Source organism: Aegilops tauschii, chromosome 4 (genome assembly GCF_002575655.3).
Source record: "Aegilops tauschii subsp. strangulata cultivar AL8/78 chromosome 4, Aet v6.0, whole genome shotgun sequence".
Classification (NCBI taxonomy): Eukaryota; Viridiplantae; Streptophyta; class Magnoliopsida; order Poales; family Poaceae; genus Aegilops; species Aegilops tauschii.
The window spans coordinates 434,055,518-434,127,428 of record NC_053038.3 but is presented as its reverse complement, the minus strand read 5'-3'; the positions used below and the strand labels follow the sequence as shown (position 1 = coordinate 434,127,428).

The window sequence follows — 71,911 nt, the reverse complement described above, 5'->3', positions numbered from 1 at the left end:
GTCAATCTTCAATAGTTCATCGTCTTCACAGAAATCTTGTAAACCGCCATGACGTCATCTTCCAGAATCGTGATAAACCGCCATGACATCACCTGCTATTAAAAATTGCATATAGCTCACCTTCATTAATGAGCCTCCGACAATCGAGGTGACAGCTTCGTTACATATCCAATTTTTAGGCTCCTCGATTTTCGCGCCTGTCACTTATCCCTTTGCCTTTAAAAATAAGACCAGGGGTCCTTTCCATCCCCCCCCCCCCCGTGCCTCTTCGCATCGTCTTCTTCCTTGCGCCGACCGAACCTTCGAGCTCTGCCACCGCCATCGATCTTCGCATCTGCCTGAACAACGGCCGCTGCATCAACCTGATCGTACCAGAAAGCCGCGGCGCCTCTCCGCTGTTCTTTTGTCATTGGTAAGTCTTCTCTCCTTCCACCCTAGATCTTATCAGTAGGGTTTGTACTCATCGGAGTTCTTCGAAGTTCTTGGAGCTGTTCTTCCCTGTTCCTCTTCAGTAGTACAAATGGCGAATTAGATCTAATAGTTTCCAGTGCCTTTGTAGTTAAAACTCCGATTCCTCATTAGAGCATCTGCCTTGTGTAGAAAAAACTCATCTGGAACTGTTAAACTGCTCAAGCGCCTGTGCTTTAGCTCGGAATATATTTTGATTTACCAACACACTGCAGATCTGAAATTATCATATCAATCTGTGAAACTTTTTTTTCCTTCACTTAGGCATCTTAGATCTGTATCTTCTATACCATAGTAGGCGGTTTAATCTCATAGAACAATGATGATCTGGTAGGTACCATTAGTCCCCTGTTGAACCGCCAAGCTGCTTTATGTTTGTACCATCTCCCATGTCTGATTCCGGTTTAACAATGTGTATATACTTCTGTCTTCTTCTGCTCTTGCATCGCTTTATACTTGTCCATTATGAATCTTAAACCGGCAATAACCATGTTTCAGCATCCCATTGAAATGGCCAAACAAGTTTATGAGTGTAATTGGGTTCCTTCCGGGGTTACTGAGGAACAACTAGACAGATGTGTTGCAACTGGTGCCTTAGCCAAGAAAGAAATCATCCACTAGAGGGCCCCTGGTCCGGAAAATCCCCCTGAACCCAAAGACGAAGAGGTAGTCGTTTTCGTTGAACATCTGGGTCGAGGCTTTAGTCCTCCCGGTTCAAAAAATTTCCGAGATGTGCTTGCCAGCTTTCAACTCCACCCTCAAGACATCGGTCCAAACTCTGTGTCCAACGTCTGCCATTTCCAAGTCTTTTGTGAGGCTTGTCTTCAAGAGGAACCCACAGTTGAATTGTTTAGGGATTTCTTCTATTTAAACCGTCGCACAGAGTTCACAGATGGACCCAATACTGAACTCGGCAGAATGGCGATTCAAAAGAGAAAGGATGTCAGCTTCCCTCACGCCAAGCTTCACAGTCACCCTAAGGAGTGGAACCAGACCTAGTTTTATTGCAAAGACACATCTCCAACTGATGAAAATTCTTTGTCGGGTTACCGCCCTCACCGTCTTAGTAATACGCATCCCTTTCCTCAGAGATTAACTGCAAAGGAAAGGTCCAACTATGCTCCACAACTGTCAAAGCTTAGAGTCTTCATGGCAAACGGTTTAACAGGTGTTGACTTTGCTCGTTGTTGGATAACTTGGAGCATATTGCCCTTAAGCCGACGCCCCGGTTTAATGTGTGAATACACCGGGAGTCTGAAGGACCCTCAACGACACGTTGATATTCAGCTTACATATGCTGAAGTTACTGAAGCTGTGAAGAAGATACTGAATGAACCGGAGGCTGTCTGTAGCCAGACCGGATTAAGTCCTTTCTGCACCTCCAACAAACCGCCAACTGTAAGGATCATATAACCTTTTACAGTAACTTGCTTCTTTCAAATATTCTCTCAAAATTTTGTACATCTTTTATAGGGTGATGATCCGTTCTGGAAGAAAAAACCATAGGATAAACCGGCAAAACCACAAGATAAACCGCCAAAGCCACTTCGCCAGAAGACCAAGGTTGTTAAAAAACCTGCCAAGAAGCGGACCACTGCGTCTTTCGAGCCAAATGCTGATGCCGATTTGGCTAATCCGGACTCAGAGGTAGAACTTGACTCTCTTGGTTCATTTTTCATACATCTCATTGACAATGATCATTATCAGGACGATGCTGAAGGCAGCCAAGCTGATGATGTAGAGGTAATTATCCTTTCCTCCGGTTCAGATCCTCTGCCAACACCGAAAATCCGTCGAGCAAACCGGAAAGTAAAATTTTCTCACCCCCTTGCTCACTTGGACCCAAACTTTCTTTTGAAGACGCAGCAACACGAAGCTCGCCGCACAACCCGGCACAGTGGCCAGGTAGTCACTGATACGTCTCCAACGTATCTATAATTTTTGATTGCTCCATGCTATATTATCTACTGTTTTGGACAATATTGGGCTTTATTATCCACTTTTATATTATTTTTGGGACTAACCTATTAACCGGAGGCCCAGCCCAGAATTGCTGTTTTTTGCCTATTTCAGAGTTTCGCAGAAAAAGAATATCAAACGGAGTCCAAACGGAATGAAACCTTCGGGAGCGTGATTTTTGGAACGAACATGATCCAGGAGACTTGGACCCTACGTAAGAGAAGCTTCCAGGAGGCCACGAGGTAGGGGCGCGCGCCTACCCCCCAGGGCGCGCCCTCCACCCTCGTGGGCCCCCTGTTGCTCCACCGACGTACTTCTTCCTCCTATATATACCTACGTACCCCCGAACGATCAGATACGGAGCCAAAAACCTAATTCCACCGCCACAACCTTCTGTACCCACGAGATGCCATCTTGGGGCCTGTTCCGGAGCTCCGCCGAAGGGGGCATCCATCACGGAGGGCTTCTACATCAACACCATAGCCTCTCCGATGAAGTGTGAGTAGTTTACCTCAGACCTTCGGGTTCATAGTTATTAGCTATATGGATTCTTCTCTCTTTTTGGATCTCAATACAATGTTCTCCCCCTCTCTCGTGGAGATCTATTTGATGTAATCTTCTTTTTGCGGTGTGTTTGTTGAGACCGATGAATTGTGGGTTTATGATCAAGTTTATCTATGAACAATATTTGAATCTTCTCTGAATTCTTTTATGTATGATTGGTTATCTTTGCAAGTCTCTTCGAATTATCAGTTTGGTTTGGCCTACTAGATTGATCTTTCTTGCAATGGGAGAAGTGCTTAGCTTTGGGTTCAATCTTGCGGTGTCCTTTCCCAGTGACAGTAGGGGCAGCAAGGCACGTAATTTATTGTTGCCATCGAGGATAAAAAGATGGGGTTTTTATCATATTGCATGAATTTATCCCTCCACATCATGTCATCTGGCTTAAGGCGTTACTCTGTTTTCATGAACTTAATACTCTAGATGCATGCTGGATAGCGGTCGATGAGTGGAGTAATAGTAGTAGATGCAGGCAGGAGTCGGTCTACTTGTCTCGGACGTGATGCCTATATACATGATCATACCTAGATATTCTCATAACTATGCTCAATTCTGTCAATTTCTCAATAGTAATTCGTTCACCCACCGTAAAATACTTATGCTCTTGAGAGAAGCCACTAGTGAAACCTATGGTCCCCGGGTCTATCTTCATCATATTAATCTTCCAACACTTAGTTATTTTCTTTGCCTTTTACTTTTCTTTTATTTTACTTTGCATCTTTATCACAAAAATACCAAAAATATTATCCTATCATATCTATCAGATCTCACTCTCGTAAGTGACCGTGAAGGGATTGACAACCCCTTATCGCTTTGGTTGCGAGGATTTATTTGTTTTGTGTAGGTACGAGGGACTCGCGCGTAGCCTCCTACTGGATTGATACCTTGGTTCTCAAAACTGTGGGAAATACTTACGCTACTTTGCTGCATCACCCTTTCCTCTTCAAGGGAAAACCAACGCAGTGCTCAAGAGGTAGCAAGAAGGATTTCTGGCGCCGTTCCCGGGGAGGTCTACGCAAAAGTCAACATACCAAGTACCCATCACAATCCCTTATCTCCCGCATTACTTTATTTGCCATTTGCCTCTCGTTTTCCTCTCCCCCACTTCACTCTTGCCGTTTTATTCACCCTCTCTTTTTTGTTCGCCTCTTTCTCGCTTGCTTTTTGTTTGCCCGTGTGTTGGATTGCTTGTTTGTCATGATGGCTCAAGATAATACCAAATTATGTGACTTTACCAATACCAACAATAATGATTTCCTTAGCACTCCGATTGCTCCTCTTACCGATACTGAATCTTGTGAAATCAATGCTGCTTTCTTGAATCTTGTCATGAAAGATCAATTCGCCGGCCTTCCTAGTGAAGATGCCGCTACTCATCTAAATAGCTTCGTTGATTTGTGTGATATGCAAAAGAAGAAAGATGTTGATAATGATATTGTTAAATTGAAGCTATTTCCTTTTTTGCTTAGAGATCGTGCTAAACCTTGGTTTTCGTCTTTGCCTAAAAATAGTATTGATTCTTGGAACAAGTGCAAATATGCTTTTATCTCTAAGTATTTTCCTCCCACTAAGATCATCTCTCTTAGAAACGATATTATGAATTTTAAGCAACTTGATCATGAACATGTTGCACAAGCTTGGGAGAGGATGAAATTAATGATACGTAATTGCCCTACTCATGGTTTAAATTTGTGGATGATTATACAATTTTTTTATGCCGGATTGAATTTTGCTTCTAGAAATCTTTTAGATTCGGCCGCGGGAGGCACTTTTATGGAAATCACTTTAGGAGAAGCTACTAAACTCCTAGATAATATTATGGTTAATTATTCTCAATGGCACACTGAAAGATCTACTAATAAAAAAGTGCATGCGATAGAAGAAATTAATGTTTTTAGTGGAAAGATGGATGAACTTATGAAATTATTTGCTAGTAAGAGTGTTTCTTCCGATCCTAATGATATGCCTTTGTCTACTTTGATTGAGAATAATAATGAATCTATGGATGTGAATTTTGTTGGTAGGAATAATTTTGGTAACAATGCGTATAGAGGAAACTTTAATCCTAGGCCTTATCCTAGTAATTCCTCTAATAATTATGGTAATTCCTACAACAACTCTTATGGAAATTTTAATAAGATGCCCTCTGAATTTGAGACTAGTGTTAAAGAGTTTATGAATTCGTAAAAGAATTTCAATGCTTTGCTTGAAAAGAAATTGCTTAAAGCTGATGAATTGTCTAGGAACATTGACAGAATTTCTCTTGATGTTGATTCTTTACAGCTTAGATCTATTCCTCCTAAGCATGATATCAATGAGTCTCTCAAAGCCATGAGAATTTCCATTGATGAGTGCAAAGAAAGAACCGCTAGGATGCGTGCTAAGAAAGATTGCTTTATAAAAGCGTGTTCTTCCAATTTCTATGAAAATAAAGATGAAGATCTAAAAGTTATTGATGTGTCCCCTATTAAATCTTTGTTTTGCAATATGAATCTTGATAATGATGGGACTGAATATGATCCACCTTTACCTAGAAGGCGTTCCAAAAATTCGGAGTTTTTAGATCTTGATGCTAAATTTGATAAAAGTGGGATTGAAGAAATCAAAACCCTAGATGCTAATAAACCCACCATTTTGGATTTCAAGGAATTTAATTATGAAAATTGCTCTTTTATTGATTGTATTTCCTTGTTGCAATCCGTGCTAAATTATCCTCATGCTTATAGTCAAAATAAAGCGTTTACTAAACATATCGTTGATGCCTTGATGCAATCTTATGAAGAAAAGCTTGAGTTGGAAGTTTCTATCCCTAGAAAACTTTATGATGAGTGGGAACCAACTATTAAAATTAATATTAAGGATCATGAGTTCTATGCTTTATGTGATTTGGGTGCTAGTGTTTCCACTATTCCCAAAACTTTGTGCGATTTGCTAGATTTCCGTGATTTTGATGATTGCTCTCTAAACTTGCACCTTGCGGATTCCACTATTAAGAAACCTATGGGAAGAATTAATTATGTTCTTATTGTTGCAAATAGGAATTATGTGCCCGTAGATTTTATCATTCTTGATATAGATTGCAATCCTTCATGTCCTATTATTCTTGGTAGACCTTTCCTTAGAACGATTGGTGCAATTATTGATATGAAGGAAGGGAATATTAGATTCCAATTTCCATTAAAGAAAGACATGGAACACTTCCCTAGGAAGAAAATAAAATTACCATATGAATCTATCATGAGAGCCACTTATGGATTGCCTACCAAAGATGGCAATACCTAGATCTATCCTTGCTTTTATGCCTAGCTAAGGGCGTTAAACGATAGCGCTTGTTGGGAGGCAACCCAATTTTATTTTTAGTTTTTTGATTTTTGCTTCTGTTTAGGAATAAATCTTTGATCTAGCCTCTGGTTAGATGTGTTTTTATGTTTTAATTGGTGTTTGTGCCAAGTTAAACCTATAGGATCTTCTTGGATGATAGTTATTTGATCTTGCAGAAATTTCCAGAAACTTTCTGTTGACGGAAACAATTGTTAAAAATCACCAGAACGTGATAAAATACTGATTCCAATTGCTTCTGATCAATAAACAAATTTTCTAGGTCGTCCTATTTTGGCTGATTGTTTGGAGTTCCAGAAGTTTGCGTTAGTTACAGATTACTACAGACTGTTCTGTTTTTAACAGATTCTGTTTTTCGTGTGGTGTTTGCTTATTTTGATGAATCTATGGCTAGTAAAATAGTTTATAAACCATAGAGAAGTTGGAATACAGTAGGTTTAACACCAATATAGATAAAGAATGAGTTCATTACAGTACCTTGAAGTGGTCTTTTGTTTCCTTTCGCTAACGGAGCTCACGAGATTTCTGTTGAGTTTTGTGTTGTGAAGTTTTCAAGTTTTGGGTGAAAGATTTTGATGGATTATGGAACAAGGAGTGGAAAGAGCCTAAGCTTGGGGATGCCCATGGCACCCCCAAGATAATCTAAGGACACCAAAAAGCCAAAGCTTGGGAATGCCCCGGAAGGCATCCCCTCTTTCGTCTACTTCCATCGGTAACTTTACTTGGAGCTATATTTTTATTCACCACATGATATGTGTTTTGCTTGGAGCGTCTTGTATGATTTGAGTCTTTGCTTTTTAGTTTACCACAAACATCCTTGCTGTACACACGAGATCCATACATGATTTGGAAATTATTAGAATACTCTATGTGCTTCACTTATATCTTTTGAGTAGTATAGTTTTGCTCTAGTACTTCACTTATATCTTTTAGAGCACGGTGGTGGATTTGTTTTATAGAAACTATTGATCTCTCATGCTTCACTTAGATTATTTTGAGAGTCTTAAATAGCATGGAAATTTGCTTAAATAATCCTAATATGCTAGGTATTCAAGAATAATAAAAACTTTTTTATGAGTGTGTTGAATACTAAGAGAAGTTTGATGCTTGATGATTGTTTTGAGACATGGAGGTAATAATATCAAAGTCGTGCTAGTTAATTTGAGAAATGCTTGTGTTGAAGTTTGCAAGTCCCGTAGCATGCACGTATGGTAAACGTTATGTAACAAATTTGAAACATGAGGTGTTCTTTGATTGTCCTCCTTATGAGTGGCGGTCGGGGACGAGTGATGGTCTTTTCCTACCAATCTATCACCCTAGGAGCATGCGCGTAGTGCTTGGTTTTTGATGACTTGTAGATTTTTGCAATAAGTATGTGAGTTCTTTATGACTAATGTTGAGTCCATGGATTATACGCACTCTCACCCTTCCATCATTGCTAGCCTCTTCGGTATCGTGCATTGCCCTTTCTCACATTGAGAGTTGGTGCAAACTTCGCTGGTGCATCCAAACCCCGTGATATGATACGCTCTTTCACACACAAACCTCCTTATATCTTCCTCAAAACAGCCACCATACCTACCTATTATGGCATTTCCATAGCCATTCCGAGATATATTGCCATGCAACTTTCCACCATTCCATTTATCATGACACATTCATCATTGTCATATTGCTTAGCATGATCATGTAGTTGACATAGTATTTGTGGCAATGCCACCGTTCATAATTCTTTCATACATGTCACTCTTGATTCATTGCATATCCCGGTACACCGCCAGAGGCATTCATATAGAGTCATACTTTGTTCTAGTATCGAGTTGTAATCATTGAGTTGTAAATAAATAGAAGTGTGATGATCATCATTTTCTAGAGCATTGTCCCAAGTGAGGAATAAAAAAAGAGAGAAAGGCCATAAAAAAGAGAAGGCCCAAAAAAATGAGAGAAAAAGAGAGAAGGGACAATGCTACTATCCTTTGCCACACTTGTGCTTCAAAGTAGCACCATAATCTTCATGATAGATAGTCTCTTGTTTTATCACTTTCATATACTAGTGGGAATTTTTCATTATAGAACTTGGCTTGTATATTCCAACAATGGTCCTCCTCAAGTGCCCTAGGTCTTCGTGAGCAAGCAAGTTGGATGCACACCCACTTAGTTTCTTTTGTTGAGCTTTCATACATTTATAGCTCTAGTGCATCCGTTGCATGGCAATCCCTACTCCTTGCATTAACATCAATCGATGGGCATCTCCATAGCTCATTGATTAGCCTCGTTGATGTGAGACTTTCTCCTTTTTGTCTTCTCCACATAACTCCCATCATCATATTCTATTCCACCCATAGTGCAATGTCCATGGCTCACGCTCATATATTGTATGAAACAATTGCTTGGCTTGTCATCGGGGTTGTGCACGATGAGAGCATTCTTGTGTGACGAAAATGGAGCATGACTAAACTATATGATTTTGTAGGGATGAAGTTTCTTTGGCCATGTTATTTTGAGAGGACATAATTGCTTAGTTAGTATGCTTGAAGTATTATTATTTTTATGTCAATATGAACTTTTATCTTGAATCTTTCGGATCTGAATATTCATACCACAATTAAGAAGAATTACATTGAAATTATGCCAAGTAGCATTACACATCAAAAATTATCTTTTTTATCATTTACCTACTCGAGGACGAGCAGGAATTAAGCTTGGGGATGCTTGATACGTCTCGAACGTATCTATAATTTTTGATTGCTCCATGTTATATTATCTACTGTTTGGGACAATATTGGGCTTTATTATCCACTTTTATATTATTTTTGGGACTAACCTATTAACCGGAGGCCCAACCCAGAATTGTTTTTTTGCTTATTTCAGAGTTTCGTAGAAAAAGAATATCAAACGGAGTCCAAACGGAATGAAACCTTCGGGAGTGTGATTTTTGGAACGAACATGATCCAGGAGACTTGGACCCTACGTAAGAGAAGCTTCCAGGAGGCCACGAGGTAGAGGGGTGCGCCTACCCCCCCAGGGCGCGCCCTCCACCCTCATGGGCCCCCTGTTGCTCCACTGACGTACTTCTTCCTCCTATATATACCTACGTACCCCCAAACGATCAGATACGGAGCCAAAAACCTAATTCCACCGCCGCAACCTTCTGTACCCACGAGATCCCAGGGCCTGTTCCGGAGCTCCGCCGAAGGGGCATCCATCACGGAGGGCTTCTACATCAACACCATAGCCTCTCCGATGAAGTGTGAGTAGTTTACCTCAGACCTTCGGGTCCATAGTTATTAGCTAGATGGCTTCTTCTCTCTTTTTGGGTCTCAACACAATGTTCTCCCCCTCTCTCGTGGAGATCTATTCGATGTAATCTTCTTTTTGCGGTGTGTTTGTTGAGACCGATGAATTGTGGGTTTATGATCAAGTTTATCTATGAACAATATTTGAATCTTCTCTGAATTCTTTTATGTATGATTGGTTATCTTTGCAAGTCTCTTCGAATTATCAGTTTAGTTTGGCCTACTAGATTGATCTTTCTTGCAATGGGAGAAGTGCTTAGCTTTGGGTTCAATCTTGCGGTGTCCTTTCCCAGTGACAGTAGGGGCAGCAAGGCACGTATTGTATTGTTGCCATCGAGGTTAACAAGATGGGGTTTTTATCATATTGCATGAATTTATCCCTCCACATCATGTCATCTTGCTTAAGGTGTTACTCTATTTTCATGAACTTAATACTCTAGATGCATGCTGGATAGTGGTCGATGAGTGGAGTAATAGTAGTAGATGCAGGCAGGAGTCGGTCTACTTGTCTCGGACGTGATGCCTATATACATGATCATACCTAGATATTCTCATAACTATGCTCAATTCTGTCAATTGCTCAACAGTAATTCGTTCACCCACCGTAAAATACTTATGCTCTTGAGAGAAGCCACTAGTGAAACCTATGGTCCCCGGGTCTATCTTCATCATATTAATCTTCCAACACTTAGTTATTTTCTTTGCTTTTTACTTTTCTTTTATTTTACTTTGCATCTTTATCACAAAAATACCAAAAATATTATCCTATCATATCTATCAGATCTCACTCTCGTAAGTGACCGTGAAGGGATTGACAACCCCTTATCGTGTTGGTTGCGAGGATTTATTTGTTTTGTGTAGGTACGAGGGACTCGCGCGTAGCCTCCTACTGGATTGATACCTTGGTTCTCAAAAACTGAGGGAAATACTTATGCTACTTTGCTGCATCACCCTTTCCTCTTCAAGGGAAAACCAACGCAGTGCTAAAGAGGTAGCAGTCACCTCAGCCGGTTTACCAAATACTCCAGTCCGGAAACGTCAATCAAAGGTCTCTTACATTCCTGACACTTCTTGTCCCAAGGCGGGTTGTTTCCGTCAGCCTCTTATCTGTCTGATTCAAATTATCAGGGCACGCCTCACTCATCCTCTGGCGAGTCAACGGCCACACAACTTCCAACCCTCAAGACAGTTCCTGGGTAAGCTATGCCTTAAATTTAGTACTTATGTTCACCTGACGTATTGATCTTTATGTTTATTCTTCTTAGTGCCAAGCCTAGACCCAGCAAGAAGGCTCGGTTAAACAAACCGTCAGACGAAAATGCGGTTATTGAACCGGAGACCAATGCTGACGCTCTACTTGATGATCCGCCACCACAAGATTATGACTTCGTTCTTGAACGAGTAGAAGTTGACACCACAGGTCACACTAACAAACCGACTAGTCTGGCTCGCACGGATGATAAACCGGCCAGTCCAGTGAAGGCTGCTGATAAACCGTCCACTCCAGAGAAGGCTGATGATGATAAAGAAGATGACATTATGATTACTCGCGTCAGCCACACCGCTCCTGGCAACCCGGACGCCTTATCCAAGCATAGCGCCAAGGATGAGCTTTCTGCTATGGGCAAAGGTAAATGGAACACCGATTTGTCCAGCTACGCCCATCTCAACACCCAAGACATTCACTCTGGCTTCTTGAACCATCTGTACACCAGCCGCGATTACGAAGCCGAATTAGTAAATCTGATGAAGGAGCGGTATGAGGTAACCACACAACTGTTTCTCTTATGTCCAATTTCAAATGTCAATTCCAGTAGCCCCCAAGGGCCGGTTTATGATGTTAATCTAAACCGGGACTTTGTAATATCTTAACTTTGCATGCTTAGCCTCCAGGGACTGGGTTATCTCTTTAAGATGAACCGGTACTTTAGAATTGTAATATTGTATCTTTCACTGGTGTAACCCCCAAGGGCCGGTTTAACTTATGAAGATGAACCGGGACTTTAGAAGAATTCCCATAACGTTACTTTGAGCAAACATACATTAGCCCCCAAGTGCTAAGAGTAATACTTGTATTGTGCTTGGGACTTGTAGAAATTTCCGAGAACAAGCAAATATGCATTAGCCCCCAAGTATCAGGTGCATAACTTGTTATGTGCTTGGTACTTCAAATATGTACCGTCAACTCATGATATGTCTGTCTCTTATAGGCTGAGCTGAGCAAAAAGGAAACTCAAACCGCCGATCTGCAAGAAAACATCAAGTCCCAGCAAGCCGAAACCTCCAAGGCCAAGGATGAGCTGACCAGCGCTTTAGCCGCTATGGAAAAACTGAAGGAGAGTTTCAACAAGGAGCGGGCGGATTGGGACACAGAAAAATCCGCTTTGCAAAAAAGAGCCGAAGACGCAGAAGCAGCTCTTAAACCGGTAGTAGATGAGCTGACTGGCGTAAAGCGGCAGATACATGCCATGACGGCTGCTGTGTTTGGTAAACATCCTTGCTTCACATTTTCAACATATCATCCCATATGTTGCCAGTTTATTGATGCTTGTAATTATGCAGGGACTCGCATTAGTCATCTGGGCTCTGATGTACAGAAGAAGCTGAAGGCTGCCTATACTCTTATAGAGCAGTTATATACCGGCGCGCAACGGATCATCTGCACCGCTTCTCACAACAAACCGCCCCCAACGTTAATCAAGGATACCTTAGAAAGACTATCAATGCTGCCTGCCCGGATAGAAGAGCTAAAGAGATCTGCTGCAAGGGCTGGTGCTCTGACCGCACTAACCCGGGCAAAAGCATGGGTGCCTGATCTTGATCCGGTGGATGTGGCTAAAGGCTACCCAAGCTTAAAAGAAGACGGATCAGAATTTGGCAATGAGGATCTCCGTGCCATAAACCGGGAAATACGTCCACTGGCTTGCCAATTAGCTGAAGAAGCTGATCTTTCATATTATCAGGCGAATTATGACGCCAACAACAAATGGGTTGCTGCACCAACTCCGGAGGCTCAAAATCTCATCCCGCCAATTCGTAAGAACACCTATGCCCCTGACATTGAACCGTCCACCCTTATAAGCGACGAAGCTGTGTTCCAAGCCTTAACTGGGATCGACTGGGCAACTATTGACTTCTAGCCGCTGGGTAGAGACGAGGAGGATGAACCAGTGCAAGATGATCCGCAGCCGTCAAGTCAACCTGGTGACGAAGCATGATCCGGAGACTGGGTTAGCCTTCTGCGAGCCGCAACACTTGCTAAAAAACAATTATTCTTTTGGGCGCTGAAACGCCTTGTAATAGGCTAGTTCAAATACTTGGTCTGTTATGCCTTCGTGCATATTTATTTTGCCTGATACATGTTAATTCTCCATGCTTAAGATATATGATATTCATAATCCATAGCTGCTCCTGCATATAAGAAGTTGAAAGTGTCCTGGCGGTTTACCGCCGGACGGGTCATGATGCCCAGATATATAGCCAGGGTTTATAACCAAGGCTGTAAAAAGATAATCAAATATGAAAATAATTGATACATCTGACCTTGAGTCATAATGTTGGCTGACCAACTGTTGTAGTGAGGGTGATAACCCTAATCTGGAGTAACAATAACTCCTATCATATTATGCCGGTTTATGATAAAACCGTTTCGGGTTGTGATAAACACCAGTTTATCCATATTCAATTCCGGGGACTTATAGTCGAAACCAGACCGGGTTAATAATCCCCGGATTATAACTGATCATATACTGACAACTTGTAGTTGAAAGTCAAGCCGGGTTAATGAACGCCGGTTTATCAAAACATCATAAATGTCATCAAAAGAGGAAAAACTTGGCAAATAAAAGCATATGAAAAACTTGTGGTCGAGGCTTTTCACGGGCTGCCAGGCCCCAAATTCAAGGCTTTTCATGGGCTGCCAGGCCACTGAGTTAAACCATTTCACAAAGCCATTTAAGACGGTCCTCAATCCTTAACCAATCGTCGTTTGAACTTTGACAAGTTCAGGGTCTTATGAGATTGACTTGTCGAAGTTCGGCGGGTCATACCAGGTTTACCTGGACGGAGTGACTTACTTAAGAAGGCAGGCTAACCCGGGGTTTTAGGTGTATACACCAGGCTTCCAAGCCGTGGCTTGATAGCCTATTACAAGTGTAGAATCTTTGTTCATTGCGATAGCAAAGAATCCCCAAGCAATATTTTGAGCTGTGCTCAATGGGTGTCTATGTTTGAGTTGTTCTTTTGTAACACTCTCTTTGGCCCCGAAGTAATTTGGCTTTGAGCCGATCAAGAGGTGTGACTATGGTTCGAATACGACCAAGCCCCCAAGTGATTTTTCTGGTGGCCTTGCGCCGATCAAGAGGTGTAGCTATGGTTCAAGTACAACCAAGCCCCCAAGTGATTTTTATATAAAGCTTTTATAAGCTGAATCAAGGGGTAAACCGGACGCCGCTTTATGAAATAGAAGCCCCCATGTAACCACACATGATGTAAGAAAAACAACAGATACCCCGCTTTAGCTGAGGCTCCGATTTATTATATTGATCATAATATATACATTGTCATAACTATGTACATAAGCAGAGCCTATGGCTCAAGTATAGTAAGGCCGAAGATGAGCGATATTCCACGGCCGGTGGGTCTCCTCCTCCGATTTACGTGAGTCCTTGTGCTCTCGAACATCTATAAGGTAGTATGACCCGTTATGCAGATTCTTGCTGAGCACAAAGGGTCCTTCCCAAGGCGGGGGTAACTTGTGCATATCAGTCTGATCCTGGATGAGTCGGAGTACCAGATCGCCTTCTTGAAAAGTTCTGGTTCTAACCCGGCGGCTGTGATAACGACGCAGATCTTCCTGATATATCGCCGAACAGGCTGCTGCAATGTCACACTCCTCATCTAACAGGTCAAGTGCTTCCTGTCGTGCCTTCTCATTGTCAGCTTCAACATACGCCGCCACACGAGGCGAGTCATGACGGATGTCAGTAGGGAGAACCGCCTCCGCTCCATAAACCATGAAAAAAGGTGTGTAACCCGTGGATCTGTTGGGCGTGGTATTGATGCTCCATAACACAGAAGGCAACTCCTCCACCCAACAACCCGGCGTCCGTTGCAAAGGAACCATAAGCCGGGGCTTGATGCCTCTCAAGATCTCTTGATTGGCTCTCTCCGCTTGACCATTAGATTGGGGGTGAGCCACTGATGATACATCAAGCCGGATGTGCTCACGTTGACAGAACTCCTTCATAGCACCCTTGGACAGATTGGTACCATTATCGGTTATAATGCTGTGTGGAAAACCAAACCGGAAAATCACCTTCTTGATAAATTGAACCGCCGTAGCTGCATCACACTTACTGACTGGCTCTGCCTCCACCCACTTAGTGAACTTGTCAACTACCACCAACAGGTGGGTCTTCTTATCCTTAGATCTCTTAAAGGGTCCAACCATATCCAGCCCCCAAGTTGCAAACGGCCAAGTGATTGGAATCATCCTCAACTCTTGAGCCGGTACATGAGCGCGTCGTGAGAATTTTTGACATCCATCACACCTTTTGACCAAGTCCTCAGCATCAGCATGAGCCGTCAGCCAATAGAAACTGTGACGAAAAGCCTTGGCTACCAGAGATTTTGAACCGGCGTGGTGACCACAATCTCCTTCGTGGATCTCACGCAAAATTTCACGGCCTTCTTCAGGAGATACACAACGTTGAAACGCCCCTGTTACACTGCAATGATGTAACTCTCCATTGATAATGGTCATGGACTTGGACCGCCGGATTATCTGCCTGGCCAAAGTTTCATCCTCTGGTAACTCGCCCCGGTTCATATACGCCAAATATGGAACCGTCCAATCCGGGATAACATGAAGAGCCGCCACCAACTGAGCCTCCGGATCAGGAATAGCCAAATCCTCTTCTGTAGGGAGCTTGACGGACGGATTATGCAGCACGTCCAGGAAGACATTGGGTGGAACCGGTTTATGTTGGGAACCCAAGTGGCTTAAAGCGTCCGCCGCTTCATTCTTCCACCGGTCCACATGATCGACCTGATAACCTTTGAAGTGACCTGCAACAATATCCACCTCTCGACGATATGCTGCCATGAGTGGGTCCTTGGAATCCCAAGTACCAGACACTTGTTGAGCCACCAGGTCCGAGTCACCGAAGCACTTAACTCGGCTTAGATTCTTCTCTTTAGCCATCCGAAGACCATGGAGTAAAGCATCATATTCAGCTGCATTGTTAGTGCAAGGGAACATTAAACGGAGAGCATAACAAAACTTATCACCTCGTGGCGAAGTTAATACGACTCCAGCCCCCGAGCCCTCCAATTGCCTGGACCCATCAAAATGAATAGTCCAATAAGTATGATCCGGCTTCTCTTCTGGCGCCTGTAATTTTGTCCAGTCATTGATGAAATCCATAAGTGCCTAAGATTTGATCGCCATCCGGGGCATATATTTTAACCCGTGAGGCCCAAGCTCAATAGCCCACTTAGCAATCCGGCCAGTTGCTTCCCTGTTTTGTATTATATCCCCCAAAGGAGCAGAGCTGACCACAGTGATGGGTGACCTTGGAAATATTGCTTAAGCTTCCGGCTTGCCATAAAAACTCCATACACCAGCTTCTGCCAATGCGGGTACCATTGCTTCGACTCAATAAGTACCTCACTGATGTAGTAAACCGGCCGCTGAACCGGATACTCCTTTCCGGCCTCCTTACGCTCCACCACAATAGCCACGATCACAGCCCGGGCGTTAGCAGCCACATATAACAACAGTGGCTCTTTATCAACGGGAGCAGCAAGGACTGGCGGATTAGCCAGCTGCCGCTTTAAGTCCTCAAATGCTTCATTGGCAGCGTCACTCTAGACGAAGTCATCCGTCTTCTTCAGCATCTGATATAAAGGGATGGCCTTCTCACCAAGGCGACTGATAAACCGGCTCAAGGCGGCAATCCGGCCTGCCAGTCATTGAACATCATTGATACACTTCGGTTTAGCCAAAGAAGTTATAGCCTTGATTTTCTCCGGATTAGCTTCAATGCCCCTGTTAGACACCAGAAAGCCCAAGAGTTTGCCTGCTGGTACACCGTAAACACACTTGGCCGGATTAAGCATCATTTTATAAACCCGGAGGTTATCAAAGGTCTCCTTCAAGTCATCTATCAATGTCTCCTTCTTTCTGGATTTCACCACAATATCATCCACATAAGCATGAATTGCGGCCGATCTGATCATGAAGACAATTCTACACACAGCGCTGATAAGTCGTCTGGGCACTCTTGAGCCCGAAAGGCATGACACATAGCAGAAGGCTCCAAAAGGAGTTATAAACGCTGTCTTATCCTGGTCCTTAACTGCCATTTTGATCTGATGGTAACCAGAATATGCATCCAAAAAGCTCAAATGCTCACAACCTGCCGTAGCATCAATGATTTGATTAATACGAGGGAGAGCAAAGGGATCTGCCGGACAAGCCTTGTTCAAATCTGTGTAGTCCACACACATACGCCAAGTGCCGTTTTTCTTTAGCACCAGCACCGCATTAGCCAACCATTCAGGATGAAATACTTCAACGATGAACCCAACCGCCAAGAGCCTGGCTACCTCCTCACCAATAGCCTTGCGTCTTTCTTCATTAAACCGGCGAAGAAACTGCTTGACCGGTTTATACTTGGGATCGACATTGAGAGTGTGCTCAGCAAGTTCTCTCGGTACACCTGGCACGTCAGAAGGCTTCCATGCAAAGATGTCCCGATTCTCAGGGATGAACTCGATGAGCGCGCTTTCCTATTTTGGATCCAAGTTAGCGCTGATGCTAAACTGCTTGGATGAGTCGCCTGGAACAAAATCAACCAACTTAGTCTCATCAGCCGTTTTAAAACTTCAAGGCCGGATCATGCTCTGTAGTTGGCTTTTTCAAAGAAGTCATATCCGCCGGATCAACATTGTCCTTGTAGAACTTCAACTCCTCTGTTGCACAAACCGACTCAGCATATGCTGCATCACCTTCTTCACATTCCAAAGCGATCTTTCGGCTCCCATGAACCGTGATGGTCCCCTTATGGCCCGGCATCTTGAGCTGTAGATAGACATAACAGGTCCTTGCCATGAACTTAGCATAAGCCGGCCGTCCAAACAGAGCATGATACGGGCTCTTGATTTTCACCACTTCAAAAGTCAATGTCTCTGATCTCGAATCATGCTCATCTCCAAAAGCCACCTCCAGAGCTATCTTACCAAGAGGATATGCCGATTTACCAGGCACTACACCATGGAAGACTGTGTTGGACGGTTTAAGATTTTTATCTGTTAACCCCATGCGATGGAAGGTTTCATAATAAAGGATATTGATACTACTTGCCCCATCCATGAGTACCTTGGTGAACTTATAACCTCCAACCTGAGGTGCCACCACCAATGCCAGATGACCCGGATTATCAACCCGAGGTGGATGATCCTCTCGACTCCATACAATAGGCTGTTCAGACCAGCGTAAGTAATGGGGCACCGCCGGTTCAATGGAATTCACTGCCCTTTTGTGCAGCTTCTGATCGCGCTTGCACAGGCTCGTGGTGAAGACATGGTACTGTCCACTATTCAACTACTTCGGGTTGCTCTGGTAACCCGACTGCTGCTGTTGCTGCTGACTCCCCTGATGATTATATCCACCTTGGTTGCCCTGATTGCCTTGATTGCCATGTCCACTCTGATTACCGTGAAAACCTGAACCGGAACTGTCTCCACCGTAACCCGGCCCATGAGGTCTGGGGCCTGAACCGCCACCTGGTCCATGATCATACCGAAAGTCTGAATTTTTGAACAATCCTTCCAGAGGTGCGTGGCCGGTTTATCCCGCGTTCCGTGCTTCGGGCAAGGCTGGTTTAACAGGTAAGACAGGCGCTCCGGATTGGGACTTGGCATTCCGCCACGCGGGGGTGGTTTACCCTTACGGCGCTGGCCCTTGTCCCGCGCATTGGTATTAGCCACAAAATCTAAACTGTTATCCGCTTTACGCTTACCGCTGTTTCCATGACTCGCCGAGTTATGCTGCTGCCCTTTGGTGCTGCCGCTCTTCTTTCCCTTCCCTGTCTTGTCATCGTCAGACTCGGGATCCTTGGTACTATCAGAGTCGGCATACTTCACCAGAGCTGCCATAAGTGTTCCCATGACATTGCAGTGACTGAGGGAGTCCTGGATTAGGGGGTCCTCGGACAGCCGGACTATATCCTTTGGCCGGACTGTTGGACTATGAAGATACAAGATTGAAGACTTCGTCTCGTGTCCGGGTGGGACTCTCCTTGGTGTGGAAGGCAAGCTTGGCAATACGGATATGTAGATCCCCTCCCTTGTAACCGACTTTGTGTAACCCTAGCCCCCTCCGGTGTCTATATAAACCGGAGGGTTTAGTCCGTAGGACAACAACAATCATACCATTGGCTAGCTTCTAGGGTTTAGCCTCTACGATCTCGTGGTAGATCAACTCTTGTAATACTCATATCATCAAAGATCAATCAAGCAGGAAGTAGGGTATTACCTCCATCCAAAGGGCCCGAACCTGGGTAAACATCGTGTCCCCCGCCTCCTGTTACCATCCGCCTTAGACGCACAGTTCGGGACCCCCTACCCGAGATCCGCCGGTTTTGACACCGACATTGGTGCTTTCATTGAGAGTTCCACTGTGCCGTTACCACAAGGTTTGATGGCCCCTTCGATCATCGGCAACGATGCGATCCAGGGTGAGGTTTTCCTCCCCGGACAGATCTTCGTATTCGGCGGCTTCGCACTGCGGGCCAACTCGCTTGGCCATCTGGAGCAGATTGAAAGCTACGCCCCTGGCCATCAGGTCAGGTTTGGAAGCTTGAACTATACTGCCGACATCCGTGGAGACTTGATCTTCGACGGATTCGAGCCCAAATCAGGTGCGCCGCACAGTCTCGACAGGCATGACTTAGCTCTGCCGACGGACAGTGTTCGGGAGATCCCACCTGTGGCTACTCCGGCCCTCGATCCGGAGCAGATTACGCTGTCCGAGGACGGGTGGATGGACCCCGCCATGGAGGCCGCACACTCAGCGGTGATAGAGCCGAATACTGACTTCACCTCTTATGAGACCCGTGTTGCCGGATATTTGGATTCGTCCCCGGCCACGGGCTCCGAACCGCCTGCGTCCGTGCCTATCGAATCTGATTGGGCACCGATCATGGAGTTTTCCTCCGCGGATATCTTTCAGCACTCACCACTGGGCGACGTGCTAAACTCATTGAGGTCTCTCTCTGTAACGCCCCGGATCCGATGCGCTAGGTGTCTGCCAGTTATTCGCTGTCGTTGCCATGTCACCTGCTTGCGTGTTGCTTTTTGCCATGTCATCATCTGCATTTCATATCATGTCATCATGTGCATTGCAGTTGCATACGTGTTCGTCTCTTGCATCCGAGCATTTTCCCCGTTGTCCGTTTTGCAATCCGGCGCTCCTATCTCCTCCGGTGCACCCCTCTTGTTTTCTTTCGTGTGCGTGTGTCAAACTTTCTCGGAATGGGCCGAGGCTTGTCAAGTGGCCTTGGTATACTACCGGTAGACCACCGGTCAAGTTTCGTCCCATTTGGAGGTCGTTTGGTACTCCAACGGTTAACCGGGCATCCGCGAAGACCGTTTTGGCATTGCAGCAAAACCCCCTTTCAAACAGCCCCAAAACCCCTCTAAGTCTCCGCCATGCTCTCGGTCGTTCGATCACGATCGCGTGGGCGAAAACCGCTCCTCGTTTGGACTCTCCTAGCTCCCTCTATCTATAAATAGGTGCCCTCCCCCGAAATTCGCGGATGAATTCCACCCTAACCCTAGCTCCGCTCCCCTCGCGCCGCCGGACATGTCCGCGCCGCCGTCGGACATGTCCAACCGCCCCCTCCACGAATCACACGCCGCCACGTGTCCTCCGCCGCCGTCTCGCCCGCGCCCCGCCGCCGCGGCCCGCGAGCCCACGGCCGGCCCACCCCGGGCCGCACCGGGCCCGCGCGCCCCGCCTCCCGCGCCCGCTCGCCGGAGTTCCGCCGGACTCCGCCGGCCGCCACCTCGGCTTCCACGCCACCGGACGCCGCCCCGCCGTCCTTCGCCCGTACGCGCCCGCCGCCCGAGGCCGCGGCTCCGCCCGCCGGCGCCGCCCCCGCCGGGCACCTCTCCCTCCGCCGCCGCCCGGTCGGCTCTCCTCCGCCGCGCGCTCGCGAGCGCCTCCTGCCGTGCCCCGCCTCCGTCTGCCGCCAACCGCCGCCGCCGGCGTCCACCCTCCTCTCCCCGCCGGCGCGCTTCTGCCGCCGTCCGCCGGCCTGAGCTCGAGCGTCGCCTCGGCCAGATCTCGATCCGGTTGCCCGTACGTTGACTTTTCCCCTCCCCCTCGAAATCTCTCTGTCCCTGAATTTTGTTAATATGTGTGCATGTTCAACTGTGTGTAACTTCTTGGATATAGCTCCGTTTTGCGCGTGTAATATGTCAAAATGTTCGCCTTGTGATGCTCTTCATTTTGTTCAATTGCACCATGTTCATTAGAGGTCATCTTGATGCCCAAATCTCTGTTGGAAGAGGGCTAGTTGCTGTTATTCTCTGGTTCTTATCAGAACTTGGTGATTTGTCTTTTTTGTATCATTAAATCTGTGCATCTTTTGAGCATGAGCTCTACATGTGTCTTGAAGTATGCCATGCCATCTTTCCATTGGTGTAGTCCATGTATTTTTGTGATCTCTTTGGTGACTAGCACAAGCATGCAAAGTAGGTCCCGTAATGTTTCTGATTTCAGAGACGCTGATTTCTCTAAGTCCTCGTCTGCTGTAATTTTGTTGTCATGTAAACTTGATGCTACAGAGAGATCCATGCATATTTTGGAGATGTTCAGTAAGGATATTTTGTAGCTATTGTTGTAATTGATCCATTCCTGCAATTGTTTGCAATTTTAGAATACCATAGCATGACTCAATCTTGCTCTACTTTTGCTATAAAATATTCCTGGCAGATTCTTAACATGATTTTCATTTTTGCCAAGCTTGTTATAGTTGATCCATACATGCTATGCTTTTAATCTTGCCATGGTTAGCTTCATAAACTTGCCATCTTGCTGTAGGTGTGCTTGGTTTGTCATGCATTGCTCTGTAGTGAGTGCATCAAGCTCACAAAGAGGCCTACATATTAATATTTCTGCCATGCTCTGTTTTCTGCTAAGTCTGAAACCTGATAACGAAACTTGCTATGTTTACATGCTTGCCATCATATCTTCTGATCCTTTTTGGCTTATGGTCAGTAAGGGACATTTGGTATATGCTTTGAGTAGATTTATGCCATGCCTTGTTTTGCCATGTTAAGTTCCTGTAGCATGTTGATTTCATGCTCTGAACATTGCAACCTGATGTTATTTCTGTCATGTCCAGTAATTTCTCCAAGTCTGTGAACCTGTTATTATTTTGCAATCTTGTCATGTCCTTTTTGAGCATGTTCTAGTGATTTCTGGAGATAGCTCAGTGTTCATGTTTTGTTGTGCTTTACCTGTACATCATGTCCATGCCTTTTGTTTTCATGTTGAGTTGCTGTAGCATATTGTTTTGATGCTTGCTTTATACCTAGTTGCTGTTTTGTTGTATGTGTTGCACAGTTGCTCCGTTTCGAGCATGCTTTATATGAAACTTGCTTAGTTTTTCATGTAGTATCATATTATCATGATGCATCATTGTTTTGAGGTGTTTGCTTGATGTTTGTATGCATTTTGCACCAATGCCATGCTTAACTTGTTTTGCTCATATCTTCTAGGCCGTAGCTCCGAATCTAATGAACTTTATATGTAACTTGACTAGAATTTCGTGTAGATCATCATGGTTCTCTTTAACTTGCTGTTTAACAACTTCAACTTAAGGTTTATTCAGTTCTGGACCAATTTCGAAATTTGCATATGAGGACTTACCGGATTTGTTATATGTTGTTTCCGGCCTCATTTAAACTTGCTTTGATGTGTTGTTCTTGTATGCATCCTCTCTTGTCACGAGTAGCGTCATATAGACTTGTCATGCATCATTCTTGGTTGAGCATCACGCCTTGTTCTTGTGTGGTGTGTTTACCTTGTTGTGTGCTTCTTCTCGATAGTTCCCGTGTCGTTGCGATCGTGAGGATTCGTTCATCTTCGTGGCTTCATCTTCTTCATGGATTCGTTCTTCTTCCTAGCGGGATTTCAGGCAAGATGACCGTCACCTTGGATCTCATTACTATCATTGCTATGCTAGTTGCCTCGTTCTATCGCTTTGCTGCGCTACCTATTCACTTGTTCCTCAAGCCTCCCATTTTGCCATGAACCTCTAACCTTTGTCACCCTTCCTAGCAAACCGTTGTTTGGCTATGTTACCGCTTTGCTCAGCCCCTCTTATAGCGTTGCTAGCTGCAGGTGAAGATGAAGATTGCTCCATGTTGGATTATGTTTTGTTGGGATATCACAATATCTCTTATATTATTAATGCATCTATATATTTGGTAAAGGGTGGAAGGCTCGGCCTTATGCCTGGTGTTTTGTTCCACTCTTGCCGCCCTAGTTTCCGCCTTACCAGTGTTATGTTCCCGGATTTTGCGTTCCTTACACGGTTGGGTGATTTATGGGACCCCCTTGACAGTTCGCTTTGAATAAAACTCTTCCAGCAAGGCCCAACCTTGGTTTTACCATTTGCCTAGCCTATTCTTTTCCCTTGGGAGTCGCGCTCTCGAGGGTCGTCTTTATTTACCCCCCCCCCCGGGCCAGTGCTCCTCCGAGTGTTGGTCCAACCTGTCAGTCGCCGGTGGCCACCAGGGGCAACTCTGGGCTGGCCTATCGGAAGCTTGGACAATCCGGTGTGCCCTGAGAACGAGATATGTGCAGCTCCTATCAGGATTTGTCGGCACATTCGGGCGGCTTTGCTGGTTTTGTTTTACCATTTTCGAAATGTCTTGTAACCGGGATTCCGAGACTGATCGGGTCTTCCCGGGAGAAGGAATATCCTTCGTTGACCGTGAGAGCTTATCATGGGCTAAGTTGGGACACCCCTGCAGGGTATTATCTTTCGAAAGCCGTGCCCGCGGTTATGTGGCAGATGGGAATTTGTTTATATCCGGTAGTAGATAACTTGACACTTGACCTTAATTAAAACGCATCAACCGCGTGTGTAGCCGTGATGGTCTCTTCTCGGCGGAGTCCGGGAAGTGAACACGGTTTCTGGGTTATGCTTGACGTAAGTAGGAGTTCAGGATCACTTCTTGATCATTGCTAGTTTCACGACCGTTCCTTTGCTTCTCTTCTCGCTCTTATTTGCGTAAGTTAGCCACCATACATGCTTAGTCGCTGCTGCAACCTCACCACCTTTAACCCTTCCTTTCCCATTAAGCTTTGCTAGTCTTGATACCCATGGTAATGGGATTGCTGAGTCCTCGTGGCTCACAGATTACTACACCACCAGTTGCAGGTACAGGTTTTGCGATGATCTTGACGCGAGAGCGATGTTTACTTGTTTTGGTGTTCTTCTTCTGCTTCTTCTTCGATCAGGGGATAGGTTCCAGGTCGGCAGCCTGGGCTAGCAGGGTGGATGTCGTTTGAGTTTCTGTTTATGTTCCATCCGTAGTCGGATGTTGAGTTATGTATGATGTATTGTTGTATTCTTGCGGCATTTGTATGCCTTGTATGTATCCCCATATATTACGTAATGTTGATGTAATGATATCCACCTTGCAAAAGCGTCTTCAAGATGCGCTTCTATCCTTGGTGGGACCTTCGTGTTCCTTTAGGATAGGGTCGCATCTTGGGCGTGACACTCTCCTTGTCAGGAGACCCTTGGCCGAACTATGTCCGGCTAGAATGGGGTGCGGACGACGAAGAAATTCACTGCCCACCCACCACCCACTTAGTAGCCACTATCGATGATTTAACCGACATGCTCGTTTTCGGCTCCGAAGACATCAACGGTATGGACGACGATGTAGGAGATGAACAGGAACCACCGCCCACAGGGCACTGGACTGCCACCTCATCATATGATATATACATGGTGGACACCCCCAAAGAAGGCGATGGCGATAAGACAACGGAGGATAATCCCTCCAAGAAGCAATCCAAGCACCGACGTCAGCGGCGCCGCTCTAGGTCCCGCCATAGCAAAAGCAGCGATACCGGCACAAGAGACAATAACGCTCCGGATAGTGCCGAAGACGACGACAATCCCCTCCAGCCAGACCTCGAGCGGGAGGATGAACAAGCTAGCCCTCCGGAACAGGCAGCAAACGCAGAATCAGAGGATGACAATTACATGCCTCTCTCCAAAGACGAGGTGAGCCTCGGCGATGAAGAATTTATCATGCCTGAGGATCCCGTCGAGCAGGAGCGCTTCAAGCGCCGGCTTATAGCCACAGCGAACAGCCTGAAGAAAAAGCAACAACAGCTTCGAGCTGATCAAGATCTGCTAGCGGATAGATGGACTCAAGTCCTGGCGGCCGACGAATACGAACTCGAGCGCCCAACCAGGAGTAACCCAAAGCGCAGGTTGCTACCCCAACTCGAGGAGGAAGCATTGAAACCTACATCACCAGCGTATGATGTGACTGATCGGCCACCTCGTGGCCGAGACAGAGAGGCATATCAGCCCGAAGTCCAGCCCGCACCCCGCCGCCATTCAAATAAAAATACCAAGGCCCGGGGCAACACGCGGGACCTGCGAGACGTATTGGAAAACAAAGAAAAACATACAAGATCGATCTACGGATCACGGGGTCGCGCCCCAACGCGTGACGATGATCGTCACGCCGGATACACTAAAAGCAAATCCGGCCGGGCCGAATACAGCTGACAAGATTCGTATGAACTGCGTCCTGACATAGCCCGGCACAGAGGCGCCGCACACCCCCTATGCTTCACCGATGAAGTAATGGATCACGAATTCCTAGAAGAGTTTAAATCCGTAAACATTGAAACATATGATGGTACTACAGACCCTGCGGTATGGATAGAAGACTTCTTCCTCCACATTCACATGGCCCGCGGGGATCATTTACATGCCATCAAGTATCTCCCGCTAAAACTCAAAGGGTCGGCTCGGCATTGGCTCAATAGCTTGCCGGCAAACTCCATCGGAAGTTGGGAAAGCCTGGCAGATGCATTGCTAGACAATTTCCAGGGCACTTATGTGCGACCGCTGGACGCTGACGATTTAAGTCATATAACTCAGCAGCCAGGGGAATCGGCCAGGAAATTCTGGATCCGGTTCCTAACTAAGAAGAACCAAATTGTCGACTGTCCAGATGCAGAGGCCTTAGCGGCATTTAAGCATAACATCCGTGACGAATGGCTCGCCCGGCACCTCGGCCAAGAGAAGCCAAAATCCATGGCACCCCTCACGACACTTATGACCCGCTTTTGCACGGGCGAAGATAGCTGGTTGGCTCGTAGTAACAATATAGCAAGCAAACCTGGCACATCAGAGGCCAGGGATAGCAACGGCAAACCACGACGCAACAAACACAAGCGTCGCAAATATGGTGAAAACACCGAAGATACAGCAGTTAATGCCGGGTTTAGGGGCTCAAAGTCCGGTCAGCGGAAAGGGCCACTGAAAAATAACAATTTGGGTCCATCCAGTCTGGACCGCATACTCGATCGCCAATGCCAAATTCATGGTACCCCAGGAATGCCAGCCACCCATACCAACAGAGAATGTTGGGTCTTCAAATAAGCCGGCAGGGCAGGCGCCAAAAACGGAGAGGGGGGTCTCAAAGCGATGATGGCGACGAAGAGCCCAGATCACCGAACACAGGAGGGCAAAAGAAATTCCCCCCGCATATTCAATCGGTGAATGTGGTAAACACCACCCAAATTCCCAACTCGTACCGGATATGCACCCTTAGGGATGCCGACTTAACGGAACTAGTCGTCCCACAATATAAACTAGGGCCGGTCACCTTCAACTGCACGGATCGTCCGGTTAACGCCAGTCAGGGCAATCCAGCCGCACTAGTCCTCGACCCAATAATTGACGGGTTCCACCTCACATGAGTCCTTATGGACGGAGGCAGCAGTCTAAATCTGCTTTACCAGGACACGGTGCGCAAGATGGGCATCGATCATTCGGTGATCAAACCCACTAAAGCCTCTTTCAGAGGCATTATACCAGGTGTGGAAGCCAGCTGTACAGGCTCGATCGCCCTTGTGGTAGTCTTCGGATCACCAGAAAATTACCGTACCGAAGAGTTAATCTTCGAAATCGTCCCTTTCCGCAGTGATTATCAGGCACTGCTCGGACGAACCGCGTTCGCCCGATTCAACGCGGTGCCACATTATGCCTACCGTATGCTCAAGATACCCGGTCCATGCGGCGTCATCACGGTTAATGGCAAGGCCGAACCTTCCCTCGGCACCAACAAGTACACCACTGCCTTAACAGCAGAAGCAACGAGCAGCACCTGGCAGCCGAACCTCGAGTCGACGTCCAGGCTCCCGGACACCGTCAAGGGACTCCGAACTACTTCGCAGAAGGATAACCCGACTCGTCCAGAGCTCGATTAAACGCTCTGGCGAAGGCCAGCACAGGCCGCACTTGGCGGCTCAACCACTCTCCGGCACGCAAACGTTTTTTTACATTTCCTTCCCAGGTTCACCTTTGCGCCGACCAGGACAGGCGATACAGAGGCAGCTTGAACGCGCAAGGGAATCCTTAGACATTCCCCGCAATGACCATCCGGCTATACTCTGGATCCGCACTCAGCTTCTTCCCCCTGGTTTCAGTAGGTTCCGCAGTCATATTCCTTTTTATCACATTACCTGTACTCATACGCATAGACGTACTATTCAAATACAACATGTGGATTTATATGACGCTTACCTGCTGTTATTTCTTACTGAAATTCTTTTGTCAAGTGACATCCGTACACAGCGGTATGCCTTAAAATATGCCAGGGGCTTCGTTTTACCCATAACACGGCAATAAAGTCCGAACACCTTCACAGAAGTTCGGCACCCCGAACCTATAGCATTATATGCATCAGCTCCGAATCATGTCTTGGGTCAATAGTTGGGTTTGCCCGGCTCCCATGTTTTGGTACCTTACGTTCCGCTATATCGGCTAAGGTAGCACTAGGAGAACTACTGTGATTGTGTCCCGGTTCTTCCGGACGAGCACCTCAGTAGAGAAAGCCGAAAACTGACTGTCGTGATACGGCGAGAGGTGGTCAGCTGTTCGAGAGGTTACAAAATCTTTAAGGATTTCTCCCGCATAATGCCATAACCAATGCAGCGTGCGATGGATCGGTTTTTCTTCTGATCAGGTGCTTATAGAGCCCCCCGTGCGGTCTTCCGAACACCAGGGGCTGCGCCTACCTTCCTAAAGCTCCTATGGCTAAGTGAGAGTGATAAAGCCTTATAGTCCGATTGCCTGGTTCGTTGTGCTGAACACCTCCTTCGAAGGACCCAAAACTAGGATAAAGAGTGATCAGGTTTATCCCGAACACCCCCGTACTTCTTACGTGGGAGCAGAAGGCGACGACTGGCCAACTCTCAGGATTAATATATAAAACGGCCGCGCAGGAGGATAAACTTTTATATAACAAGCAATAAATAATATAAATGACCTTGTTCAAACATTACAAAAGACAACATGATTTGCATTCATGGAAATATAATGTCCTTGCTACATAGCTCCGCTGCAAGGTAGGATCCTTTCCGGACACTCTCATAATATAATTCAGGCTTGCGGTGCTCCTTCCCCTTTGGCGGTCCTTCGGTCATTAGCTTTTCAGCATCCACCTTCCCCCAGTGCACCTTTGCGCGGGCGAAGGCCATTCGCGCACCTTCTATACAGACCGACCGCTTGATGACATCAAGTCGAGGGCAGGCACTCACAAGCCGCTTCACGAGCCCGAAGTAGCTGCTTGGAATCGGCTCGGCGGGCCATAGTCGGATAATCATATCCTTCATGGCCAGTTCCGCCGGCTTATGCAGTTCGATCAGCTGTTTTAGTTGATCGACAAAGGGCACCAGATAATTCGGTGCCAAATACTGCGACCAGAAGAGCTTATCCGCAGTGTTCCATTCTTCGGCTCGGTAGAATTGGGCGGCATCTGATATGCTGCGGGGCAGCTCGGTAAACACCCCTGAGAAATCCGAATTCAAAATTAGAAACGTAATTTTCCCCTCAAATACTTGCTTTACATGGAAAAAGCCTTACCCGCCGCGATCTTTCTCGCCTCTTGGATTCCCTGCAGGGCGCTTTGGGTTTCCCCCCGGGCATCGTTCGTGGCCTGATGCGCCTTGGTGAGTTCGGATTCTTTTTCCGTTAAACTCTGCTCCAAGGTCTCGCATTTCCTCACGGCCTCTTGCAGCTCCTGCTCAGCTTTCATAACCCTGGCCTCATGCTTCTCACGAAGAGCCTGCTCTGTGGCTGCCTTTTTCTCGGCCTCGGCCACAGCCTTCTTAAGAGCCTCGACTTCGGTCACCATCCCTAGCGCAAGTCATGAAGCTTATTTCATCATACTGAAAATTCATTCGCAATAAACGCGAACAAGACTTGTGCGTACCTTGTTTATCCCCCAACTGCATTTTCAACTGGCCAAGTTCTTCCTTGGCCCGCTCAAGATTTTGATTCAGTCCGCAGATCTCCGCAGTAGAGCGGCAGCAGCCGCTACAGACGCTTGCTTATACAGAAGAGAAATAGATGTCATTCAATGAGTCTTCCTGTGAACATAAATTTGATCCTTTGTCTGGTTGTTTCTTTCACCGAACAGTGTATCAGGGGCTACTATCCATACCATGACACTCTTCGAAACCTCATAAAACATACCTCAAAACCTTTTATAAGGCTGATACAGGCTCCATTCAGTCCACTCTCAGCAGACTGAATCTTCTCAATCACCGCACCCATAAGGGCACGGTGGTCATCGACGATGGAGGCGCTCTTCAGCGCCACCAACAAAGCATCCGACACCTCTGGTTGGACAGAGGTTGCCGGTGTAACATGCATGTCCCCTCCAGCTGAGAGAGGCTGCCTGACTGATTCTGGAGCCGTATTGGTCTCCGGAACTGTATCCGGCTGGGAGCCGAATTCCAGATGGCCCCCGCCGTCAGCTCCCATGGGAATTTTCTCCCCCATGTGTCCGGCCCCTGAAGTTTGACCTCCAGGCACCGCCTTCACGGTCTTTTCCTCTCCTCCTTGGCCGGGGTCCTTCTGGGACGAAGCCTCGGTGTTATGCACCTGTTTGGAGGAAGGGGCCTTTGGGGGCGTCTCGCTCTCCATAGCATCCGAGCTCAGCGAATCCTCTGATGAGGATTGTTTGGTACGGGACCTCGCCGGACTACAAAAAATATGGCTCGGGTTAAAATACTATGAGTCTGGACGCATAAACGTACTCGGATTTTATATACTCACGAGTTCACCAGGGGCTGGGCCCTGGGATCCCACGTCGGGCCGCTGTCGGCGGCGGCAATGGACTCCTCCGGAGGAGGAGCCTTTCCCCTTTTGGGCGGCTCGGCCTCCATGTGTACGGAGGCCGTCCTCTTCTTTCTTCCCCCCACAGGGATTCATCTTCTTCCTCCTCGTCGTCCTCTTCGGAGTCGGAACGGGCATCAGAGCCTTTGGATATTGTGTCCAGAGTGCCGCGGCGACGAAGGCCGCCCCGGGTCTTTTTGGCCTCCTTCTCGGCCGTCTTCTTCGGCACCTTGTAAGGCGCCGGGACCAGCATCTTCGTCAAAAGTGGGACGGCCGGTTCTTTGGGTAGCGGGGCCGGACAATGGATCCGCTCCTCCTTCTTCTTCCAGCCCTGGGAGAGTTGTATAAAACACGTTAAGCGCTTCCTTTGGGTTACGCGGATAAAAAGTATGATGACTTACCGAACTTGTAGGGCGGGACAGTTGGTACCCGCGGTCCTCGGCGGAGTCCGGCCATGATTTGCTGGACTTGAAAAGCACCTTCCAGATGTCCTTGTGTGAGGAGCCGAAAAGCTCTCGTAAGGTTTGGTGCCTGGCCGAATCGAATTCCCATAGATTGCAAGTTCGGTGTTGACAAGGCAGGATCCGGTGAACTAGCATCACCTGGACTACATTGACAAGTTCAATGTTCTTGTCTCCCATATCTTTAACGCGCGTCTGGAGCACCGACAGTTCGTCGGACGAGGACCAGTCCAGGCCCTTCTTGACCCAGGATGTAAGCCGCAAGGGGGAACTGGATCGAAACTCGGGAATAGTGGCCCATTCCGTGTCGCGTGGCTCAGTGATATAAAACCACTTCTGTTGCCACTCCTTGACAGAATCGTTAAAGGTTCCTGTTGGCCATATGACATTGGGCATCTTGCTCACCATAGCGCCCCCGCACTCGGCGTGCTCGCCGTCCACTACCTTGGGCTTCACATGAAAAATCTTCAGCCATAAGCCGAAGTGTGGCGAGATGCGGAGAAAAGCCTCGCACACGACAATGAATGTCGAGATGTTGAGGAAGGAATTAGGAGACAGATCATGGAGATCGATCCCATAGTAATGCATGATGCCACGAACGAATGGGTGGAGGGGAAACCCTAGCCCGCGGACAAAGTGAGGGAGGAATACAACCCTCTCGGGGGGTTCCGGAGGAGGGACGATCTATCCCGCCATCGGGAGACGGTGGCTGATTTTCTTGGCCAGATACCCAGCCTCCCGAAGCTTCTTGATATCCTTCTCTCAGACGGTAGAGGCCATCCATTTGCCTCCTGCTCCGGATCCAGACATTTTCGGAAGGCCTTTGTGGCAAAAAGGATGAACGCTTGGGCGCTGGAGCTCGCGCGGAGGGGAATGGATCGGGAAGAAGAAAGCATGGGTGCGAATGGGCGTTCTTGTCCCCTTATAAAGGCAGCATGTATTCTGCGCCTCCCCGCTTGCCCGGTGAAATCGCTTATCCCCCAAGCGTCGTAATTGATGGCGCGGTTGGGTTACTCACACCCGTATTCATGAGAATCCCGTGATAAGGGGACACGTTCTCTGCTTTGACAAGACGTGCCAAGAAAACTGCCTCGCAACACGTGCAGTGGCAGGCACGGGAAAAACGGTTCGTCATGACCAAACCACAGCAGAACGTCACGTTATGAAAAGCTGTCAGCAGATTAGATTTGTGGAAATATTATTCTCTCTACGGTGGTATGTGGAACTTGTTTTGCAGAGCCGGACACTATCCTTGTGTTCAAAATCTTCTACGGAGTATTCGGAGGAGGAACCCGCCTTGCAATGCCGAAGACAATCTGCGCGCCGGACTCATCGTCATTGAAGCCTAGTTCAGGGGCTACTGAGGGAGTCCTGGATTAGGGGGTCCTCGGACAGTCGGACTATATCCTTTGGCCGGACTGTTGGACTATGAAGATACAAGATTGAAGACTTCGTCCTGTGTCCGGGTGGGACTCTCCTTGGCGTGGAAGGCAAGCTTGGCAATACGGATATGTAGATCCCCTCCCTTGTAACCGACTCTGTGTAACCCTAGCCCCCTCCGGTGTCTATATAAACCGGAGGGTTTAGTCCGTAGGACAACAACAATCATACCATAGGCTAGCTTCTAGGGTTTAGCCTCTACGATCTCGTGGTAGATCAACTCTTGTAATACTCATATCATCAAAGATCAATCAAGCAGGAAGTAGGGTATCCATCGAGAGGGCCCAAACCTGGGCAAACATCGTGTCCCCCGCCTCCTGTTACCATCCGCCTTAGACGCACAGTTCGGGACCCCCTACCCGAGATCCGCCGGTTTTGACACCGACAGTGACGTTTGAGCCGTCCCAACTTCAATTTCAGAGGTGCAAACTGGCAATTTCCTTCCAACGTTAAAACTGCTGTATCAGCGTTGATGCGGTCTGGTGAATGCAGAATCTCCGAAACCCGGCGCACCCAATGGGTTGTGGATTCTCCTTCCTCCTGGACACAGGCAGCTAAGTCCACAATTGACATGGGTTGCTTGCACGTGTCTTTGAAATTCTGAATAAACCGGACTCTTAACTCGGCCCATGAAGTGATGGAGTTAGCTGGCAAGTTCTTCAGCCAAGTGCGAGATGTTCCTTCCAACATCATGGTGAAGTATTTAGCACATGCCGCATCATCTACATCCAGCATCTCCATCGCCATCTCATAACTCTTAACCCATGCCTCGGGGGATAAATCGGCAGTGTAATTTGGCACTTTACGTGGGCCCTTGAAATCCTTGGGCAGCCGCACGTTGCGTAACGCTGGGACGAGACACGGCACCCCCAAAGAACTGGAGGTCACCCCTGGTTCCACCGAAGTTGTTGGACGAACCGGAGTAAGTTGTCGGGCTTCATGCTGCTCCGCTAACTCGGCCTCTCGACGTGCCCTAGCACGATCCACCACATCCTGAGCATCACCACCGCCACCCGCCGGGTTATGGCCACGGGGCGGATTACGGTTTCGCGCACTGCTTGACACGGCCGGTTCATCCATATGCCTGCTGTAACTCCGGCTTGGGCGGGGAGTAGAATGGATCCTTTCGCGGCTATATGAATGTGACGCCCCCGATTTGACCGTACACTAATCATGCACGCAAATGTGTACGATCAAGATCAGGGACTCACGGGAAGATATCACAACACAACTCTACAACATAAATAAGTCATACAAGCATCATAATACAAGCCAGGGGCCTCGAGGGCTCGAATACAAGTGCTCGATCACAGACGAGTCAGCGGAAGCAACAATATCTGAGTACAGACATAAGTTAAACAAGTTTGCCTTAAGAAGGCTAGCACAAACTGGGATACAGATCGAACGAGGCGCAGGCCTCCTGCCTGGGATCCTCCTAACTACTCCTGGTCGTCGTCAGCGGCCTGCACATAGTAGTAGGCACCTCCAGCGTCGTAGGTGTCTTCGTCGACGGTGGCGTCTGGCTCCTGGACTCCAACATCTGGTTGCGACATCCAGATAGAAAGGAAAGGGGGAAAAGAGGGAGAGAGGCAACCGTGAGTACTCATCCAAAGTACTCGCAAGCAAGGAGCTACACTACATATGCATGGGTATATGTGTAAAGGGGCATATCAGTGGACTGAGCTGCAGAATGCCAGAATAAAAGGGGGATAGCTAGTCCTGTCGAAGACTACGCTTCTGGTCATCTCCATCTTGCAGCATGCAGAAGAGAGTAGATTGAAGTCCTCCAAGTAGCATCGCATAGCATAATCCTACCCGGCGATCCCCTCCTCGTCGCCCTGTTAGAGAGCGATCACCGGGTTGTATCTGGCACTTGGAAGGGTGTATTTTATTCAGTATCCAGTTCTAGTTGTCATAAGGTCAAGGTACAACTCCGGGTCGTCCTTTTACCGAGGGACACGGCTATTCGAATAGATAAATTTCCCTGCAGGGGTGCACCACATAACCCAACACGCTCGATCCCATTTGGCCGGACACACTTTTCTGGGTCATGCCCGGCCTCGTAAGATCAACGCGTCGCAGCCCCACCTAAGCACAACAGAGAGGTCAGCACGCCAGTCTAACCCTATGCGCGCAGGGGTCTGGGCCCATCGCCCTATGCACACCTGCATGTTGCGTATGCGGCCGGAAGCAGACCTAGCCGAGTGGCGTTCCAGTCCAATCCGGCGCGCGCCACTCAGTCGCTGACGTCACGAAGGCTTCGGCTGATACCACGACGCCGGGATACCCATAACTACTCCTGCGTAGATGGTTAGTGCGTATAGACCAAATGGCCAGACTCAGATCAAATACCCAGAACTCGTTAAGCGTGTTAAGTATCTGCGAACGCCGACCAGGGCCAGGCCCACCTCTCTCCTAGGTGGTCTCAACCTGCCCTGTCGCTCCGCCACAAAGTAACAGTCGGGGGCCGTCAGGAACCCAGGCCCACCTCTACCGGGGTGGAGCCACCTGTCCTTTCAGCCCCCTCATCAGAATCACTTGCGGGTACTCCTCGAGCCGACCCGACTTTAGTTACCACATGTGTCATGTATATAATGTATATAGTATATACCCGTGATCACCTCCCGAAGTGATCACGGCCCAGTAGTATAGCATGGCAGACGGACAAGAGTGTAGGGCCACTGATGGAACACTAGCATCCTATACTAAGCAGTAGGATAGCAGGTAAGGGAAACAGCTGTAGCAACAATGACAGGCTATGCAACAGAATAGGATTAACGAAAAGCAGTAACATGCTACACTATTCTAATGCAAGCGGTAGAGAGTAGAGTAGGCGATATCTGGTGATCAAGGGGAGGGCTTGCCTGGTTGCTCTGGCAAGAAGGAGGGGTCGTCAACTCTGTAGTCGAACTGGTCAGCAGCAGCGTCGGTCTCGTAGTCTACCGGAGAGAAGAGGGGGAAGAAACAGTAAATACAATGCAAACATAAGCATGACGATGCGTGACATGACAACAAGCGGTACTAGGTGTGTCCTAACGCGACAGTAGGTGGTCCCTGCGAAGGGGGGGAACATCCGGGAAAGTATTCCCGCTGTTTTGCGTTTTCGGACAGACAGACCGGAGGGGGGAAGTTGCGAGTTCGATAGGTTAGGGAGGTGTGGTGGACAAGCGGACTGCGTATCCGGATTCGTCTCGTCGTTCTGAGCAACTTTCATGTTGAAAATATTTTAATCGGAGTTACGGATTAAAAGATATGATTTTCTAAAGATTTTATTAATTTCTGGAATTTAATTAATTGTTTAAATTAATTCGAAAATGGATTTATGACATCAGCATGATGTCATGCTGACATCAGCAGTCAACTGGGGTTGACTAAGTCAAACTGACATGTGGGTCCAGTGGGACCCACCTGTCATTCTCTGTTTAGTTTAATTAGGGTCTAGCTAAATAATTACTGTTTAATTAATTTAAACAGGATTAATTAACTTAATTAATTAATTAACTCATTAATAATTTTATTAATTACATTTTTCTTAATTAATTTATTATTATTATTTATTTTTATGGATTATTTTTATTAATTAATTAATTATTTTTATTAATTATTTTTATTAATTATTTATTTATTTAATTCCTTTTCCTTTTTTTTTAAACGTTTTAGGGGCGGGGCCCATGTGTCATAGGCCCCAGGGGGCCATAGTGGTTTTGGGCGCGGGTGCGGGCACGCAGGCCCGTGGCCACCAGAGGGGCACCGGCGACAGGAGGGCACGGCGAGGCCGGTCGCCGGAGGCGACAGCGGTGAGGCCACGGCGGTGCGGCGCCAGGGCGCGGCGGAGAGGCCTCAGCGGGGTGAGGCGCTGGGCGCGGCCAGCGCGCGGGAGCGCGTACAAGCAGAGGGGGGTTCGGGAGCGTGGTGCTCGTCGCCCATGGCGGCGGCCGAAGCTCGGTGCTCAACGGGATGAGGGCTAGGCAGCGGAATCGAGCACGGGGGGGAGAGGGATTTCGCGGCGGAGCTCACAGTGGAGCCGTAGGGCATGGCAGCAGACTCGAGGGAGGCTCGGGGTGGCCGGAGTCGGTGGCGACGTACGGCGGCCCGAGGAGGAAGCCCAGCACGGGGCGGCGTCGTGGGGGCGTCGGGGAGGCGCGAGATCCCGCCATGTCTTGGGCGAGGACAGCGGCGCAAGGACGGAGGAGTCCGGCGAGGAGGCGCGGTCGAGGCGGAGGACGAAGACGGGCGGCGGGGTCCGGCGGTGAGGTGGCCTCGGCGAGGGGCGCTGGCGTGGTGGCTGGGACGAGGAGGCGTCCGGCGAGTGCTAGCGATGGCGTCGTCGTGGACGAGGGCGTCGAGCGGCACCGGGCGGCGAGGCACGGTCGTCGGGGCGCAGCGGGGTCGAGCCCGGGGGCGAGGTGAGGCAGCGGCGGCGGGGTCGAGCCCGGGGCGAGGTGAGGCAGCGGCGGCGGGGGCGAGCCCTCCCCGATCCAGATCGAGCAGAGGGGGCGAGGAGCGAGGGGAATGGGGGGGTTCGCCTCGATCCAGATTGGATCGGGAGGGGGAGAGGGAGTGGCGTCGTGGGGGGGAGAGTGGGAGTGGTTGCCCTAGGGTTTCGGCCGACAGGGGAGGATATGGGGAGTGGGGTGGGCCGGCCTGGTGGCCCAGAGGCTAGTTAGGCCGAAGCCCAGTGGGGGGGAAAGGGAGGCTCCTTGTCTCTGTCTTTCTTTTTTTTTAGTTATTCTTTTGTGTTTCATTTCTAGTTTCCTTTTATTTTAGTTTTGTAAAATTTATCACTAGCACCTAACTTAGTATTTGTAAATATACTACTGCCACAATAACTTTGGCACCTAGCTAAAATAGTTTAGTATTTTGTAAAACATAATAGGAGCATAATTAATTGTTTTTGCTGTTGTTTTAATCACTTTGGGGTATTTAATTATTTTATAAAGATGTTGTTTCTCCACCAATAATATCCATGATTTATTTGTCACATTGAGAACATTTTAGTTTTGACTTTTGAAAACTTTAATTGTTTGACTTGAATTTGAATTTTGAATCGGTTTTTGAACTAACCCGAGATTAACTAAAGTGATCATGGTGACGTGGCACCGTTAACAGAGGTTTACTGTAGCTTAATTATCCGGGCGTCACAATTCTCCTCCACTACAAGAAATCTCGTCCCGAGATTTAAGCGGTGGGGTAAGGGGGAAAAACTAGGTTACAAAATTCTAATGATTCTCTTCGGTCTTGGTTGCTCTTCTCGAAGAGGTTGATCCATTACATTGATGTCTTCATTCTGCTGTTTCAGGTCATCATGATGAAGTTGTCGTCCTTTCTTCGGGAACTCCATCGTACTTACGACAGAGTAAGGGGGTATTCTGGAAGAACGGACTTCTGCAGGGTTTACTATCTGGTCAATATCATCGGGGAAGGTGGCGGAAAGTATCTCTCGAACTAAACCTTAAGAAAAGCCGAGAACAAGTAAGAAAGTACCATGAGAAGTTTCAAACGGGTAGGCAATCGTTCGAAGCCTGAAACAAAGTGTGAAAGGGGTTCAAAGCAATCGGAATAAGTATTATGTCTGATGCCAGTATAGATCAGTAGGACGATGGTCCGTGAATTACATACCAGGCCACGCTCGATGAATAAATTTGGGAACAGGGGGTGCACAGGAGAGTCAGGTTTCGATCCTGTGGAACTGTGGGTTATGGGCCCACCATGTGGGTTAAAAGTAGGAAGGGCGGTGACATCTTGCACTATCATGATAGCAAGGCATGTCAGAGGGTAGCCTGTCAGTTATATGTCAGCAACATCGTCGGTACCAAGGGCGAGGGACGAAGAGAACCATTTTCCTGCTCGTTGAAACGAGGCGGACCATTAGGCAAAGTTCTCGTCCATCGGTGGTTACCGAAATGTCACCAACAATAATAACAGGGTCTTACTGACAGAGTTGTACACCGAGGTGTTTACATAAGCAGGAGAATATTACTTCTTAGATCATATAGATCACCAGAAAGGTTAAACCAAACAATGGAAAGGAAAATATGATTATTAGATTAAACAGAAGAATGGAAAGGAAAATGTGTTTAAACACATATTTCAAGGGTATATCCTTCCCAAGGACAAGCAGAGCATGATATCCATGACGTGATATAATGTAGAAAACTCTTTAGGTACGGGAGAGAAATTTCATGACATTACCCATACAACGGTGTGTGGATAATTGAGCAGGAAACAATTAGCTTTGGGCTTCAAATGTTCCTGTTTAAAATCAGAGTACCATAGACATGCTTCGAGATAGCATTGACATGGTCAACAGGTGAAGATCAGACTTTGGAAACAAAAAGGATCCATCAGGAACAACTTATAGAGTAAGTCTTACAATTTCCTCATGGAAGAATAGCTAACCTTGCTAAAAAGTAAAACTTATAACAATAGGTCCTCCCGCCAGGTGTGTTAGGCATGACATCACCTTACCGGGTCATAAATAGGCCAATGTTATAACTCTTGGAAATATGTTCCAACCATCATATCTGACCGAGATTCAGATCTGATTGATGTCAGGATAACTCAGACTCAGGGTCCCTGAGAAGAAAAGGTGCAACACAAATTGTCGAAACGACATCGAAGATTCTCGGGAGATGAACTATGGAAGCGAGTTCCGAACAAGGGTTCATAATTAAATCAAGGAGAGGTGAGGAGGTGTGCTTGACTCAGCGACAATCCATTGAGATTTCCAAAAGATGGATTTCCACCACTATGTGAACAAGGAGATAACATTAGCTAGATCGAATGACTTAACGATGTATGCTCGAGGAAAACATACACAGTTAAACATTGGTTGAAATGTGCACCCGAAATATGGGCTAGGTAGCACAATCAATGTTCGAATGATGATTCATTAAGCCATAGACGTAGAATGAAACTATAGACCAATGACTTCAAAGCAATAGGGTTGCTAGAAGTCTAGAATTTACACATCACAGACCATTTGTTGGTATTCCTCTTAGAAACAACACGGGGACCAAGAAAGAATGGTGATGGGGAGAAGTATCACTGTACCAAGATGTCATGCGAGGTGGTGAAATTCTTACGACATACTTGACATAAAAGATGGTAATACTCCAAGGTAAAGAAGAACAATTGCTGGATAGCAAGGAACTCAAGGTATAACACCAAACACGAACAAGCTTGTGTTGGAGGGAAGGCAGTAAAGTGGCCGATGATAACACAAATCATCAAGGGAAAGGATGGTCTTTCTCATCATGAATTCAATCGATATTCTGGAAGGACTCAGAATGCTCATGATGATCACGACACATTTGTCGAGAGATTCCATGAAGATGCAATCGCTCGGCGATGACATCAAGTCAAAGGAATGATGAAGCGAAAGGTTATTGGAACCCTGGGTATGACACAAACTCGGAATCAAGCTTGTTGTTCAAGGCGAAATGATATGACGAGGAAAGTCGGCGTAAGCTTAGCTCATCGTCGAAAATCATGCTTCGGAAAGAAGGACCAGATAGCACAGTTAAAAAGTTGCATGATAATGATATAGCCGATCGGGCTAGGAATGACTTGAAGGGTTACTAAATCATAAGCAACGAAAATTACTTAGAGTTATTGAATCGGAGTGTGGAATCGATTCACTTAACGGTGTTCTCGAGTGTTTAATAACTCGGAGCCCGTGAAAAATTGGAATCAATGAGAATGTAATACTTGATGGAGAACTCATAATAAGTTATGCAGTTCCGTGATAATCTCGAGATACCAGGGGGTAATACTCGATGACGAACCAAAGTAGAGGTTGGACTGGGGTATTGCTCTTACAGAAGACAAGTGCTTAAACTTGTACGAGAAATGGTATTTAAAGGAGAACATGGTAGGAACCACGTCCACGGATACCAAATGAACTTATTACAAGGGGACAATTATTTTAAGAGAAGCTTCCCTGATAAGGTATACACCGTGTCCATGGGCATGAACACAAAGTTCAAGGTCGACTCCCACTTCTTCAATGCATAACCTTTCATTCACTTCTCACGTTTGATGAAGTTGCGGTGTGAATTTTTTTTATCTGGCAAAATACCAGAAGAGTATGACTCATGAAAAACTTTCGAGTTCACACATATTATGAAGGGCATAGGTTCAACCCATCAAGGCGTCTTAGGAACATATACCACAAACTTCGGAGTAAATATTACAAGCTCGAAAGAAGAGCATTGTTCAAAAACAGATGATACAATTTACCAAAGGCATTATATACCCATGGAAAGGCTCACAAGGTTATTCAATATGAAGGACACTGTCGGATAAAATCTAACAAAGGAACCGATGGTCCACAAGGGATCTGATGTGAGCATCGGTACTCAACCAGAGGAAGAAGAATGCAAGGAGATCTGATTATAGAAACAACTGACTAACTCAAAGTTCAAATGCAACAGAATTATGATTTCCAAATCAGGGGGTCAGAAGCAACGCTCTGATCAAGAATGGATAAGTTGGGTAGGCTTAGGGGTACAATCGATGGCAATTTGATAGGTCGAGATCCAGCTCACGTTTAAAATGACGTCTGAGCCGGAAGAATGAATTCTAGGATATGATTGAGGATTGCGAGCATTCGCAACAAATTGAATCAACGGACTCAAAATGATAATGACAAGAGATGCCATAGGCTAGCTTCTAGGGTTTAGCCTCTACGATCTCGTGGTAGATCAACTCTTGTAATACTCATATCATCAAAGATCAATCAAGCAGGAAGTAGGGTATCCATCGAGAGGGCCCAAACCTGGGCAAACATCGTGTCCCCCGCCTCCTGTTACCATCCGAATTAGACGCACAGTTCAGGACCCCCTACCCGAGATCCGCCGGTTTTGACACCGACAGTGACGTTTGAGCCGTCCCAACTTCAATTTCAGAGGTGCAAACTGGCAATTTCCTTCCAACGTTAAAACTGCTGTATCAGCGTTGATGCGGTCTGGTGAATGCAGAATCTCCGAAACCCGGCGCACCCAATGGGTTGTGGATTCTCCTTCCTCCTGGACACAGGCAGCTAAGTCCACAATTGACATGGGTTGCTTGCACGTGTCTTTGAAATTCTGAATAAACCGGACTCTTAACTCGGCCCATGAAGTGATGGAGTTAGCTGGCAAGTTCTTCAGCCAAGTGCGAGATGTTCCTTCCAACATCATGGTGAAGTATTTAGCACATGCCGCATCATCTACATCCAGCATCTCCATCGCCATCTCATAACTCTTAACCCATGCCTCGGGGGATAAATCGGCAGTGTAATTTGGCACTTTACGTGGGCCCTTGAAATCCTTGGGCAGCCGCACGTTGCGTAACGCTGGGACGAGACACGGCACCCCCAAAGAACTGGAGGTCACCCCTGGTTCCACCGAAGTTGTTGGACGAACCGGAGTAAGTTGTCGGGCTTCATGCTGCTCCGCTAACTCGGCCTCTCGACGTGCCCTAGCACGATCCACCACATCCTGAGCATCACCACCGCCACCCGCCGGGTTATGGCCACGGGGCGGATTACGGTTTCGCGCACTGCTTGACACGGCCGGTTCATCCATATGCCTGCTGTAACTCCGGCTTGGGCGGGGAGTAGAATGGATCCTTTCGCGGCTATATGAATGTGACGCCCCCGATTTGACCGTACACTAATCATGCACGCAAATGTGTACGATCAAGATCAGGGACTCACGGGAAGATATCACAACACAACTCTACAACATAAATAAGTCATACAAGCATCATAATACAAGCCAGGGGCCTCGAGGGCTCGAATACAAGTGCTCGATCACAGACGAGTCAGCGGAAGCAACAATATCTGAGTACAGACATAAGTTAAACAAGTTTGCCTTAAGAAGGCTAGCACAAACTGGGATACAGATCGAACGAGGCGCAGGCCTCCTGCCTGGGATCCTCCTAACTACTCCTGGTCGTCGTCAGCGGCCTGCACATAGTAGTAGGCACCTCCAGCGTCGTAGGTGTCTTCGTCGACGGTGGCGTCTGGCTCCTGGACTCCAACATCTGGTTGCGACATCCAGATAGAAAGGAAAGGGGGAAAAGAGGGAGAGAGGCAACCGTGAGTACTCATCCAAAGTACTCGCAAGCAAGGAGCTACACTACATATGCATGGGTATATGTGTAAAGGGGCATATCAGTGGACTGAGCTGCAGAATGCCAGAATAAAAGGGGGATAGCTAGTCCTGTCGAAGACTACGCTTCTGGTCATCTCCATCTTGCAGCATGCAGAAGAGAGTAGATTGAAGTCCTCCAAGTAGCATCGCATAGCATAATCCTACCCGGCGATCCCCTCCTCGTCGCCCTGTTAGAGAGCGATCACCGGGTTGTATCTGGCACTTGGAAGGGTGTATTTTATTCAGTATCCAGTTCTAGTTGTCATAAGGTCAAGGTACAACTCCGGGTCGTCCTTTTACCGAGGGACACGGCTATTCGAATAGATAAACTTCCCTGCAGGGGTGCACCACATAACCCAACACGCTTGATCCCATTTGGCCGGACACACTTTTCTGGGTCATGCCCGGCCTCGTAATAGGAGCATAATTAATTGTTTTTGCTGTTGTTTTAATCACTTTGGGGTATTTAATTATTTTATAAAGATGTTGTTTCTCCACCAATAATATCCATGATTTATTTGTCACATTGAGAACATTTTAGTTTTGACTTTTGAAAACTTTAATTGTTTGACTTGAATTTGAATTTGAATTTTGAATCGGTTTTTGAACTAACCCGAGATTAACTAAAGTGATCATGGTGACATGGCACCGTTAACAGAGGTTTACTGTCGCTTAATTATCCGGGCATCACAATGAATAAGCCTGCTGCTGAGTCAAAGCTGTGTGAAGGAGCTCCCTAGCCCACCGCGTCTCGGCCGCTACTGGGGACTCGCCTTCGGTCGGGAGAGCCGCCAATTATGAAGCGGCAGCGACAATGTTATCCATCGGGTTAGAGTAGTGACCCGGTGGTGTTGGGACGTGTTGTGACGGAACGTTGTTCTGACGAGGCGGATCCGTTGGATGCGGCTGAACCGGCGCCCCCGTTCCAGGTGCCTCCGCCCGATTTACCACTGGCGGATTACTGGTCCCTGCTCCTGGGGTATTAAAGAGGTTCCTAGCGTCATAAACCAGCGGCAGGTGAGACCGGTACCTTCTCCTCATGACATCGTTTGACGCGCTCTGATCCAACACAAGCCGGTAAGCCTGCGCATCCAATGCGGCCCGTTCCGCAGCCATCCTGGTATCCTCAGCTGCCAGGTCGGCCTTGGCCTGAGTTATCTGATCTTTCACCTTTGCGATTTCCGCGTTATGCTCATCTTGATTCGCCGGGTTAACTTCCGCCATCAGTGTTGCCAAGGCGTCAAATAGATCAGATCAAACCTGAGCCGGCGGTCCCACGGGGCCTCCTGCCCCGGCCGCTGTTGCTGCTACTGATTCGGAAACCATCGCCGCTGCGGTCGAATAGTGGAGCGTTGGCTGCGTACCGGCCATGAAGATCGCAACCCGGCTTGGCAGATCAAAGGGGTCCGGAATACTGTCGCCATCGGAACAGCCCCCAATCCGGCCATCTTGCAACTTGTACAATGACTCGGTCTCTCCGGTCGATGATTCATCGTAAGAATAAATGACGGTCTCACCACCAGATGCCGATCTATCCTCAGATTCCGCTCCATGGATGACTCCCATGAAGGCACGCTTCATGGCAGGCTGAACCCAGGCAGGTCTCGCACGCTGAGCCGTCTCGATGAGGTCGGTGCAGATGTCCGGCTCAGGGCCCGGTTCGCCGATCTTGCCAATGAAAACGTGGATGCCGCCGAAGGGGACCTGGTACCCGTACTCGATTGAGCCGGCCTCGGGGCCCCAGCCTGCGTCGTCGATGTAGAGCTTGCCGCGACGACTCTTGGTCATCCGGCCCACAGCGTATCCCTTGCGTCCTTCGAAGCTGCCCTCTAAGAACTCGAAACCATCGTGCGATAGCCCCACGGTGGGCGCCAACTGTCGTGGTTTTGTCACGGCAGATGTCCTAGAGAAAGGACTTAGTCATGGAGCCATCGCGACGGGTTAGCTTAAAGGGGTTAAAGCAGACAAGGGACACAGAGAGTTTATACTGGTTCGGCCCCTTGCGGTGAAGGTAAAGGCCTAATCCAGTTGTTGTGGAATTGCTAGGGTTTCGATGACCAGGGAGCGAATTCGCTATGCCTGGTTCTCGAGTTGTTGTTTCTTGTTTCTAAACCGCCGCCGGGTCGTCCCCTTATATACATGGGTGATGCCCGCCGGTTTACAGGATCCCGAGGCCGGCTCATAAACGTGTCTTACCCGGTCTCTACTCTTTCTATCTTACAACACAAGTTTGCATATCAATGTCGGCTTATGTTTACAGGCCGTAATCCGCCTTTGGGCCCTGAGCCTTCATAAAGCGCCTCCGTCTTCGTCTTCATGGGCTTCAAGTATAATAACTTATTTTGGGGATAACCCGGCCTCTCCTGGCCAGTTTATACCCAGTAGTAATATCCCCAACAGTTCCCCCTTTGGTCCATGGCCTTCCTGGTGGCGGAGGGGCGGGAGATTCCCATCCGAGATTGGATCTCCCTCTCTGTTCTCTTCTGTTTCGCGCTCCTAGATCTGGCCCTTCACCGTTTCTTAAATTCCGGGAGATTCGTAACTCCGATTACGCTGAGATTTTAACATGATTTTTTCCGGATATAAGCTTCCTTGCACCCGAAGTATAGGTCCAACCGACGTTCGAGGAGGGCACAAGACACCAGGGCGCGCCCTCGTGGGTTGTGGGCCCTGTGGGCCCCCGTTTGCGTTGATTCCACCTCCCAAAAATCACATATATTCCAAAATAATTCTTCGTAAAATTTTATTGCATTTGGACTTCATTTGATATGGATATTCTGTGATACAAAAAACATGCAAAAGCCAGGAACTTGCACTGGGCACTGGATCAATAGGTTAGTACAATAAATCATATAAAATGTTGCCAAAAATATGTAAAAGTTGTATAATATTGGCATGAAACAATCAAAAATTCTAGATACGACGGAGACGTATCAGCGTCGACGAGGAGTGGAGGGGCGACTAACACAACGTGGCTCTGGCGAGTAGAGACAAGGGCAGATCGATTAGCGACAACAGTGAGGAAGGGAGGAACATGATGCAGCGCACTCCCCTCGCCATCGGCTGGAGGCGACAAGGAGAATTAGTATTGGGGAAGGGGCGGTGCTGGCTAGGGTTCCCGCCCGAGCCACCCGAGGAGATGACGCAAGGGAGGGGGAGGGGGTATTCCATTTGATAGGAAAACGTTGCAGAAATATCTCCGCTATTAAAAACCTTAGAGGTAATGTTACAAGAAATATCGACGGACTGTAGAGAGAGAAAATGTGCCATTGTCGGCAACTTTAAAAATGTGTTGAATTGAGCCCTCGTTCGAAAAGTCTCACTGCATATTTCCTTGTCAACCATATCAAACTATCTCTACCAAGAAACCAAAGTGGTGGTACAAGACAACCTGTCAAAGTGCAAATCCAACATGGAAGGAAATAACAAGATGTGATAGATTATCACATTCCATTTCTTAAAGCAAACAAGAAAACATGGATTTTTTTTGCGTGAAAACGTCTGATCTATTCATCTTCAATCATTACATCCATATCTATAGACCACCTAGCGACGACTACAAGCACAGGGATATATTTAACACATAAAAATGTTATATCGAGTAATTCGACAAGTAAATTGCATTCATCAGGAAGAATGTAGGAAATGTCATACATTTCACCTATTGTTCCATCACCATCTTAAAAAAAACTATTGTTCCAACTCAAAACACATCAATCCCAAGCGGAAAATGCACAATCTTATAGATACCAAAGCTATGTTGTAGAAAAAGTATTCACACTTGTGTAGAAATCAAACTTGTGTCAAGAAACGTGGTCTCCCACTCAAAGAAATATTTCGTTTTATGGGACACACAACAACATGTTGGTTCCCAAACAAACATAGCAGCTAACTCGAGACTTCCAGATCCGGAAGCTTAATGCAATTTTTTATTATGTTTGAAATGCTTTACACTATCGACGAATTTTTTATAATAGATCGGATGCTTTTCGTAAAAAGGGAAACTTGAGGCTTGTAGAGGGTTGGGCAATGGTCCATGGAAAACTGTACTAATCTTCTTCGCCCCTCTTTGCAGAATACGCCCGTGCATGGTCGAAGGCTCGAAGTAGACGACGACTAATCGAGGAAGATACATGGAAAATGAAATATTTATATATAAATAGTGGTGGGCCACGGAATAGCCTTGTGTGGTTGTGTTTAGGCCGGCCGGTGGTTCTAGCCGGCGCGAAATTCTCCAGGCCGACCTGGTCTGCAGTGATTTTTTCCGCCGCACGCGCACTGATTTTTCCTCGCACCGTGTGACCGCGACAACCGGACGGATCCCCGCGCTCGAGGCAAAGCTGCGACCGCGCTCCCGCTGCTAAAACGGGCAATGCGTGTGCGCCGATACCGCACCCAAACGGCAATGCGTGTGGACGGCAACATGGCGTGGCTACGCTTCCACCACCCATGCTCGGATGAATCCCGTTCACGCGCGTTCGTTCCCTCCCGGCAGCAAAGATACGTAGAGGAGGCGCGTCCGTCCGTGCAACGGCCGCGTCTTGGACTGTACGCTTGCACTGAGGCGGCCGGGCACCGCGGTCGTGATCTCCGCCGTCGGTCGCCTCCGTTCTGGGCCAACACGTACATGCCCGTGACACAACACACGGGACGCGTTTGGTAGACCGCATACATTTTAGTTGGGCCCGCGCGGAAAGAACATGACCCGTTCGATTATCCACATTCACTGTTGGGTCTGTATAGCATGAACATTAAAGCATCTCTGGGTCTGTATCTAGAGGAACGCTCAATCGGCCGTTTTTTGTGGAGCCAGGCCTGAGCGGTGCAACCCTAGGCACGTGGGCGTGGGCGGTTGCACGCGTGGATGCAGTCACGAAAAGTCGCGTTATTTCCAGACGTGTCGTCATAAATTATCCTCACCTACCTTTCTCATCGCTCTCTCCCCTCTTCCACACTCACACCGGCGGCGGCGGCGGCCACCAAAGCGAAAGCAGGACGATCGAAGATGGCGGCTACCATCGGAGCGACTGCAGACCTTCACCGGAGCGCATCGACCATGGCGGTAGGTCCTCGCCCTCTTTGTAGATTACTGCTTCCGACTCGGGCTGGATTAGATTTGAGCACGCGGCTGGAGAGTTAGGTAGGGGAATGAACACATAGGGGGGGGGGGTGAGGATTGGATTAAAACACTGCCATGGATCGATTCTGCACCGACGACTTCTAGGGTTCATAGGTCATTTCTCGATTACATCGGGGGTGGGGATTGGGGTACAAACTTTCTTGTCTAGCCGCGGCTACCCTGGAGTCGCGTCGAGCGGTGGCGGGGGGTAGCGTTCTTCTTTTCTTCCTCATCGTCTTCGTCTTCATCAAGAACGATGGGTCTTGCACGGTCGCCTGCCGCCAGCGCCCTGGCCACCATCTGCACCTCGTCGTTGTCGGCCTTCGGCGACCCGAACGTCCTACTCCAGTATGCCGCAGCACGCTGGTCTTGAGGCGCCTTGTACTGCCTGTACTTGGCCCATCTTGTCCGCTGTCCAGCGTCGCTGGAGTCTGCCTGATTCATGGCCTAGCGTAGGATGTCCACTAACATTGCGCCATTGGCTGGGTTCGAAATCAGTGTCTTCAGCTCGTCTGACGTAGCCTTCTTCATCACAACATCGGCCTTCTTATGCATGTCATCGATGCTGCTGAAGTTCGAGTAGGCTTTCATGGTATGCTCGAACTTCTTGCGGTCACCGAGCGAGCACCCCAAGGAAGAATGCCCTCCATCCAATGCCCCCAGGGGAAAGGGTTGGGTTTGGAGTTGGAGTTCATGGTGAGGGGAAGGTGGTGAAACAGAGGGGGTTTGAGTGCGGTGCTGGGTTAGTAGGGTGGGTTAATATAGGAGCGTTAGGCCGATATGAATGAATGGTAACCACTGAACTGCGTGATGTTCATAATGCAGATGGACAAGGGCAAGGAGTTCGTGGCACCATTGGAGAAGGGCAAGGAGGTCGTGTCGCCATTGGTCGAAGTGTTGGTGCAGGATCACCCAAGCGCCAAGCAAAGAAACTATGACCACTACCATCAGGAGTCAGGACCAAGCCACTTCTGCAAGATTATCCTTGCTCCAAAGCTGGAGAGTCTGCCAATGCCTCTGGAGTTCATGAAGCACTTCCCCGCCATCCCTACAGAGTTCAAACTGAAGACGAACACTGGCTGCGCATGGAGGGTGACGGTGAAGGTGATCAACGGTAGTGTCACCCTTGATCAGGGTTGGGCCACCTTCGCCGCCGTTCGTGAGAGCATGATCGGTACATGCTGACGTTCAAGCTACCGACCCCCAACACCGTGAAATTGATCGTATTCAACGACGAGGGTGTGGAGGTGGCCACCAAGTGCAAGGAGCGCGATAACACTGTCAAACTTGCCTAAGGTTAGTTTTTTGAAAATAAGAACCACAAGTTGGCAAGCCTAAGGAAATCTTGCGACACTTTCTGTGTGTATGTCATGTGGGGCCTTAGTGTGGCTTGCCTAAGGTGTGACTTGAACCAAACACTCACCTAAGTTGATCAAACTTGCACCTTAGATGTGACAATCTTTGGCAATCTTAGTCACAAACCAAACAACCCCTAAGGCTTGTGTTTGTGCCTAAGTTTGTTCTGTTGCTCTAGTTTAGTTTTTAGTTCATGTGTGTCTCTGGTAGCCTCACCGCATCGAGGAGAAGGTCACCACACAATTGTTCTGGATATAACCAAACAACCGGACTTGTGTTTCCTTTCAAATTAGTCCGCAACCAAACAGTATGCATTCCGTTTCAGCACATACAGACTAGCAGATGCTAGCTTTTTGCCTACATATGCTCGGGCAGGCCTAGTTGAAATAAGTATGCAAAATGCCTGAAAACGATGCAGGTATGCAAAATGCCTGAAAACGATGCAGGTAACAAATGCATCGAAGATCGCCCCCGTCTGCCCTAAGCTAGTGCTCCGTACGGGGGAGATCGCACTGGCAAGAAAAATGCTGGAGTACTGGCAGAGTAACAGACAGGCGGGGCCAGGCCAAAAGAAGGACGGGCGGAACGGGCCCGCCACCGCACAGTGGCGGCACGGGCAAGCGAGCAAAGTCAGCCCCGCCCGGCCCCGCCCAGCCCCGGCCCATTTCTCTCCCACTCCCTCCACCACTCGGACACGGAGCCGCGGAGGAGAGAGAGGGAGAGAGACTGGGAGGGACCCCACGGCGTGCCGTCGCAGCTGCAGCTCCCCAGAAACTGCCGTCGCCTTTCCCCCCGGCCAAAAGCAAGGCGAACCAACGGCAAGCAGCGCCTCCCCCGAGCCCCCCCTCCCCTCCCCGATCGACCCCGGCGCGTGTGGCCCGCACCGCACGCCCCTCCTCATCCTCGTCGGCTCCGCCCAATCCAGTCCCCTGCGAGGCCAAACCCTTCTTCGCCCAGCCCCCACCGGTCCCGCGGCGGCGAGGCGGGAGGTGAGCGCGCGGGGGAGCCTGTACCGTTCGGGGCCGATATGTTCGCGAGCAGGCCGGCGGTGCACCCGGTGGAGGCGCCGCCGCCGACGGATCCGGTGGAGCAGCCCACGGGGGTGCTCATGAAGGACCTGCCCGGGATGCCCGGCACGGCCGGCGGCCTCGCGCTCCGCCTCGCGCAGTTCGCCTTCGCCGGGGTCGCGCTCGGCGTCATGGCCTCCACCAACGACTTCCCCTCCGTCAGCGCCTTCTGGTAACCTCCCTCCCCACTCCCCATCCATCCTGGTAGTTTCTCATCATCCGCGCTACTACTAGTATTTGCCCCAACTGGCTCTGTACGGCCTGAGCATCAATCGCTTTACAGTTCTACTACTACTTCCAATCGTTGCTCAAGAAAGGAAATATGATCTCACATGCACCGGTGGGTCAAGTGTGTGTGCGCTCTTAAAGCTTGGGTCCGTGGGGAGTTCCGTGTTCAAGAACGGAAATATGATCTGCTATGTACTAATACCTAGGCACTCCATCTGTTGGAGCTTTAGCTCATTTCGGTAATAGGTTCCCAAAGGTTGGAGACTTGGAGTGCTGTTTGTAATGCAACTTGTGGAAACATGTGTCTATGGTCACTCCTGCCTCAGCTCAGAACGAACTATAGGAGTGTGGATTTGGAGGCAGTTGGGTACCAACCTCAGTACACTATACCTTCTGAACTTTAAGTTCGTTACGCTTACCTTCTGATCTTTCTGGCCGACTTTTCTCCATTTTGAATGTAATGGATTGCCTCAGTGATGAGGACTAAAAAGCATCAGCTTATCTGTAGTGACCTACTACTACCTTGTGCAACAAATAAAAATAAAAATCTGCCTGTGTGGCATCATCTAGTATTGCATACTATAAGTTGCTAAAAACAAATTCTAACGACAACGGACTTCTCGTCTGAAAAAAACGACAAGAATGTGCTTAAATGTATTAGTAAGGCACTTGTGTTCTGGCATGCATAGGAAGTAGCTTTAAACATTTACAAGGCGGATAAGTATACATAGCACAGTATATTTATGGAGGGGGCAAGCAAATGTAATCATGTGAAGACTATTGTTATCCAGAAATAGGGTGTATTTATTTATTTATTTTGACAATTCTGTATTGTAGTAAATCCCCTGCATATATGTGCTATTCCACTGAACATGCACGATTTCAAGGTGAGATGACAGTATGCTGGATCGAAGTGTCAAAAACAGGGGAGTGCGTGCAGTACTTGAATTCTGAAATTATTAGTAAGATTAATTATATGAAGCCAAGGATTCTAGTAGCAAAGAAACTAATTGTAAGATTAATCTATTTGCTACTTCAAAAAAACATGCAATTTCATGTCACATCATAGGAATATAATGCCACCACATGCATATGAACATGTCACAAACTGGTGAACTACAATAGGAAACAGGGTTTTTGTTGTTGTTGACGGTTTTGCTTTGTGGTTCAATGTCTACTGAATATCTCAGGGGTACAATCCCCATGTCACAAACTAGTGAACTACAATAGGGACAGAAATATCACATCCACAATTCCACATGTCCTTTTCTAGTTATCCTCAACGTAATAAACTGCATTTCTGTTCACTATTTATGAAACTGCCATGGGCAGAACAGTGGATTGTTACATTATCTACCAGAGTAAAACAGAGATCCCTTATGTTTTATCCATATTATGGAGTTCCTTTAGGGTGTGTTTGGTTTGGGAACGAAGTGGAACGGAATGTCATGGTTCCATTCCACTAGAATGGGTCGGCCTGTCCTTATGTTTGGTAGGAGCAGTTCCAAGGAATGGAATGGTTACATTTTGGTGTTTGGTTTGAGAGATGGAATGGAATGAAATTGTTCGTCTCACTTTATTACATTGATTCATACCGAATTAGATTTTGATAGAAAACTAAACTGAACTGAATGTTGAACACTTGATTACATCGATTGTAATGAACAGATGTACTTGACGCTGCAGTACTGAAGAACACCCAGGAAACACAGAATGCTGAATACAGAAGAACAGATGTGCTTGACGCTGCAGTATATTGATCTGGAGAAACACCCACGGCAAATGTCACTGCACACCACGGGCTCCTTGGTCCAGCAGCCAAAGCTCCCCGATGATGGCGCCTTAGGTGCGCCCAGCCTCCATGCCCGGTGGAAGGAGACGAGTGAGAGGGCTGCCCGGCCTCCCTGCTCTGCTGAAGAAGATGATTGAGAGGGCCGCCCGACCTCCCTGCTCGGTGGGACGTGTCAGGTGCGCCCAGCTGGGTCGCGGCCGGTGGGACGGCAAGCAGTGCCAACGTGAGGATGCGGCGGTGGCCAGTCATGGCCGCACGCGGTGGGGCTGTAGGCGGGAGCACACGCAATGTTGCGGAGGGAGCTGCGGCGCTGGGGAGGGGGAGACGCGGGGGTGGCTGGGGCGGCTGCGAGCGCGACGGATGCGGCGGTGGCCATTCATGGCCGCGCGCAGTGGGGCTGATGGCGGTGGCGCACGCAAGGTTGGGGAGGGAGATGTGGCGCCGGGGAGGGAAAGACGAGCGAAAGTCGAGCGAACTGTTCCATGTCGCCTGCTTGATTTGGAGGTACCGCCTAGTTCCGCATAAATAGGGAATATGCCATTCTGTGGAATCGGTGGTTCCCGTTCCTTTGACAAACCAAACACTGGAATGGGCTCTGGGAACGGAACCGACCTATTACAGTTCACTTGGTGACCCCAATAAAACACACCCTTAATTGAGTTGTAGCGCAAAATTTTCTTTTGGCAAAGACTGGGGGACTAGCAGGATTTTCCTCTTTTTGCTATCATACGTACTTCAAAGTAACTTTTTGATAAAATGAAAGGGGTGTGTGTGTGTGCTTCTGGGACTGCCTTTTCTTTTAGGAAAAGAGGGGCCACCCCTTCCGATCTCATATATAGAAACCCAGGTCTTCCTGATACAAACTACTCTTGTGGCACTTTTTACCTTACTATACAATTCCTGATGCAAGTATGTTGGGTTTGTATAGAACGACTTAGTCCCAACCTTTCAAGTTAATTATGTAGTTATTCTGAATGATCTTAGATAAAAAAATACCCCTAGGATCATACTACAATGTGGAAATCCGATCATACTATGTACTTCAGTGTAACATTTTAAGAGGAATTTACACTTATACATCTAAAACTACCATGTTGCTCCTTTTATATTTTCCAAGTTTATTTAGCTAAGCCTTCTTGAACATATAGGTTTCTCTGGTTTTGTTACTGCTTATTATATGGCATGCCTGTGCGTAACAGAAATTCAACATTTGCATTAGTGATGAGTGGATGATCTAAATTTTGTATTTTAGTGAGATAGACATGGGTGGGTACTTCTTTGTTGGCCCAGTTTACAGCAGGCAACACAGATTGTGTTCATGCTTTGGAGTTATAAAGGGAAACTCTGCTGTGTCTAGTTTATTTGCTTGTTTCTTCTGCTCCCAAGTTTACTCTGGCAGTGCTATTCTATATTTCTAGTTTCTGACAAACTGACGGAGTGCTGTTTTGGTCAGCTATCTTGTTGCAGCAACCATATTGCAATGCCTGTGGAGCTTCTCGCTTGCCATTGTCGATATCTATGCATTGCTTGTTAAGCGTTGTTTAAGGAACCGCCGTGCTGTTTGCCTGTTCGCGATTGGAGATGGGGTAAGTCAATATACATCTCTGTTCATGTCTCTGATGCTTGTGAGATTTACTTGGTCAATCTTCTGTATCATCTTCTTTGATCTGAATAATATGTGCTGATATATATATATATATATATATATATATATATATAGAATTTGCTACCCGTGTGAACTTTTCCATGTATCCAGTAACCTAGCGCTTTTCCATCATTCTTTTTAACAATATTGGCTGCGTGGTGTATAGACTAAGAAATCTTGCAGTGAGATAAAGTACATGCTCAGATTACGGCAATTGAATGAAACTGCATCTTTATTGCAAGTTCCTGCATGTTAGTTTCATCCTGGAAATTATGAATGCATTGTCTTTTGACTGTGTGAGGTCTAATATAGTGATCATCGCTGTTTCTTGGTAGATCACGGCAGCACTCATCTTCGGCGCAGCATGCTCGTCGGCAGGCATCACCGTCCTGATCGACAACGACCTGAACATCTGTGCCGAGAACCACTGTGGCAGCTTCGAGACCGCGACGGCGATGGCGTTCATGAGCTGGTTTGCCCTCACGCCCTCCTTCCTGCTGAACTTCTGGTCGATGGCTTCCCGATGAAAACAACGAGAGGAAGATATAGCTTGACTTTTTGTGCGCCCAAGTTACGGTTTAGCAACATCTGGATAGTGGCACAGCTAATCGCATCGTGATCGGAAGCTGATGTGCGCCTGTGGAGACACACACGTATCTAGTACTACACCTATGTAAAAAATGGAGTAGGTAATTAATGGCTTGTCTTTGAACATTGTGTTGCTATGGAACTCTACTAGGATTCTTTTGACCCAGGCAGGCTCGTGCCCTGTATAACGCTTGATGTCCTGAACCAAACTGGTTGAGTTTTGCCCTGAATTATCTTGTTTTGTGCATACAGAGAGCCTAGACATGTGTTGCCTACTGTGATCCATGATGAGTAGGGGCGCACTGTCGCTATCTTTTCTTAGGATAGGAGAATGGAAATCCACTGATCTCCTTTCCTTTTCGCCGCTTGGTGTGTTGCAAGGATTGTCTCGTGCCCTTATGGCGTGGTTATCTACCAGGGCCGAATTCCAGGCCACGTCTCGGTGCTGCCGTGCTGGTTGTCTTTTGTCCTGAGCTGGGGATGCATTGCTAACCATACCAACGTTATCGCAATCCCCCCACAAGAAACGGGAGAGGATCGTCGAGATCGACATCAGATGCTTCCATCTTCCAACGTTGGTGTAATGGTAGAGCGCTTAGTGGTCCGATCGGCCGACATCGCAGTGGCCAGTGGAACAGAACTGCACTACACTGACAGACTGAACCCCGAGTTGCAAAAATTTGCTACAATGGCCGGAGTTTCTTCATTGCAGGAACTTGACACGAACTGTGACGCAGATTATAAAACTGTACAGTGCTACGTCCATGCTAAGAGGCTTATTTATCTTCAAGTGACCATTAGATTACACTATCCGATAGTGTCAAGAAATGGAGTGCCTGCGATCCTTGGGCGGCTTCGTGCGGACCTTCCCGCCGCCCAGAGGGTCGCGCACGAACGGGTTGAGCCGCCCGAGCTTCTTCATGAACCCGCCGCCGCCTCCTCCGCCGCTGCCGCCCTGCTTCTTCGGCAGTGGCGGCTTCCCCGACGTCGGGAAGCTCCGGGTTCCACCCGCCGCGAGCGGCGGCGCCGCAGCCGGTGCCGCGCCCGACGGGTCCCTCAGGCGCATCTTCATCTGGAGCAGCTCCATCCTAAGCTCGTCGTTCTCCCGCTGCAGCCGCGACACCTCGCTGGACGGCGCGCTCCGCTCCCGCCCGTTGAAGCTCGGCGTCGGCCTGTACGACAGCGCCGGCGACTCCCCCCCGGCGTACGACGGCGCGCCGCTCGGCGCCTGCGATGGCGGCGGCACGCGGAGGCGCCGCTGCTCGTGGTACAGCACCTGCACCACCGTCTGCACCGGCAGCCGGTCGTTCTGCGCCGCGTGCGCGCACGCCTCCCGCGACAGCTTCTGGCAGTCCATCACGCCGCACACCTTCTTCCTCTCGCCCTCGCCCAGCGACGGATGCGCCTACCCAAACCATCCATCACATTTGAGCACTTATAAACAACAAGTAAACGAATGAAGATCGAGTTTAACGAACGGACCTTCAAGTAGATGTCGATGGCGCGGTACATGCCGTCCTCGTTGAACCGGGCGCGCTCCGGGATGAGCTCGGCGAGGCCGGTGAACTTGTCAACGGGCAGGTTCACGTCCGAGGAGATCTCGGCGAGGTAGCTCTCCATGAGCTTGCCGACCGGGCCGACGTCGTTGGGCGGCGACGCCGCCGAGGCGAAGTCGTCGTCCGTGTTGTAGTCCAGGCGCGTCGCCTCGCCCTCGTTCTCGAGGTAGCCGGCGAGGATCCTCTGCACTGCGTCGACGTCGTAGGCCGTGCCGGCGCCCTCCGGCGAAGAGGACGGGATGAGCAGGTCGTCGAGCACGGCCTGGCCGAGCTGCGCGGCCATCCGCGTCTCCAGATCGAGCCGGCACGCCAGCGACGTGTCGAGGTAGATCGCCGCCCGGAGCAGCATCGACAGGAAGCTCACCGACATGGTGTTCTTCTCCCTCGGCAGGAGGCTCACGATCGTCTCGAGAACCACCCGCTTCTCGTGCTCCTGCCTCGGCTCCATCTTCTTCCGCTCCCTCCCGTTCATGTCCTGCAACAAGTTACAAGTCGACAGTACGTGTCAGACGTTAGCTATAGCAAGAGTATATACTGTGCTCTAGGTAAGGTGTTCGACTCGATTACCAGTCTTCGAAGGGACTTCTGAGCGTAGAGCATGATCATCGTCCCCATGGCGATGCCCTTGAATCCCCTCGCCTTCATGGCGATCATGACCCTCTGGAAGGTGTCGATCCTCAGCGCCGTCAGCTCGTCGGCCCACCAGTCATCGACAGGCTTCGGTGGCGCGCCCACGTCGTCCAGCCCCTCATGGCCACCGTCGCCGCATGTCATGGTCGCTATGGCGTCGATGCACCTGCCAATGAGCTGCACCTTGTCTGACGCCGGGAGGAGCTCCTCGGCCCTGCGAAGCGCGGTGACCGCGCCCTCGAGGCTCGCCAGCGCCACCTCCTCCAGGTAGGCCTCGGTCCGGCCGACGAGGTTCCCGGGCTTGCACTCCTCGGTCATCTCCAGGTGCTCGGCGGCGCAGCGCAGCATGGCGACGTTGTCGGCGGTGATCTCGAAGTTGACGCCGTAGCAGAACTTGATGACGAGGTCGAACGCCTTGGCGTCGCCGGGCATGCCCGTGATCTCGAGGTGGGTCACCCTGGACCCGTTGGCCCCCGACACCAGCTTCCTTATGTAGCCGCATTTAGATGCCAGTGGGAGCTGCAGAACTTGTCATTAGAACTCAGGATTTTTGGCGATTCCATATGATTTCTAAGCGCGCGGTAAGAATCAAAGGTGGGGTTGCCTCTGGCTGGTTACCTTGTGCAAGTTGAAGCTGCTCCCCCCAACTTGAATGGTAATATCGCTCGGGAATTCTTGTGAACGGATCCTGCACCAACCAGTTGGAAAAATTGTCGGATCGAGCTCATGAGCTACTGCTAATCCTAATAAGGAACTTCAGGTTCAGCATGTGATTGTTCCACATCTAAAATACTTGTCACTGCACGGTGCTGCTTGCTTGAAAGCAGTTTCATGGCGCCAAAGAAATGGCGAGCTCGTAGATTCAAACAGGCAGCAGAGCGAAGGTACGTACCAGTCGCTGGTCCTCTTCATCGCGGCCGAAGAGAACTGAGTATCGGTCTGCATCCTGGAGCACCCTCGCAAGCTCTCCGCTCTCTCTCCTCTCTCTTCTCCCTTCTCTATGTTCTGGTCATCTTTATCTCACCCGACGTCGACGTCGTGGGGAGGGAAATCGGGGCAGCCAGCCCGAGCATCGGGTGAAGCAGGTGCAACACTCGCGGATTGAGGAGTCCGTCCGCCACTGGGCTCCTCTCCTGTGGCGGCGGTTGGAAGCCACACAGGGGTGGATCAGATGGGAGAAAATCGGACGGACAGCTCTGGTCGACTCTGGCCTCATCCCTCCTTGTTGGCTGCTGTCCTTGTCGTCTCTCGCGACTTGTCTCGGCCTTCCTTTTTGGTGTTCTTGGAAGCAAGATGCCCTTGGGTTTTTGGAAGCTTGTGTCGGCGATGCAAATCTTGCAATCTTGTCTTCATTTAACCACTGGAATCTTTGTCTTAAGTGAGGTTTAGTGGTCTGGGTTTCATTGGGCTGCAGTCTCAGTGTTTTTCAGTTTCCGCCCAAAGTAGACCCATATAAGTATGGGCCACAAGCAGTTATATGTATGGACCAAAAACACGAAATCACGAATTGAGGAGTACTCATCGCAAAGATCACCCCACCTTCCCAGGTTGTGACAAGTTGCGCGCTCTTTGTGTGCCATTTGTCGCAACCTGGAGTTTTCCATTTTTTCGTAGATCCGTTTATTCAAACGTTTTATTTCTTAAACCGTGCGTCCAAATTTTGAACCGTTTTCACCGTTGGATTCCTCGTGTCCAGATCTTCCAAACTAGATCACATATTGATAGGTTTTAACGATTTTTTCAAAAAAAAACAAAAAAACCGAACCGGAAGCACGGTTTTTTTCTCTTTTTGAAAGAGGCACGGCCGTGCCTCTCGCAAAATCACCATCGTACCTCTCGCGGAAGAAAAAAAAACAGAAAACGTGTTTTTTTCGTTTTCGAGAGGCACGACCGTGCCTCTCGCGGAAGAAAAACCATGCCTCTCGTAGAAGAAAAAAAACAGAAATGCATTTTTTTCGTTTTCGAGAGGCACGGTCATGCCTCTCGCGAAAAAGCAAAACCGTGCCTCGCGGAAGCAAAACGTGCCTCTCGCGGAAGAAAAAAAAGAAAACGTGTTTTTTTCTCGTTTCCCAGAGGCACGGTCGTGTCTCTCGCGAAAGCAAAACCGTGCCAGTCGCGAAAGAAAAAAAACAGAAAACATGTTTTTTTTCGTTTCCGAGAGGCACAACCGTGCCTCTCGCAGAAGCAAACCCGTGCCTCTCGAGGAAGAAAAACAAACGCGTTTCATTTTTTTATAATTTTTTGGCCCAAAAGCTAAGGAAGACCGGTAGAAAACCAAAACGTCGAAGAAATCCAGAAAAAACCGAACCGTTTAAAAAGCCGAAAACGCGTGCGAAAAAATAAAAAGAAAACAAAATGCGAAGGGAGCGCCCAGAGGGCGATATGTGGCGGGGCTGCTGAGAACGCGCCAAGTGGTGCTGATCGTTGCAGGCTCCCGAAGAAGCGTTCGTCAACTAGTTGCTCCCCCCAAAACAACTCAGGACCACAACGACTTGATTCCCAGAAGGACCCTTTTAACCCGGCCCCCAGCAACCGCGACGACTACATCTCGCTTTACAGCAGTGCTATTTCCATCTCGCTAAAGCGAATGCACCCACGTTGTAGCTATTCGGCCGGCCTGTTAGTGCACGTTTAAAATAAGAGAGAAGGCGAGTGGTACTTCCGTCTTGCTGAAGTGAGTGCTCCCGCGGGTTTTTGACCCTACAGCGCTGGAAGCCATTGCATGTCGGGAGGTGATTTCTTTAGCTCAAGATCTTTTTTTCTGAACCGGGCTAACCCCCTTTCCATTACTAGGAACGGAAATACATCAAGTCTTATAGGGAAATAGAGTAAGAGAGGAGGGGAAGAGCGAGTTCAACGCAAGGAAACCCACCGCACTCGCTCGACATCGAAACGAGTGCTATGGGGCGAAAACCTAGTAGCACCAAATCCAACACTAGCCCTATTACATGTCTCAGGAAACCTCCATCACACCATGAGACAATAGATATCCCAGGAGCAAAAGACTACTGTCCAAATGCGCAGCTGCAGAAAGACGCCCTTCCATGTCATTCTTCATTCTCCAATCTTGGCCGACGCATCACAGGCCCTCATCTGCATCATGGTCCCGTTCCGGATCATCTATGCTCCAGCGCGAAGCCTCTTCATGTTTTCTCCAGTCTGCAGACCTGCCCAGTACAAAAGAAAAGAAACTGCCGTAAAAACTATCTCAAAGGGGGTTTTTATCATCTTTTCTCAAAGGTGGCCCTGTTCCGGGCTAGCCAGATGGCCCAAGTAACAGCACCCAGCGCCACAGTATAGAAGGATTAATATCCTGGCAGAAAAGAGTAACACCAAGTAAAGAATTGCCAATAATTTCGAGGACATAAGTCAGTCCCAAGAGTAACCCCAATTGATCGCCATATAACCTTAGCGACAGGGCATCCAAAGAATAAATGCTGGGATGTCTCGATCTTTTGGCCCAAGTAACCTTAGCGACAGATGGCCCAAGTAACAGCACCCAGCGCCACAGTATAGAAGGATTAATATCCTGGCAGAAAAGAGTAACACCAAGTAAAGAATTGCCAATAATTTCGAGGACATAAGTCAGTCCCAAGAGTAACCCCAATTGATCGCCATATAACCTTAGCGACAGGGCATCCAAATAATAAATGCTGGGATGTCTCGATCTTTTGGCAAAAGGAACACACAGGGTTCCCAGTCCATCGGCGTTGCCACATCACATGTCTGGTGAACACTGCATCTTGCGAGAGTTGCCATAAGAAAATTTGGATTTTCAGGGGGATTTTGGATTTCCATATCCATTTGTAATCATACCCATTGAGAGGCTTCTCCAGCCATTTATACATGGATTTGGTAGTATATCTACCTGACTTATTCAAGCTCCAGTAGACCGAGTCATTGTCTCCAGATAGGTGCATTGTACTAACCTGATTACGTAGCTTAGACCATTGTCTCAAGATCTTCAGCTCCACAACTTCGGTATATCTTCAGAATCTAAACAAGTTGATGCTGACATCCAGAAAGGAAACCAAGGTGCTTACGGAGCTATCATCAACGAAATCAAGTCCAAATTAGCTCATTTTTCTTGTAATTTTATTTTCGAGAGTCAAATTGTAATTTTGAAGCTCATAGTTTAGCGAAGTATGCTCTTAATCTAGCTCAGGGGTGCCATGTGTGGCTTGGCCAGCCACATGACCTAGCTTGTATCTTACCTTGTGTGGACTTTGATCAATAAAGTGGCTCTACCCCTAAAAAAAGCTGTTTGGCCGGCCTGTTGGCACACGTTTAAAAAACAGAGAAGAAAAATGGGAAAACTAGGATTTGAACCCGGGTCTGCTGGTTTTGTGGTTTTGTCTTGCCTTTCTTTTTTCACCATTTTTATCAGTTTCCTTCTTACTTTTTCTTCTATTTTATTCGGTTTTCTCTCCTTTTTTATTTTCTTTTTCTTTTTTCTTATCCTTTTTTCGTTTTTGTTTGGTTTTGATTTACTTGGTGTCTTTTATTGTTTTTCTCAGTTTTCCTTCTTTTTTGGTTTTCGTTTGTTTCTTCTGATTTTCATTCTAAATTTTTTGTGTATGTCAAGAACATTTTTCTAATACATGTTTAACATTTTAATGATACAAATTAATTTTTTTTTGAATACATGGGCAAAAAAAATTCTCTACAAATTTTCTAAATTCATTGATTAAACTTTTTTTCCAATATAAGATTAACATTTTTTATACATCATCAACATTTTTTCTATACATTTTTCTAAATGCTAGGTAAAAAAATTTCAAATTTCAAATTAAGATTTTTTTAATACATGGTCAACATTTTTTATACACATTTAACATTTTGCAAATGCTTGATTATCATTTTTCAAATACTTTTTCCTTCTTTTTATAAATGCTTGATTAACATTTTCATATTCATTATCAAGGTTTTTCATCATTTTTCTAATACGTGGCCAACATTTTTTCTATACACATTTAACATTTTCCAAATGCTTGATTAACATTTCTGAAATACTTGTTCAACATTTTTTTCCGAATGATTGTTTAACATTTTTAGTTACATGATCAATTTTTTCATCATTCTTTTAATAACTGATCAACATTTTTTCAATACACATTTAACATTATTCAAATGCTTGATTAACATTTTTAAATATTTTTTTTGAACAATAACTTTTTTCATATACTTTTTTATTTTTTCAAATGCTGTATTAGAAAGTTTTAAATACATGCCAATTTTTTTCATACACATTGTTTTTTGTATACATTTTTCTTATATGTGATAAACATTTTTCCATATACACATTTAACATTTTTCAAATGCTTGGTCAACATGTTTCAAATGTTTTTTTGTTGAGTTTTTTTGTAATATAAATATTTATTATATTTTAAAGTTTAAACAAAAGAAAAAAATATTGCAAAAAACGAAAAAAGGTCAAAAGAAAAGAAAAACTGAGGTTGTGGTGTCCTTCGCGTCTAGGCCAGCCCATCTCGCTCTTCCACTTCAACGAGGGTTCCAAAGGTCTCGCTTAATGCGAGACATATGGACGCCCTCCGGCGACCGTTTCATTCGCCAGGGGAGGCTGCCTGCAACACGTACGTTTTTGGTTGTTCGCTCTGCACAGGCTCTCGCGCGACTCCCCGTTTGACCCATTGCCCCAGTTAAATTTTTTTGGCAAAAAAATGCCATCGAACAAAACTAAGACCTAATTGCCATGATTTTAATTATGAAAAATGTCATACTAATTTATAAAGCTGCCTATTTCTTCTAATTTATAAATTTACAACGAGTATGAGCAAAAACCAAAAAAGGTCATGTGATCTAGATTTTTTTGTCATGCTAAACTTTAAAATATGTCATCCTCTAGATAAAAACTGCCATGGTATAAAAAAAAATCCATGCCATCCTCTTAATAATAAAAATGTCATCCTCTTAAATATATAAATGTCATGTTTTTCACTATTAAAATGCCATGTTCTTATTAGTAAAACTACCATGTTATTGATAATAAAAATCTCATGCTCTCAATAATAAAACTGCCATCGTGTTAGTAATAAAACTACCATCCTTCTAATAATAAAAAGCCATGTTAATAATAATGGGGGCTTGTCTTCTTTTAACCAGTGGAATCTTGTCTTGAATGAGATTTAGTTGTCTGGGTTTTATCGGACTTCAGTATCAGTGTTTTGAGTTAGGGCCCAGTGTAAGCCCATATAGGTACACGCCATTAGTAGTTGGACGATAGCGTGACAACTTGATTCCCAAAATTATTTTCCACAGCTATACTTGCCCCTACGACTCACTTTCTATGACTCACTGTCCAAAATGGGGGAAACAAAACAACTGCGAGGAGGGGAATATTGTCCAAAATGGAGTTTCCCACAATATGACATTCACATAGCTAGAAAAAAAAACATGACATTAATGCACTCCAAATGCATTTTGACTTTTAACACACCATCATAGGTGGCGCAAGAACTTTAGAGATAACCACCCCAATAAATTGTATTTTAGGTGTTATATATCCAAGATGTATCATAGTGGGATATCATAACCTAATATCATGCACCTTTGTGCAATACTAACTAGGCATATTGCTGACATAATATTGTACTGACTGAGGAAACATAAGACAACCGTATCTTAACATAGATAAGGTGCTACTATGGGCCACCAATGTAAGATACTATGCACTATAACTAGTCTAAGTGATGTTACATTTAATTGATTCAAATATCATATTTACATCTTAACACTGTGGTCTAGTTGTGGAGAGAAGGGAAGGAGGGAAAAATAGAGAGAGGTCACCGTGAATCAAAGAATTAATTTTCATTAGTAGAAAAACATGCATTAGCAGCAGGCCCCGAAAGTATTTTTTTCCAAAGAGGTACAAAGTCGCCTGTGATGCTTAATAATGGAGGCGGCTCCCCATGAGAAACCGCAAAAACCGTCTGTAATAGTTGTTTATTGCACGTAGTTACAAATTTAACATCCCAAATATAATAAACCCATATATGGCATTGTTGCTTTTTATTTAATAAGTAGTTTTTAATTTTATGTCATCATCCATTCATTAACATCTTAAGTAATATGTGGCAATTAAAAATAGTCAACATGTTAGTTTATTTAATTAAAGCCAGCACCTATTTTAAATCTTGGCTCCAATTCAAATCCTTTGCAAGGATTTGAATTCTTTCAAATTCAAACTTTCCCGTTTTCTCCACAACTTTGCACATCTCCTTCTTTTCATATTCGTAGCCTCCCCAAGAAATTTCATAGTTTTTGGACACTGCTAGCTGATAGCCCTAGTTGAAATCCATTTGGTTCAGATTCAAATCAATTTGAGTTCAAATTTTGCAAATAATTGGGAACCATTTTTCTGGACCCAAGTATAAATCTTGTACTTCAAGAAAAATAGCCCCATAGGCAAATTTCATTCCTACCCCTCCATTCCTTCTTTCTCCTACTTTCTCGTTTAATACAAAAGACAAGTAAAGAAAAAATGAAAGAAGAAGGGCTGACTTACCTTCTTTTTTACATTGCGGCCCAGCCCATCTCCACTTGCTGATTCAGCATCAATAATGATTCCTCCTTCAGTTGTATCAAGCATAATATACTTGCAATCGGTGTATCGCCTCGCAATCGGTTTTCCCATAATGATTGCTCCTGAAGTTGTATCTAGCATAGCTTCCGACATAAGATTAACAACATTATAAAATATATGAAGAATTAACCATTCTTCCATCCCATGGTTGGGGCGTTTTATCATAGCCTCCTTCATGGGATCCCAGGCAAGCCCTAGTGACTCACGATATTCCTGGCTAAAACCTGTGATCTGATATCGAAGTTACATAATTTTTGCAGGGATAAAACTTGAATTAAAACATGCTACAACATAAATTCCATGAAGTTACAACTCCTGTAGGCAAAGCTAGAAGCCATTCTTTCCCTTTTCCTCTCAAAGAGAAAGGAAATAAACGCAATTTCACAAGGGTCTGGTTCATAGTCCTTAACATGTGTCATATCACACATAATCCTTAAGACGTGTCATATCGCACGCTTTAGTGAAAGTGTGTAAGTTCATACCAGCATCCTATGAAGCCGAGCCTTCAAGTTTGATTTGTTGAACCATAATGACTAAATGAGGCTTTATCTTAATTTTCTCTATGGCAACATTGGGTAGTGTGATCTGTGGACGCATAAAGTGCTCATTCGAAGAAGCATATGAAGGAAATATGCCCTAGAGGCAATAATAAAGTTGTTATTTATATTTCCTTATATCATGATAAATGTTTATTATTCATGCTAGAATTGTATTAACCGGAAACTTAGTACATGTGTGAATACATAGACAAACAGAGTGTCACTAGTATGCCTCTACTTGACTAGCTCGTTGAATCAAAGATGGTTAAGTTTCGTAGCCATAGACATGAGTTGTCATTTGATTAACGGGATCACATCATTGGAGAATGATGTGATTGACTTGACCCATTCTGTTAGCTTAGCACTTGATTGTTTAGTATGTTGCTACTGCTTTCTTCATGACTTATACATGTTCCTATGACTATGAGATTATGCAACTCCTGAATACCGGAGGAACACTTTGTGTGCTACCAAACGTCACAACGTAACTGGGTGATTATAAAGGTGCTCTACAGGTGTCTCCGATGGTACTTGTTGAGTTGGCATAGATCGAGATTAGGATTTGTCACTCCGATTGTCGGAGAGGTATCTCTGGGCCCTCTCGGTAATGCACATCACTATAAAGTCTTGCAAGCAATGTGACTAATGAGTTAGTTGCGGGATGATGCATTACGAAACGAGTAAAGAGACTTGCCGGTAACGAGATTGAACTAGGTATTGAGATACCGACGATCGAATCTCGGGCAAGTAACATACCAATGACAAAGGGAACAACGTATATCGTTATGCGGTTTGACCGATAAAGATCTTCGTAGAATACGTGGGAGCCAATATGAACATCCAGGTTCCGCTATTGGTTATTGACCGGAGACGTGTCTCGGTCATGTCTATATAGTTCTCGAACCCGTAGGGTCCGCACGCTTAATGTTCGGTGACGATCGGTATTACGAGTTTATGTGTTTTGATGTACCAAAGGTAGTTCAGAGTCTCGGATGTGATCACGGACATGACATGGAGTCTCAAAATGGTCGAGACATAAAGATTAATATATTGGACGGCTATATTCGGACAACGGAAGTGTTCCGGGTGGTTTTGGAGAAAACCGGAGTGCCGGAGGGTTACCGGTACCCCCCCGGGAAAGTTGGCCCTACATGGACCATACGGAAGAGGGGAGGCAGCCCACAAGGGGCAGCGGCGCCCCCTCCCTATAGGGAGTCCGAATTGGACTAGGGAGGGGGGCGCGCCCCTTTCCTTCTCCTCTTCCTCTTCCTTCCTTTCCCCTTCCTCCTCCTGGTTGGACTAGGAAATGGGGAGTCCTACTCCTACTAGGAGGAGGACTCCTCCCCTCCTTAGGCGCGCCCCAAGGGCCGGCCGGCCTCCCCCTTGCTCCTTTATATACGGGGGCAGGGGGCACCCTAGAACACACAAGTTGATCATTGATCTCTTAGCCGTGTGCGGTGCCCCCTCCACCATAATCCACCTCGGTCATATCGTTGTAGTGCTTAGGCAAAGCCCTGCGCTGGTAGCTTCATCATCACCGTCATCATGCAGTCGTGCTGACGAAGCTCTCCCTCGACACTCTGCTGGACCGTGAGTTCGTGGGACGTCACCGAGCCGAACTAGTGCAGATCGCGGAGGTGCTGTACTTTCGGTACTAGGATCGGTCGATCATGAAGATGTACGACTACATCAACCGCGTTGTCATAACGCTTCCGCTTATGGTCTACGAGGGTATGTGGACAACACTCTCCCCTCTCGTTGCTATGCATCACCATGATCTTGCGTGTGCGTAGGATTTTTTTTGAAATTACTACGTTCCCCAATAGTGGCATCAGAGCCAGGTTTATGCGTAGATGTTATATGCACGAGTAGAACACAAGTGAGTTATGGGCGATAATAGTCATATTGCTTACTAGCATGTCATACTTTGATTCGGCGGTATTGTTGGATGAAGCGGCCCGGACCGACATTACGCGTACGCTTACGCGAGACTGGTTCTACCGACGTGCTTCGCACACAGGTGGCTGGCGGGTGTCAGTTTCTCCAACTTTAGTTGAATCGACTGTGGCTACGCCCGGTCCTTGTTGAAGGTTAAAACAGCACATACTTGACGAAAAATCGTTGTGGTTTTGACGTGTAGGTAAGAACGGTTCTTGCTCAGCCCGTAGCAGCCACGTAAAACTTGCAACAACAAAGTAGATGACGTCTAACTTGTTTTTGCAGGGCATGTTGTGATGTGATATGGTCAAGACATGATGCTAAATTTTATTGTATGAGATGATCATGTTTTGTAACAGAGTTATCGGCAACTGGCAGGAGCCATATGGTTGTCGGTTTATTGTATGAAATGCAATCGCCATGTAATTTCTTTACTTTATCACTAAGCGGCAGCGATAGTCGTAGAAGCAATAGTTGGCGAGATGACAACGATGCTATGATGGAGATCAAGGTGTCGCGCCGGTGACGATGGTGATCATGACGGTGCTTTGGAGATGGAGATCAAATGCACAAGATGATGATGGCCATATCATATCACTTATATTGATTGCATGTGATGTTTATCCTTTATGCATCTCATTTTGCTTAGTTTGACGGTAGCATTATAAGATGATCTCTCACTAAATTTCAAGGTACAAGTGTTCTCCCTGAGTATGCACCGTTGCGAAAGTTCGTCGTGCCGAGACACCACGTGATGATCGGGTGTGATAAGCTCTACGTTCACATACAACGGGTGCAAGCCAGTTTTGCACACGCAGAATACTCGGGTTAAACTTGACGAGCCTAGCATATGCAGATATGGCCTCGGAACACTGAGACCGAAAGGTCGAGCGTGAATCATATAGTAGATATGATCAACATAGTGATGTTCACCATTGAAAACTACTCCATCTCACGTGATGATCGGACATGGTTTAGTTGATATGGATCACGTGATCACTTAGACGATTAGAGGGATGTCTATCTAAGTGGGAGTTCTTTAGTAATATGATTAATTGAACTTTAATTTATCATGAACTTAGTACCTGATAGTATTATGCATGTCTATGTTGTTGTAGATAGATGGCCCGTGCTGTTGTTCTGTTGAATTTTAATGCGTTGCTAGAGAAAGCTAAGTTGAAAGATGATGGTAGCAACTAAACGGACCGGGTCTATAACTTGAGGATTATCCTCATTACTGCACAGAAGAATTACGTCCTGGAAGCACCGCTAGGTGCCAAACCCGCTGCAGGAGCAACGCCGGATGTTATGAATGTCTGGTAGAGCAAAGCTGATGACTACTCGATAGTTCAGTGTGCCATGCTTTACGGCTTAGAACCGGGACTTCAACGACGTTTTGAACTTCATGGAGCATATGAGATGTTCCAGGAGTTGAAGTTAATATTTCAAGCAAATGCCCGGATTGAGAGATATGAAGTCTCCAATAAGTTCTACAGCTGCAAGATGGAGGAGAATAGTTCTGTCAATGAGCATATACTAAAAGATGTCTAGGTATAGCAATCACTTGATTCAACTGGGAGTTAATCTTCCTGATGACAGTGTCATTGACAGAATTCTTCAATCACTGCCACCAAGCTACAAGAGCTTCATGATGAACTATAACATGGAAGGGATGTATAAGACAATTCCCGAGCTCTTCGCAATGCTAAAGGCTGCGGAGGTAGAAATCAAGAAGGAGCATCAAGTGTTGATGGTCAACAAGAACACCAGTTTGAAGAAAAAGGGTAAAGGGAAGAAGGGGAACTTCAAGAAGAACGACAAGCAAGTTGCTGCTCAAGTGAAGAAGCCCAAGTCTGGACCTAAGCCTGAGACTGAGTGCTTCTACTACAAAGGGACTGGTCACTTGAAGCAGAACTGCCCCAAGTATTTGGCGGATAAGAAGGATGGCAAGGTGAACAAAGGTATATGTGATATACATGTTATTGATGTGTACCTTACTAATGCTCGCAGTAGCACCTGGGTATTTGATACTGGTTCTGTTGCTAATATTTGGAACTCGAAACAGGGAGTACAGATTAAGCGAAGATTGGCTAAGGACGAGGTGATGATGCGCGTGGGAAATGGTTCCAAAGTCGATGTGATCGCGGTCGGCACGCTACCTCTACATCTACCTTCGGGATTAGTTTTAGACCTGAATAATTGTTATTTGGTGCCAGCGTTAAGCATGAACATTATATCTAGACCCTGTTTGATGCGAGATGGTTATTCATTTAAATCAGAGAATAATGGTTGTTCTATTTATATGAGTAATATCTTTTATGGTCATGCACCCTTGAAGAGTGGTCTATTTTTATTGAATCTTGATAGTAATGATACACATATTCATAATATTGAAGCCAAAAGATGCAGAGTTGATAATGCTAGTGCAACTTATTTGTGGCACTGCCGTTTGGGTCATATTGGTGTAAAGCGAATGAAGAAACTCCATTCTGATGGACTTTTGGAATCACTTGATTATGAATCACCTGGTACTTGTGAACCATGCCTCATGAGCAAGACGACTAAAACTCCGTTCTCCGGAACAATGGAGCGAGGAACAGATTTGTTGGAAATCATACATACTGATGTACGTGGTCCGATGAATATTGAGGCTCGCGGCGGGTATCGTTATTTTCTCACCTTCACAGATGATTTGAGCAGATATGGGTATATCAACTTGATGAAACATAAGTCTGAAACATTTGAAAAGTTCAAAGAATTTCAAAGTGAAGTGGAAAATCATCATAACAAGAAAATAAAGTTTCTATGATCTGATCGTGGAGGAGAATATTTGAGTTACGAGTTTGGTCTTCATTTGAAACAATGCGGAATAGTTTCGCAACTCATGCCACCCGGAACACCACAACGTAATGGTGTGTCCGAACATCGTAATCGTACTTTACTGGATATGGTGCGATCTATGATTTCTCTTACTAATTTACCGCTATCGTTTTGGGGTTATGCTTTAGAGACGGCTGCATTCACGTTAAATAGGACACCATCTAAATCCGTTGAGACGACACCTTATGAACTGTGGTTTGGCAAGAAACCCAAGTTGTTGTTTCTTAAAGTTTGGGGCTGCGATGCTTATGTGAAAAAGCTTCAACCTGATAAGCTCGAACCCAAATTGGAGAAATGTGTCTTCATAGGATACCCAAAGGAAACTGTTGGGTACACCTTCTATCACTGATCCGAAGGCAAGACATTCGTTGCTAAGAATGGATCCTTTCTAGAGAAGGAGTTTCTCTCGAAAGAAGTGAGTGGGAGGAAAGTAGAACTTGATGAGGTAACTGTACCTACTCCCTTATTGGAAAGTAGTTTCACAGAAATCTGTTCCTGTGACTCCTACACCAATTAGTGAGGAAGATAATGATGATGATCATGAAACTTCAGATCAAGTTACTACTGAACCTCGTAGGTCAACCAGAGTAAGATCCGCACCAGAGTGGTACGGTAATCCTGTTATGGAGGTCATGTTACTTGACCATGACGAACCTACGAACTATGAGGAAGCGATGATGAGCCCAGATTCCGCGAAATGGCTTGAGGCCATAAAATCTGAGATGGGATCCATGTATGAGAACAAAGTGTAGACTTTGGTTGACTTGCCCGTTGATCGGCAAGCCATCGAGAATAAATGGATCTTCAAGAAGAAGACTGACGCTGACGGTAATGTTACTGTCTACAAAGCTTGACTTGTTGCGAAAGGTTTTTGACAAGTTCAAGGAGTTGACTACAATGAGACTTTCTCACCCGTAGTGATGCTTAAGTCCGTCCGAATCATGTTAGCAATTGCTGCATTTTATGATTATGAAATTTGGCAAATGGATGTAAAGACTGCATTCCTGAATGGATTTCTGGAAGAAGAGTTGTATATGATGGAACCTGAAGGTTTTATCGATCCAAAGGATACTAACAAAGTGTGCAAGCTCCAGCGATCCATTTATGGACCGGTGCAAGCATCTCAGAGTTGGAATAAACGTTTTTATAGTGTGATCAAAGCATATGGTTTTAGACAGACTTTTGGAGAAGCCTGTATTTACAAGAAAGTGAGTGGGAGCTCTGTAGCATTTCTAATATTATATGTGGATGACATATTGTTGATTGGAAATGATATAGAATTTCTGGATAGCATAAAAGGATACTTGAACAAGAGTTTTCCAATGAAAGACCTCGGTGAAGCTGCTTATATATTAGGCATCAAGATCTATAGAGATAGATCAAGATGCTTAATTGGACTTTCACAAAGCACATACCTTGATAAAGTTTTGAAGAAGTTCAAAGTGGATCAAGCAAAGAAAGGGTTCTTGCGTGTGTTACAAGGTGTGAAGTTGAGTCACACTCAATGCCCGACCGCTGCAGAAGATAGAGAGAAAATGAAAGGTGTTCCCTATGCTTCAGCCATAGGCTCTATCATGCACTACTAGGAAAAGGGCTATAGCTAATATGGACATTAATGACACACCATGTATGTGGCGCGCCACTGCTATATAGCAGTGGCACACCAGATACAGGTGCGCCATTATTGACATATTACTAATGGCGCACCTGGTGTGTGGTGCGCCATTACTAGTTTTGAAAAAAATAAAAAAAAATTGTTAGCAGTGATGCACAAGGGGATAGTGCGCCATTACTAGTTGACATAGTAATGGCGCACCTGTACAAAGTGTGCCATTACTATGTGTATGACTGGGTCAAACCTTGGTCAAACTTAGCAATGACGCACTTTGCATAGGTGCGCCATTACTATGTCAAACTTAGTAATGGCGCACCTACACAAAGTGCGCCATTACTAACTTTGACCAAGGTTTGACCAAGTCATACACATAGTAATGGCGCACTTTGTACAGGTGCGCCATTACTATAACCAAATGCCCCCCCTTGGACCGCCATTTCAGTTTAAAAAAAATAAAAGAAAATGATGGAAATGTAAAAAAATAAATAAAAGAAAATAGGTTTCTCACGTGATATGTGGTTTAATTGTTGGGAAAATTTACAAATATGAATTTTGACTTTATTTGCAAAATCTCTCTGGAATTTAGTAACATGGGCATAACTTTTGCATATGAACTCGGATTAAAAAGTTTTTTATATGAAAAAGCATCTACTCGAAAAGTTACATCCAAACTCGAAACCCCCTTGAAGATTTTAAGAATCCCCAAAAACCTAACAGAATAAAAGATACGGGGCTTTTAAGATCTAGAGGGGGGGAAATGAAAAAAATTCAAACTTAGTAGTGGCGCACCATTTGCTAGGTGCGCCACTAGTAACAGAAAAAAAATTGGTTTTAATTTTTTTTGGAAAAAAGTTCAAAATATGATACGTAATATGACCGGGAAGTTCAAAATATTTTTTCAAAATTTCATCACACTCATGAGTTTGAAATATACTAACAAAGTCCTAGACATCAACAAGGTTTAATAGGATTGATATGATAGATATATCAACAAGTGCGTGTTAAGTGAGCTGGTGCTGGGGTTGGATAGAACTGCGAAGTTAAGCGTGCTCAGGCTGGAGTAGTGTGAGGATGGGTGACCTTCCGGGAAGTTTGACCATGGAGTGCGATTTGACTTGAGATTAAGCATAGTGACCCGAGATTAAGCCAAATGTGCGCCATTACTATTTGTTACTAGTGGCGTGGTAATAGTGGCGCACCTATAGTGCGCCATTAATGGCAAAAATAGGT

The 71,911-nt window shown here is 46.7% G+C and overlaps 2 protein-coding genes and 1 pseudogene across 3 annotated transcripts; 2 read left to right on the top strand and 1 right to left on the bottom strand.

The window, feature by feature from the left end:
• The first annotated feature begins 47,096 nt into the window (after window positions 1–47,096).
• Window positions 47,097–48,644, top strand: LOC123493787 (uncharacterized; annotated as a pseudogene).
• Window positions 48,645–49,252: 608 nt separating this feature from the next.
• Window positions 49,253–54,150, top strand: LOC109749859 (CASP-like protein 5A1). 2 transcript variants are annotated; one of them, XM_073496873.1, is made up of 4 exons: window positions 49,253–49,839; window positions 51,564–52,191; window positions 53,141–53,273; window positions 53,668–54,150. In XM_073496873.1, the coding sequence occupies exons 2-4, from the start codon at window positions 51,917–51,919 to the stop codon at window positions 53,857–53,859; spliced, it is 600 nt and encodes a 199-aa protein (XP_073352974.1). In that variant the 5' UTR covers window positions 49,253–49,839; window positions 51,564–51,916; the 3' UTR covers window positions 53,860–54,150. The 2 variants fall into 2 exon arrangements, with proteins under 2 accessions (XP_073352974.1, XP_020164388.1); XM_020308799.4 differs by lacking the exon at window positions 51,564–52,191 and having other exon boundaries at window positions 49,262–49,839.
• Window positions 54,151–54,590: 440 nt separating this feature from the next.
• Window positions 54,591–57,314, bottom strand: LOC109749857 (BTB/POZ domain-containing protein SR1IP1). The gene is made up of 5 exons (XM_020308798.4): window positions 56,999–57,314; window positions 56,725–56,794; window positions 56,044–56,625; window positions 55,403–55,951; window positions 54,591–55,325 (listed from the first exon to the last, which is right to left on the bottom strand). Exons 1-5 carry the CDS (start codon window positions 57,049–57,051, stop codon window positions 54,741–54,743), a joined length of 1,839 nt encoding a protein of 612 aa, XP_020164387.1. The 5' UTR covers window positions 57,052–57,314; the 3' UTR covers window positions 54,591–54,740.
• Window positions 57,315–71,911: the final 14,597 nt, after the last annotated feature.

What these genes read in the sequence shown, in the direction of transcription:
- LOC109749859 (XM_073496873.1), top strand. Translation starts at nt 51,917, where the DNA reads ATGCGGCGGTGGCCAGTCATGGCCGCACGCGGTGGGGCTGTAGGCGGG. An exon ending in GTCGCCTGCTTGATTTGGAG is followed by an intron (nt 52,192 to 53,140) that starts GTACCGCCTAGT and finishes TGTTTTGGTCAG; the next exon opens with CTATCTTGTTGCAGCAACCA. An exon ending in TGTTCGCGATTGGAGATGGG is followed by an intron (nt 53,274 to 53,667) that starts GTAAGTCAATAT and finishes GTTTCTTGGTAG; the next exon opens with ATCACGGCAGCACTCATCTT.
- LOC109749857 (XM_020308798.4), bottom strand. Translation starts at nt 57,051, where the DNA reads ATGCAGACCGATACTCAGTTCTCTTCGGCCGCGATGAAGAGGACCAGC. An exon ending in ATGAAGAGGACCAGCGACTG is followed by an intron (nt 56,795 to 56,998) that starts GTACGTACCTTC and finishes TGGTTGGTGCAG; the next exon opens with GATCCGTTCACAAGAATTCC. An exon ending in CCATCGACATCTACTTGAAG is followed by an intron (nt 55,326 to 55,402) that starts GTCCGTTCGTTA and finishes TGGTTTGGGTAG; the next exon opens with GCGCATCCGTCGCTGGGCGA.